Source organism: Nicotiana sylvestris, chromosome 1 (assembly GCF_000393655.2).
Source record: "Nicotiana sylvestris chromosome 1, ASM39365v2, whole genome shotgun sequence".
Lineage (NCBI taxonomy): Eukaryota > Viridiplantae > Streptophyta > Magnoliopsida > Solanales > Solanaceae > Nicotiana > Nicotiana sylvestris.
The window spans coordinates 144,585,348-144,657,053 of NC_091057.1; the positions used below are offsets into that span (position 1 = coordinate 144,585,348).

Here is a 71,706-nt window from a genome sequence, read left to right on the forward strand (position 1 = left end):
TCAGTTCCATATACCAACAAATAAGGAGTCACACCTACTAAAGTACGGACAGTAGTGCGATATCCCAGTAATGCAAACGGTAATTTTTCATGCCATTGCCTGGAACTTTCTACCATTTTTTCGAAGTATCTTCTTTATGTTTTTGTTAGCTGCCTCAACTACTCCATTCGCCTTGGGACGATATGGGGTAGAATTGCGATGTGTAATTTTAAACTGTTGGCATACCTCTTCCATCAATTTACTGTTAAGATTAGCACCATTATCCGTGATGATCACCTTTGGGATGCCGAATCGACAGATGATATTTGAGTGGACAAAATCGACCACTACTTTCTTGGTCACTGATTTGAAAGTTTTGGCCTCAACCCACTTGGTGAAATAATCAATGGCTACCAGAATGAATCTATACCCGTTGGATGATGCTGGCTCAATAGGTCCAATGATATCCATGCCCCAAGCAACGAAGGGCCATAGTGCCAACATCGTGTGCAATTCCGATGGTGGAGAATGAATCAAATCTCCGTGTATTTGGCATTGATGACATTTGCGCACAAAACTGATACAATCTCGCTCCATGGTGAGCCAATAATAACCTGCTTGGAGAATTTTCTTTTCCAGCACATACCCGCTTATATGTGGTCCGCAAACTCCTAAATGTACTTCAGACATGATAGTCGTAGCTTGTCTAGCATCTATGCATCTTAACAATCGAAGGTCTGGTGTTCTTTTATACAAAACTCCTCCACTTAAGAAGAATCCACTTGCCAGCCGTCGAATTGTTCTCTTATGATCCCCCGTGGCTTGCACTAGATATATCTACATTCTGATGTACTCCTGGATATCATGAAACCATGGTTCGCCATCAAGTTCTTCTTCAATCATGTTGCAGTAAGCATGCTAATCTCGTACTTGAATATGCAGAGGATCGACATAAGCTTTGTCCGGATGGTGCAACATTGACGCCAGGGTAGCCAAAGCATCATCGACCTCATTATGGACCCTCGGAATATGCTTGAACTCCACTGATCGAAATCGTTGACAAAGATCATGTAAACATTGTTGGTACGGTATGAGCTTCAAATCTCGTGGTTTCCATTATCCTTGAATTTGGTGTACCAGAAGATCCGAATCTCCCAAAACCAAAACTTCCTGGACATCCATGTCTGCAGCTAGCCTTAAATCCAAAATGCATGCTTCGTACTCAGCCATATTGTTGGTACAATAGAAACGAAGTTGAGCTGTAACAGGATAGTGATGCCCTGCTTCAGAAATAAGCACGACTCCTATCCCCACTCCTTTCATGTTAGCAGCCCCATCAAATAAAAGTTTCCAACCTGGTTTTTCGGCCTGTTCTAGTTCATCGACATGCATCACTTCTTCATCGGGAAAATAAGCTCTCAATGGCTCGTAATCTTCATCGACCGGGTTTTCTGCCAAATGATCAGCCAATGCTTGGGCTTTTATCGCGGTCTGAGTCACATAGATGATGTCAAACTCTGTGAGCAATATATGCCACTTCGCAAGACTCTCTGTCGGCATAAGCTTCTGAAAGATATACTTCAATGGATCCAAGCGCGAAATGAGATAAGTAGTGTAGGATGACAAATAATGTTTCAATTTCTTTGCCACCCAAGTTAGGGCGCAACATGTCTTTTCCAGGTGAGTGTACTTAACCTCATAAGTCATGAACTTCTTGCTAAGATAGTAGATGGCCTGTTCTTTCCTGCCGGTGACGTCATGCTGCCCCAGTACACAGCCAAATGAATTTTCTAGGACAGTCAAGTAAAGAATCAAAGGTCTCCCTGGTTCTGGCGGTACCAGCACAGACGGGTTAGACAAGTATCCCTTTATCTCATTAAATGCTTCTTGACACTCATCAGTCCACTTGATCGCAACGTCCTTCTTCAGCAACTTGAAAATAGGCTCACAAGTTGTCGTGAGCTGAGCAATAAATCTGTTGATATAGTTCAACCTTCCTAACAGACTCATCACTTCAGTCTTGCTCCTCGGAGGGGGCAATTCTTGTATGGCTTTGATCTTCGATGGGTCCAACTCGATGCCTCGCCGACTGACTATGAATCCCAACAGTTTTCCGGATGGAACACCAAATGCACACTTGGTGGGGTTAAGCTTGAGGTTGTACCTGCGAAGCCTCTGGAAGAATTTCCTCAAATCCTCGACGTGGTCGGCCTGATGCTTTGATTTTATGATCATATCATCTACGTATACCTCAATCTCCTTGTGTATCATATCGTGAAACACAGTAGTCATTGCCCTCATATAAGTTGCCCCAGCATTCTTCAAACCAAATGGCATTACCCGGTAGCAATAAGTTCCCCAGGGTGTGATGAATGCCGTCTTTTCTACATCTTCTTCATCCACTAAAATCTGATGATACCCGGCATAACAATCCACAAAAGATCCAATCTCACGCTTGGCACAATTATCAATCAAAATGTGGATATTGGGTAGTGAGAAGTTATCTTTCGGACTTGCTTTGTTGAGATTGCGGAAATCGACGCATACTCTGATCTTGCCATCCTTCTTCGGCACATGCACAACATTAGCCAACCAAACAGGATATCGAGTGACCCGAATAACCTTTGCATCCAACTACTTGGTAACTTCTTCTTTAATCTTCACACTCATATCAGTTTTGAATTTCCTCAACTTTTGTTTGACGGGAGGGAATGTTGGATCAGTGGGCAATTTGTGGACCACTAAATCAGTGCTTAAACCCGGCATGTCGTCATATGACCATGCAAAAACATCTTTGTACTCGATGAGTGTTTTGATTAACTCCTCCCGGATTTTTGGCTCGAGGTGGACACTTATTTTAGTTTCTCGGACATTGTTTGTGTCCCCTAAATTGACGGCTTATGTGTCATTCAGGTTGGGTTTGGGTTTTTCTTCGAAGTGAATTAACTCCTTACTAATTTCTTCAAAGGCTTCATCCTCATCATCATATTCTGATTCATAATCACAATCTACTTCTTGAACTAACATTTCAGAATCAGATTGATTTTTAAGACTGAGCTGAGAATTCCTTATGCATACCACGTCATTAGAACCAACATAAAAAGAACTGTATAGAAAAGAAAGGAAAACAAAAAGGGAAATCATCAGGAATAATGAAGAAAGGGAACTTGTATTTTATTGAATGATAAAAGATAACAAGGTTTGCACACTCAAACAGACTAAAAAAAATGAAATCTGGATTACAACCCTGGAATAATCCGTACAAACTTAAAGGAAAATCAAAGCAAATTACCAAGACTCCTTCCGAGTAGGGAGAGGAGTAGCCTTCCCATTATTAAGCTTTGTTGTTGGCCCGACAAATTGCACTTCCGCGTTGCTAGAACCTTCTCCAATTTCCACCACGTTCACACTATCGAACAACTTCTCAAATCTTTTCATTAACGCCTTGTCTGGATCAATCACAGAACTAGGAATTTCTGTCACTGGGCGACTCCTCGTACCGGACTTGACAAATAATCTGGAAAGACGGGAGACCGATTTTGGAAGGACCCATATCCTCTGTTTCAATTTCCTGGCTCTTTTTATGTCTGCAACTGTGGGCTTGAATCCCAGACCAAATGTTCCCAAGTTTTCAGGAAGAGACACGGGCTGTATGATGCCTTGCAGATCTGACCCCAAACCCTTTCCTGGTACAAAACCATTCTTCAGCATTACATACGCTACCATGACTGATGCGGCGGTTATCTTCGAATTTGGGATACACTTCCCTCTGGAACTTTCTCGACTAACATTGTGTCAGAAACTTGGTAGACCCATGGTCCCTTGTCATCTTCCACCTCAATGAATGGCACAATGGTGTTGCTGTGAGCGCACAAATTATCTTCGCCGTGCACAACTATTTCCTGTCTGTCCCATTCGAACTTGACCATCTGATGGAGCGTTGATGGTATTGCTTTAGCGGCGTGGATCCATGGTCGTCCTAATAGCAAATTGTAGGAAACAGCTATATCCAGCACTTGGAATTCCATTGTGAATTCTACTGGACCTATAGTCAGCTCCAATATTATGTCCCCGACTGAGTCTTTGCCTCCGCCGTCAAATCCTCGCACACAGATATTGTTCTTATGGATCCTCTCATCTTCTACTTTCAGCTTGCTTAGAGTGGAGAGTGGACAAATGTTCGCACTTGAACCATTGTCAACCAATACCCGGGTAACCACGGAATCCTCGCATTTTACTATCAGGTTACTTCAAAAATCTTGCTGGCTATCTTTTCCAGATGGTTAACCGAGATCTTGTCGGGAACATGGGCCTCATTCAGGATTTTCATCAATGATCGGCGGTGCTCATCTGAATAGATTAGCAATGAGAGCAATGAGATCTGAGCGGGCGTTTTCCTCAACTGCTCTACATTAGAATAGTCATGCACTTTCATTTTCCTCAAAAATTCCTCTGCCTCTTCTTTAGTTACAGTTTTCTTCACCGGCGTTGGATCATCCTTAGTTCTTCTTAACTCCTTGGGAGTAAAACACCTTCTTGAGCGAGTCAAACCTTGTGCTTCACAAACTTCTTCCTTGATTTCTTTTCCTTTGTAAATCACCGTCACCCGTTCATAATTCCAAGGAACAACTTTGTTGTTGATCACTGGAAGCTGAGTTACTGGTTTTATAATAACAGGCTCTGTACGAGCCCCATTCACGACCATAACAGGTTCACTTGCAACCCCTGGTACTACCACTTTAGCTTTCTCGAGTTTCACTGCAACAATGCTTGACGATCCTTTCTCGGCTACCACAACTGGCTTATTGTCTACCCCTTTCAACTGGACCATTGATTTCCCATTAGTTACCTTTTCCTTTGAGCTGGTTTCACTGGAACGGACCATCATTACCGTCTGCGAGGGCTTCTTGGGATCCCCTCCTTTATGTATCAACTCAATCATATGGGTCTCATGGTGAGCTGGCAGTGGATTCTTATTGATATTTGGTGTTTTTGGGGCCTGAACCTCGATCCGATGAGTATCAATAAGCTCTTGCACAGGTGTTTTCAGCTTCCAACATTTCTCTGTATCATGCCTCGAGGCTCCTGAACAGTACTCACAACTCATCGAGTGGTCAAGATTTCTAGGAGGAGGATTTGGCATTTTAGGCTCAATTGGATTCAGCATGCCCAACTGCCTCAACCTGTGGAAAAGACTGGTATATGATTCCCCCAGTGGAGTGAAAGTCTTTTGCTTCTATAACCTCTCATTCTTGAAGGCTTGGTTTGGTCGGAAACCCGTTCTGGGGGGATTTCTGTAGGCTCTTGGGGGTGGATATGTATTTTGTGGAGCTGGGTATAGATTTGGTGGAGCCTGCGCACGCCATTGTGCGTGTGCCGGAGTTTGGGTATAGGTTTGTACATGATGGACGGAAGAATGGGGATCTGGTGGTGGGTAGTAATATTGTGGAGGGCTATATGGAGTGTGGGGGTAATTTTGGTGGTAGGGTCGTGGTTGGCTATAGTAGGGTGACGGGCCTCTAGATCCGAACTAGGCACCGGATTCAACAGTCGTGACATCTTCTTTCTTCTTCCTCCCAAGTACACCCCTAGTGCCGCTTTGAATGGCCTGAGTGGTTTCCTTGATCGCTGAATAACTCATGATTTTGTTGGACTTAAGCCCCTCATCGACCATGCCTCCCATTTTTACAACCTCATTAAAAGACTTGCCAATTGCGGACACCAAATGACCAAAGTAAGTTGGATCCAAAGCCTACAAAAAGTAATCAACCATCTCGCTCTCTTTCATTGGGGGATCTACCCTTGCTGCTTGCTCCCTCCACCGGAAACCATATTCTCTAAAGCTTTCACTGTGCTTCTTCTCTAGCTTAGTCAAAGATAGTCGGTCTGGAATGATCTCAAGATTATACTGAAAGTGACAAGCGAATGTTTGTGCCAGGTCATCCCATGTGTACCATCTTCCGTGATCTTGGCGGGTGTACCACTCCAATGCTGCTCCGCTCAAACTCTGACTGAAGTAAGCCATTAGCAATTCATCCTTTCTTCCGGCTCCCCTCATCTTACTGCAAAAACCTCTCAAATGAGCCACTGGATCACCGTGTCCGTTGTACAAGTCGAATTTGGGCATTTTGAACCCTGCTGGTAGTTGTACATTTGGGAATAAACACAGGTCTTTGTAAGCAACACTTACCTGACATCCTAGCCCTCTCATATCCCTGAAGGATTGTTCTATGCTTTTCATTTTTCTAAACATCTCTTCATGTTCGGGATTTTTGGCTGGTCTTTCAGCTTCTCTCGGGAGATCAGAACGTGGATCATAGGGGTAGGTTTCAGGAACTTTGAAAGTGGGCACCGGGGAATAATACTGGTTGTCCTGAGCTTGGAACACAGGTTCACTCGGGGATTTATGGAGTGCAGCTGGTGGAGATGCCACAAAGACAGGGGTGATTGGCGGAGGAGGGTATGGAATTGATTTTGGTGGTGGAGCTTGTGGCGTATGAGAAGTAGTGCCATGGTAGTGTTGATAAATGGAAAAACCTGGATCGGTGGTGGGATGATCCTGAGACTGAGCTAATGGTGGGGTAAAAGCCGGGTTGGCTGGGTAAGACGGTGGTGATAGCCCTTGGGACCAGTCCTGGTACATTTCAGCCATCTGTTACTTAAGCTTGAACATCTCCTCTTTCATTTTATTGATGTCCAACTCCTCAACCTCATCACTAGTGTCGACCTCCGAGATAGACATGATTTCTGGTATTGGTCCCTTTGATCTGGTTTGGTAATGATAATGTGCCAGTATCCTCTAAATAAACAAACTACTTGAACTCTCTGGAAAACAACAAACTTGTTAGTTCTTAGAGTTTAACACATATGTAATTACATGTTGGGATGCAATGCACCTAGGCAATTAACCATTTTCTATCATGCATTTGCTTCGGTTGCGTGCGTCATCCCGACCTCTCATAATTGTGCCCATTCTTTTAAGCTTCTTTTATTCTATCCTTCTTTATTTCCCCTTTTTCTTTTTAGTGGTGGTCGAATCCTATAGAGATTGCCTATGTATCATGTCCCCGCATGAATCAGACCGTGCGTTGTTCTATCGAAATAAGTGCGAAAAGCAAAGAGACAATTTTTGGAAATTTTCGATTTTTCATTAATAAACATTCTATTACAAACTAGACGCCTTCGGAAAGGAAAATAACAGACTCGAAACCAAACCAAGTACAAACTTAAGAACTTCTGACAGACTCTGATGCGAAAGGAAAAACAGACTCTAACAGACAACAGACTCTAAGGAAAAAGAAAATGCAGACTCGAACTACGAATACATTAAAGTTTTAAATTTGGGTGCCCGCGGGTCGTCACTCGGCCTTGATGTGGGCTTAGGTGTAAGGCCCCTTTCTAGCTGTTCCAATTCATACATGATTTGCTTCACAAATATCATCACTACCGAGAAGAAAGTAGTGCGGGTCATGTTTTCACACACCCGACATTTCCTGGTAATAGCATGAGCAATAGTCAAAATCTTGTCCTTGGTTCGGTCTTTCTCTAGGAGTAGGCGTTCTATCTGATCCCCTCTATCCTTCAAAACCCGAGAATCATGCAGATGGTGTTTCTGTAATGCTGTGTTTCATCTTCCATCAAGGCCATTAGATCATAAAAGTGTTCACTTTCAGTTTCAAAAGCCTTGGCTTGTTTATCTGTCTCGCTCTCTAGGGTGGTCACCTTCCTTTTTAGACTGGCAATGGTCTTTTCATAATTCTTCCTCGCCTGCTGTAAGTACTGTGTGCGCTCTTTTGTTCTTTTTGCCCATTGTGCCTGGAGTTGTGCTATGGTATCCTCAGATTTCTTCAAATCATCCCGGCACTCACTGATTTCCTTTTTCAACCCTTTTATTAACCGCTCATCCGACCGACTCCTTTGTTGGTTGTCAGCATCTATCCTCATTTGTCGGATTTGGGCTTTCAGCGCCTCATTTTCTTGGGCTAATTTGTTCTTTTCTCCCTGATCGGCATCAACTTGCAGACTATTTTCATATTTCAGGTCTCTAATTTGTTGCTTCAGCTTGCCTATTTCTGCCCTGTAACTCTCTTCTTTTGCTAACCAACCCCATTGCTCTTGTGAATCATTAGTAAACTGTTGGACATGGGCTCTTTTGGCGGGCCTTTGGAGAATTTGGAACCTTTTCCCAAACCACACATTATACTTCGGGTCCACCTCACCTTTATCCAGATCTCGGACCATAGTCTTAGGCTCGAGGAACCGACATTCATTCCACAATTTGCGAATTTTATCTTCCGGGAATGTGGCTCTCGGCCTTAACTCAATGACGTGCTTGCTCAAGTCTTCATCTTTGGGGATGACTTGAAACCTTCCCAGTTGGCAGAGTACCCGATGGGGAGCATACGGTTGGATACTCCGAACACCCATTAAAAGAATATGACACTCTCCTGCTGACATATATAGCACCTCGGTAACGGGCAACCACCCAAATGCCCATTCAATTTGATCGGCAGTCAATGACTTCAGTCGTATGAGCCAAGCTTCGGTACCCTCAGGAAATGCAATACCCTTTACCCGCTTTTCAAATTCTTCGATACAACTTAACCTAATCAGCCCATAGTTCATGTACCCCGCCCGGTGGCACAGATGTTCTTGCATCCACAACTGAAGTAATAAATTGCAACCTTGGAAAAAATGTCCTCCCTCCCTGCAAACAGTCAATGCTCGGTAAATTTCTGACAAAATCAGGGGAACTATAGTGTTATCTGCCCTTTTAATTGCAACATCAACCATCCCCACGAGACCTGTCTCTATTTTCTTATCTACTCGTAGACAAATCATGATTCCCAAAAATGTCGTTATGAACGCCAAAGTTCGTCTTGCTTCCCATTTACTTCTGTTCCCAGCATGGGTTAGTCCCAGATTTGGTTCTTTGAAACCCCGAGGATTACCATAATGCTTGTGAGCATGTGATTTTTGCTATGTATGAGAATTACTCCCAAAAATCATAAAAATAAAATAATTTTCCTTTGTGTGCAATTTTTGAATTTTCGTGACATTTTTTGATAATTATTTGTATTTTTGCATGTACATGTTAATGTGTTAAATTAATAAAAAAACATAAAAATATGTCGCATCTAAATTTGATATTTAATTAAGTTTGTTTTACAAAATGAAAAAATCATAAAAATAATGTACGTTGCATTTTTAGCATTTAATGTCCAAATTGTGTGATTTTATCGTTAATCGCTATTTAATTATGTGTTAATTGCTATTAAGAGTTAATTAGTATTTCCAGATAATTTTGGGTTTTATAATTTAATCTTACCATTTTTAGCTTTATTATTTAGGAAATTGAATAAATAGAGAAGAACAAAAATGGAAGAAGGCCGGATTGGGCCTTTTCTTCAATTTTAAACCACAGGCCCAAAGATACCCAACCTTCCCCTACGACCCGGTCCATTTCAAATCGGGTCGACCCAGTCCATAGCCCCAAAGACCCAACCCCTTTCTTCATTTTTTCATTTTTCATTTTTCATTTCCCTAACCTAAAAAACCCTAACCATCCCCCCTCTCTCTTTCTCTTTCACGTCCAAACAACCCCAAGCCCCCTCTCATGGCTGCCCCGTCTTCATCTTCTTCAAGCTCAAACGGCAATCATGAATAACCTTCATCGTCCTCACCTCCACGACTAGTGCTGCCGCTGCTTCATCTTCATTTTCCGTCGTGAAACTAACCACCATGAACGACGTCGACCACTGCTGCTGCTTCATTTTCTTCATCACCTTCTCCGCCGGTGACCACCAACAGCACAACAGCTCCAAATAAAAGCCAAGCAGGCTGCTTTCTTCTTTATCTTCGTCGTCAAGCTCGAGCTCCCATGGCTGCCTTCCTCGTCGAGCTCCATGTTCAGCAGTAGCAGCTGCTGCTGCTTCACCGCCTCCATAGCTGCCCTCCTCCATCGAGCTCCAGCTTGGCGACGTAGCAACAACAACTATTGTTTCCTCGTCGTTGCTGCTGCCTTCTGCTACGTCCAGCCATGGACGACCACCAAAACAACAACTGCTTCGTATTCAAACGACACCAAACGACCATCTTCTTCGATCGTCCGTTCGTGGTCGTCTTCGGCGTCGAGTTATTTTGATGCGATAGTTAATTCCGGGCAGATTTGTTTTCGTTCGAGTTCATCGTCGTTCCGATCCAGTTAGTGGGTTTAAGTTTTATTTCTGTCCGTATTTTGTTTTAATATTCTCGGACCTGAAATCAGTAAATGTTTGATTCTTGTTTTTTTGTTCGTGTTTATCGTTTTTTTTTCTTTAGTTTGTTTTATTTTTTCTTGTTTATTTTTTATGTAGAAATTGTTAGTTTAATTATAATGTTGTTAGATTTAAGTTGAAGTTCAATTAATTATTTCTTCTATTTGTTTTTATTAATTTAAAAGGATTTAGTTTTAATATAGAAATATGTTAGTTTGATAACTTGAATCCTTCGTCTTGACTGTAATATTGCTAGATTTAGTTTAAGGTTCAATTGGTTATTTAATTTAGTGATTTGAATCTATTTATTTGTTCCGTTTAAGCTTAATTTGAATTTAAACTCAGTAATTTGAACATGCTTGTTTGTTAGTGTTGTTGAATCTGAAAGTAGGTTTGTTGTTAAAAATATTGTTCAGTCAAAATAATTCCAGTTGTTTCTTTGTTGTTCATCATTTAATTTAAATTTGTTGATTGAATTTGATTAGGAATTGGTTATAGCTGTTGTATTTTGGTTAGAATTGATTAGGTGAATTGGTTATACCTGATGGGGTAGAATGGTAATTTCAATAATTTCAGAGGGGTACTTTTGGAATTAAAAATCTGAACAATTATTTATTTTGAGTGCTCTGTCCAATAAATTAATAATATTAAAATAATGTATAAAATAATTCGTAGTGGGAGACAAGACATAATGGTGGGAATAATGCATTTGTTTAATCAATAATGAGGGCTGGACATAAATGGGAGGGGAATGAGCTGAAAATAGGGAGAAAAAATTCAAAAATATTAAAATATTTTTAGGGATTCGAATTTGAAGAGAGTTAAAAAGAAAGAATTTTCTGAACATTAAGAGAGAATTAAGGGTTAAACATTAACTGGTCTTTCAATTATTAAAAAAAAAAGTTCACTTTGTTATTGCCCGTTGATTATTATTGGTATTTCTGGATTTTCATGTGGTTTGTTTCTCGAGTTTAATTGGTTATTTGCTACTACTCCACTAGTTATTGCTGGATTTTATTCGATTTTCAAATTTGTCACTGGGTGTTCCGTTTGTTGGATACTGTTGGTTATTTGTTGTTGTTGCTGTGTTACATACTACTTTGCTGACCTTCTTCTTCTTATATTGGCAATACCAGGTACACAACTAATTTTGGCATATTGTAAGCTGAGATGTGAAAGTATGAATACATATGAAGAGTGGAATTTTAAAGTTTTAATTTAGTTTTTTCTTTGTTTCTTTTACTAATTGTATTTAGGCTATTTCATGTATTATTATTCTGTAAATTTCTATCGCTTTGCATAACTAGGCATCTGGTAGTGATGTATTAAATAATATTTTGCTTTAACTTGATTATTAGGTAGTATATATTTAAGCATGCTCATTACTATCAAATTGTTTAATAATTGGAATAAGAGGAAAATAACATAATTCGGTCTTTACTGAATCGGCTTGGCAAAGCTAATTAAGTGTAATAGTTATGAAAGTTGTAATATTGTCAACATTAAGTTAATCGAAAACATGTAGCTAAATTTAGTTAAAGCGTGAATTTAAATAAATTTCGCGAATAAGGCATTATGGCATGACTTGAGTTCAAACAAGGTGAGTTAATGTTAAATTCAATAAATTTTAGAAATATGCGTTAGTAATTAAGATTGATTCTAATTTCAGTAATTGTAAATAATTAATTTCAACAGTTCAAGTCATCCAACAATGCGAGTTTAATCTGGTTATGGGATAATTAGTTTCTTTTAAATATATTATTTGACAATTCCATATTGTATTTATAATTACAATTTTAGTAATATTCCTTTCCGTTAACATTTTTTCTTAACCTAGCATTTAATATGTTATTTTTTAAGTATGTAATTAATTAGGATTTTTTCTCTTTTATTTTTTAGAGACAAATTAAATAAAAAAAATGTAGGCACTTTAGGATTATCCTTTTAAAATAAATGAGATGAGCCTCGCCCAATAAAACGCACAAATTGCGGGGACCTCGATAAATGTTTAATTAAATACTTAGACTTCGGGATGGGTCGTTTTAGCAAATTTCACGGCCTTCCCCAAAGTAATAAAGCGTTAGACTCTTTAGGCACGATTTTAATAATATTACATCCCTAAACTCGGGTGCGCATTTATGCGACTCAAATCCAAATCTCAACAGAGTCAAAATGTGTCAACAACCACGGGTGCATTGATTGCGACGTGGTTCGAAACGCATTTTCACGACGTTGCAATTATATTAAAAATAATAATAAAAGCGGTTTAAAGTTGATAAAAGCACATAAATTATAATATGTATTAAAATCAGATATCTAGCCATTACAACTGTTTAAGCGACTGTGCTAGAACCACGGGATTCGGGGGTGCCTAACACCTTCCCTCGGGTCAACAGAATTCCTTACTTAGAATTTCTGGTTCGCAGACTTCATTTGGAAAGTCGAATATTTTCCTCGATTCGGGATTCAATCGGTGACTTGGAACACCATAAATCTCCCAAGTGGCGACTCTGAAATAAATAAATAAATCCCGTTTCGATTGTCCTTTAATTGGAAAAAACTCCCTTTCGCACCCCTGTTGCGGGTGGCACGGGCAAAAAAAGGAGGTGTGACAACGCTGATACAGGAACTGAAAAGTGCAACATCCTCCCGACAAATCATCATTCTGAACACTCCGGCTGATGTTTAGCAAATCCAAAAATTTGTGCGGAGATACCGGTCTTGGTGACATCAAATATTGACCCCTCATATTTCCATTCAGACTCGCATAACCCGCGACTTCCTCCAGCGTGGGCGTAAGCTCAAAACCCCCAAAGCGAAACACATTGCGGGTCGGGTCCCAAAATGGTATTAAGGCCTCGATGATATCCGATTTTGGCTTGACATTTAGTAGACCGACAAGACCTCCCAGGATTCTAGCCACTATTTCTTTGTTGCCTTCTCCCAGATCATTCCACCACATGTGGAGCTGGAGGGGGACCTCATTAAGTATGGTGAAAGATTCATTTGCATTTATGCTCATCCTACACATTTATTAAGGTGATTAAGAAAAAGGTAAATTTATTTGATTCAAAACAAAACTACTATTTTTTATTTATTTTTTCCAAACTAAAATGAAAGACCCGGGTTTTCAAACACGGCCTTTCAGCACTTCGGAGACGAAAATTTTAAGGCTGTGTGGATTAACCGATCGAAATCTTAAAAATGACCAAAGGTGGCTATTTATGCAAAATCGGCCTTCCGGCGTCCCTTTTGGGGACAATCGGCTATTTTTGACAAAAATGACATCACCCGACTTATTAATGATGAAAATTAAAATTTGACATTTTTGGCTATTTTTGCAAAAGGAGAAGTTGGACCCGATGAGGGTTGCCTACGTATCTCACATCCGGTGAGAATAAAACCTGCGTAGTTCGGGCAGAGAAACTAGCTATTTTTGAAAACAAGATTATTTTTCCTTTGTTCTTTTTATAACAAAAAAAAAAACTTTTTTTCTTCTCCGTTTTTGAAAACAAGACAAACTAAAATAAAAGACTCTTTTTCACGCATTTTTGCTTTTTTGAGTAAAACAAACAATTTTAAAAACATAAAATATTTTCTTTTTATTTTCTCAAAATTTCGGCAGAGTTTCGACAGTATTTGGGCATTGGTTTTATTCTAAAAATAGGTAATTAACTCTCTACACTATTATTTCCTCTCTCTCCTTTTTCTTTTTCTCAAATTTCTGATATTCACGAGATTCAGAAGTCGGTCAGCATGCAAGTACGAACAAATAAATGCACAGAAAATAAGTAGGATGCATCAGGATGGTCTTTTTCATTTCAGGTTGCTTGTCCTAGACGGACCCAACTCCTGTGTTGAGTCCCCTAAGTCAAATGCACATGATGCAAATAAGCGTTCCTACTAGGGATCCGGCATGAAGTTGAGTTATTCTAGGTTCAGAACCTGGGTGTTTGTTCTAGACCTGGCTTACCCGAGCGGACAACTCGGGCCGAGGGGGGGCAGCGTACCGGGAATACAGAAGTTTTGCCGACTTTGCAACTTGTTCGAACCTCGTTCTAAATTTGGGATATGACTCTAACAGAAAAGAAGTCACACGAAGTGCACACTTTTTCATGATTTAGAAGACTCAAAGAGAAGAGGAATTTCACAACAGTTTATATACAGTTCACGGAATATTAAAGCGATAAAAGCAATCAATTAGCACATTAGGCCCAAATCATGTAACAAAATCAGATAATGGATAACGCCAACTATAACAATTATTCTAAGCTCGAATTCTTGAACCCTGAACTAGAGATTCTGGGCTCTGTCCCCAGCAGAGTCGCCAGAGCGGTCACACCTCCTTTTTCCTACACCCGAAGGTATATAAGGGAGTTTTTCCAATTAAAGTGACATTATTTGAAATGAGATTCGTTTATTTAAAGATTCAGAGTCACCACTTGGGATAATTTATGGTGTCCCAAGTCACCAGTTCGAATCCCAAATCAAGGAAAAGATTGACTCTGTATTGTAGCCTGCGAACCAGAAATCCGGGTAAGGAATTCTGTTAACCCGGGAGAAGGTGTTAGGCACTCCCGAATTCCGTGGTTCTAGCACAGTCGCTTAACCATTTATACTTGGCTTAAATTATTTAATTATGTGTTTAGAAACTACATGCATTTTTACCTTTACCGTTTTTAATTACGTAATTTACTCGTACTTAAAGAATTATCGAGTTACGCATACGTATACTCGTGTGGTTTGGCGTGTCAAGAGTCATGTCACGCGTACGTGTACACAATTCACAATACTTAATTTATTTAAGAAAAAAAAACTTAGTCAAAGTCGCGCGGACGCGAACCTTAATTTATTTTTGAAAATTCGTAATTATGTCACGCGAACATGTCCACAATCACAATAATATTTTAAACGGCCCTAAAGGTTTCTCTAGGAATATTTATTATTTTACCTCTACATTATGAAATTAACACAAGAGCCATTTGTTACTAAGTGTCTAACTATGGCTTGCCTCAAATTTCCATTTTTTAAGACCCTAATTATTTAACACTAAAGTACTTGAGAAGTCCCTTCCAAACAACAAGGCTTTATTAAACCATTTTATTAGCGGAAGGGCCTGAATATTTTGGCAACGCCGGCTGCAAGCAAGGACTTCAGGATCGAATCCCTGAAGCCATACCTACCAGTGATCTCTCATAATCTTTTTAACCGTTGAGGAGGGGAGAAAAACGAGTCGGGGCATGAATAAGAACTTTATATATATCAATCAACAATAATCCCCTTTTAAACTAAGGCATAAACTATATGGAAACATCAATTGGTTACAGTTAAGACCAGGCAATCTATACATACATAGCCAAAATTTCAGCAGAAGCTATTGTTGTATACAATCTATACCTTGAGCACAGTTGGACAACTTAACACATGAATCATAACAAGAAAACAAAAGTATAAACAACATAAACTAATAGAATTTAACATTCAAACAAGACTCTTATTCAAATTCCAGTTCGAACATCCAAATTTGTATATACAAATTCAATCTGGTTCCAACTTGTGGCACTTCATTTGTTAGCAAAGGGTATGAAGGAATACCTGGAAATGAAAGTCAAAAGGGGGTGAGATCAGAAGAAAAAACAACAGCAATCACCAGCAGCAATTGACGGTTTAGGCATAAATTGATGGCTTCTGTGTCATTCAAGTTGGGTTTGGGTTTTTCTTCGAAGTGAATTAACTCCTTACTAATTTCTTCGAAGGCTTCATCCTCATCATCGTATTCTGATTCGTAATCACAATATACTTCTTGAACTAACATTTCGGAATCAGATTGATTTTTAAGACTGGGCTAAGGATTCCTTATGCATACCACGTCATTAGAACCGGCGTAAAAAGAACTGTATAGAAAAGAAAGGAAAACAAAAAGGAAAACCATAAGGAATGATGAAGAAAGGGAAATTGTATTTTATTGAATGATAAAAGATAACAAGGTTTGCACACTCAAACAGACTAAAAAAATGAAATTCGGATTACAACCCTGGAATAATCCATACAAACTTAAAGGAAAATCAAAGCAAACTACCAAGACTCCTTCCGAGTAGGAAGAGGAGTAGCCTTCCAATTATTAAGCTTTGTTGTTGGCCCGACAAATTGCACTTCCGCGTTGCTAGAACCTTCTCCAATTTCCACCATGTTCACACTATCGAACAACTTCTCAAATCTTTCCATTAACTCCTTGTCTGGATCAATCATAGAACTAGGAATTGTTGTCACTGGGTGACTCCTCGTACCGGACTTGACAAATGATCTGGAAAGACATGGGACCGGCTTTGGAAGGACCCATGTCCTCTGTTTCAATTTCCTGGCTCTTTTTATGTCTGCGGCTGTGGGCTTGAATCCCAGACCAAATGTTCCCAAGTTTTCAGGAAGAGACACGGGCTGTATGATGCCTTGCAGATCTGACCCCAAACCCTTTCCTGGTACAAAACCATTCTTCAGCATTTCATACGCTACCATGACTGATGCGGCGGTTATCTTCGGATTTGGGATACACTTCCCCTCTGGAACTTTCTCGACTGACATTGTGTCAGAAACTTGGTAGACCCATGGTCCCTTGTCATCTTCCACCTCAATGAATGGCACAATGGTGTTGCTGTGAGCGCACAAATTATCTTCGTCCTGCACAACTATTTCCTGTCTGTCCTATTCGAACTTGACCATCTGATGGAGTGTTGATGGTACTGCTTTAGCGGCGTGGATCCATGGTCGTCCTAATAGCAAATTGTAGGAAACAACTATATCCAGCACTTGGAATTCCATTGTGAATTCTACTGGACCTATAGTCAGCTCCAACATTATGTCCCCGACTGAGTCTTTGCCTCCGCCGTCAAATCCTCGCATACAGATACTGTTCTTATGGATCCTCTCATCTTCTACTTTTAGCTTGCTTAGAGTGGAGAGTGGACAAATGTTCATACTTGAACCATTGTCAACCAATACCCGGGTAACCACGGAATCCTCACATTTTACTATCAGGTAAAGGGCTTTGTTGTGCTCAGTACCCTCTATGGGCAATTCATCATCGGAAAAAGTGACTATGTTTACTTCAAAAATCTTGCTGGCTATCTTTTCCAGATGGTTAACCGAGATCTTGTCGAGAACATGGGCCTCATTTAGGATTTTCATCAATGATCGGCGGTGCTCATCTGAATGGATTAGCAATGAGAGCAATGAGATCTGAGCGGGCGTTTTCCTCAACTGCTCTACAATAGAATAGTCATGCACTTTCATTTTCCTCAAAAATTCCTCTGCCTCTTCTTTAGTTACAGCTTTCTTCACCGGCGTTGGATCATCCTTAGTTCTTCTTAACTCCTCGGGAGTAAAACACCTTCCTGAGCGAGTCAAACCTTGTGCTTCACAAACTTCTTCCTTGATTTATTTTCCTTTGTAAATCATCGTCACCTGTTCATAATTCCAAGGAACAGCTTCGTTGTTGATCATTGGAAGCTGAGTTACTGGTTTTTTAATAACAGGCTCTGTGCGAGCCCCCTTCACGACCACAACAGATTCACTTGCAACCCCTGGTACTACCACTTTATCTTTCTCGAGTTTCAATGCAACAATGCTTGACGACCCTTTCTTGGCTACCACAACTGGTTTATTGTCTATCCCTTTCAACTGGACCATTGATTTCCCATTAGTTATCTCTTCCTTTGAGCTGGTTTCACTAGAACGGACCATCACTACCGTCTGGGAGGGCTTCTTAGGATCCCCACCTTTGTGTATCAACTCAATCATATGGGTCTCATGGTGAGCTGGCAGTGGATTCTGATTGATATTTGGTGCTTCTGGGGCCTGAACCTCGATCCAATGAGTATCAATAAGCTCTTGCATAGCTGTTTTTAGTTTCCAACATTTCTCTGTATCATGCACCGGGGCTCCTGAACAGTACTCACAACTCACCGAGTGGTCAAGATTTCTAGGAGGAGGATTTAGCATTTTAGGCTCAATTGGATTCAGCATGCCCAACTGCCTCAACCTGTGGAAAAGACTGGTATATGATTCCCCCAGTGGAGTGAAAGTCTTTTACTTCTGTATCCTCTCATTCTTGAAGGCTTGGTTTGGTCGGAAACCCGTTCCGGGGGGATTTCTGTAGGCTCTTGGGGGTGGATATGTATTTTGTGGAGCTGGGTATAGATTTGGTAGAGCCTGCGCACGCCATTGTGCGTGTGCCGGAGTTTGGGTATAGGTTTGTGCATGATGGACGGAAAAATGGGGATCTGGTGGTGGGTAGTAATGTTGTGGAGGGCTATATGGAGTGTGGGGGTAATTTTGGTGGTAGGGTCGTGGTTGGCTATAGTAGGGTGACGGGCCTCTAGATCCGAACCAGGCACCGGATTCAACAGTCGTGACATCTTTTTTCTTCTTCTTCCCAAGTACACCCTAGTGCTGCTTTGAATGGCCTGAGTGGTTGCCTTGATCGCTGAATAACTCATGATTTTGTTGGACTTAAGCCCATCCTCGACCATGCCTCCCATTTTTACAACCTCATTAAAAGACTTGCCAATTGCGGACACCAAATGACCAAAGTAAGTTGGCTCCAAAGCCTGCAAAAAGTAATCAACCATCTCGCTCTCTTTCATTGGGGGATCTACCCTTGCTGCTTGCTCCCTCCACCGGAAACCATATTCTCTAAAGCTTTCACTGTGCTTCTTCTCTAGCTTAGTCAAAGATAGTCGGTCTGGAATGATCTCAAGATTATACTGAAAGTGACAAGCGAATGTTTGTGCCAGGTCATCCCATGTGTACCATCTTCCTTGATCTTGGCGGGTGTACCACTCCAATGCTGCTCCGCTCAAACTCTGACTGAAGTAAGCCATTAGCAATTCATCCTTTCTTCCGGCTCCCCTCATCTTACTGCAAAAACCTCTCAAATGAGCCACTGGATCACCGTGTCCGTTGTACAAGTCGAATTTGGGCATTTTGAACCCTGTCGGTAGTTGTACATTTGGGAATAAACATAGGTCTTTGTAAGCCACACTTACCTGACCTCCTCGCCCTCTCATATCCCTGAATTATTGTTCTATGCTTTTCATTTTTCTAAACATCTCTTCATGTTCGGGATTTTTGGCTGGTCTTTCAGCTTCTCTCGGGAGATCAGAACGTGGATCATAGGGGTAGGTTTCAGGAACTTTGAAAGTGGGCACCGAGGAATAATAATGGTTGTCCTGAGCTTGGAACACAGGTTCACTCGGGGATTTATGGAGTGCAGCTGGTGGAGATGCCACAAAGACAGGGGTGATTGGCGGAGGAGGGTATGGAATTGATTTTGGTGGTGAAGCTTGTGGCGTATGAGAAGTAGTGTCATGGTAGTGTTGATAAATGGGAAAACCTGGATCGGTGGTGGGATGATCCTGAGACTGAGCTAATGGTGGGGTAAAACCCGGGTTGGCTGGGTAAGACGGTGGTGATTGCCCTTGGGACCAGGCCTGGTACATTTCGGCCATCTGTTACTTAAGCTTGAACATCTCCTCTTTCATTTTATTGACGTCCAACTCCTCTACCTCAACACTAGTGTCGACCTCCGAGATAGACATGATTTCTGGTATTGGTCCCTTTGATCTGGTTTGGTAATGATAATGTGCCAGTATCCTCTAAATAAACAAACTGCTTGAACTCTCTAGAAAACAACAAACTTGTTATTTCTTAGAGTTTAACACATATGTAATTACACGTTGGGATGCAATGCACCTAGGCAATTATCCATTTTCTATCATGCATTTGCTTCAGTTGTGTGCGTCATCCCGACCTCTCATAATTGTGCCCCTTCTTTTAAGCTTCTTTTATTCTATCCTTCTTTATTTACCCTTTTTCTTTTTCGTGGTGGTCGAATCCTATAGAGATTGCCTACGTATCATGTCCCCGCATGAATCCTTTTTCTTTATTTCCTCTCTCTCCTTTTTCTTTTTCTCAAATTTCTGATATTTCCGAGATTCAGAAGTCGGTCAGCATGCAAGTCCGAACAAATAAATGCATAGAAAACAAGTAGGATCCATCAGGATGGTCTTTTTCATTTCAGGTTGCTTGTCCTAGACGGACCCAACCCCTGTGTTGAGTCCCCTAAGTCAAATGCACATGATGCAAATAAGCATTCCTACTAGGGATCCGGCATGAAGTTGAGTTATTCTAGGTTCAGAACCTGGGTGTTTGTTCTAGACCTGGCTTACCCGAGCGGACAACTCGGGCCGAGGGGGGCAGCGTACCGGGAATACAGAAGCTTCGCCGGCTTTGCAACTTGTCCGAACCTCGTTCTAAATTTGGGATATGACTCTAACAGAAAAGAAGTCACACGAAGTGCACACTTCTTCATGATTTAGAAGACTCAGAGAGAAGAGGAATTTCGCAATAGTTTATATACAGTTCACAGAATATTAAAGCGATAAAAGCAATCAATTAGCGCATTAGGCCCAAATCATGTAACAAAATCAGATAATGGATAAAGCCAACTATAACAATTATTCTAAGCTCGAATTCTTGAACCCTGAACCAGAGATTCTGGGCTCTGTTCCCAGCAGAGTCGCCAGAGCTGTCACACCTCCTTTTTCCTACACCCGAAGGTATATAAGGGAGTTTTTCCAATTAAAGTGACATTATTCGAAATGAGATTCGTTTATTTAAATATTCAGAGTCGCCACTTGGGATAATTTATGGTGTCCCAAGTCACCAGTTCGAATCCCAAATCGAGGAAAAGATTGACTATGTATTGTAGCCTGCGAACCAGAAATCCGGGTAAGGAATTCTGTTAACCCGGGAGAAGGTGTTAGGCACTCCCGAATTCCGTGGTTCTAGCACAGTCGCTTAACCATTTATACTTGGCTTAAATTATTTAATTATGTGTTTAGAAACTACATGCATTTTTACCTTTACCGCTTTTAATTACGCGATTTACTCGTACTTAAAGAATTATCGAGTTACGCATACATATACTCGTGTGGTTTGGTGTGTCAAGAGTCATGTCACGCGTACGTATACACAATTCACAACACTTAATTTATTTAAGAAAAAAAACTTAGTCAAAGTCGCGCGGATGCGAACCTTAATTTATTTTTGAAAATTCGTAATTATGTCACGCGACCATGTCCACAATCACGATAATATTTTAAACGGCCCTAAAGGTTTCTCTAGGAATATTTATTATTTTACCTCTACATTATGAAATTAACACACGAGCCATTTGTTACTAAGTGTCTAACTATGGCTTGCCTCAAATTTCCATTTTTTAAGACCCTAATTATTTAACACTAAAGTACTTGAGAAGTCCCTTCCAAACAACAAGGCTTTATTAAACCATTTTATTAGCGGAAGGGCCTGAATATTTTGGCAACGCCGGCTGCAAGCAAGGACTTCAGGATCGAATCCCTGAAGCCATACCTACCAGTGATCTCTCATAATCTTTTTAACCGTTGAGGAGGGGAGAAAAACGAGTCGGGGCATGAATAAGAACTTTATATATATCAATCAACAATAATCCCCTTTTAAACTAAGGCATAAACTATATGGAAACATCAATTGGTTACAGTTAAGACCAGGCAATCTATACATACATAGCCAAAATTTCAGCAAGAAGCTATTGTTGTATACAATCTATACCTTGAGCACAGTTGGACAACTTAACACATGAATCATAACAAGAAAACAAAAGTATAAACAGCAGAAGCTAATAGAATTTAACATTCAAACAAGACTCTTATTCAAATTCCAATTCGAACATCCAAATCTGTATACAAATTCAATCTGGTTCCAACTTGTGGCACTTCATTTGTTAGCAAAGGGTATGAAGGAATACCTGGAAATGAAAGTCAAAAGGGGGTGAGATCAGAAGTAAAAGTAACAGCAATCACCAGCAGCAACAAAACAGTCCCAGTTTTAATCCAGCTATTAACCCCAGATAGTTCAATGAAACAGTATATGGAAGATGGTTTCAGCCAATTCGAAATTGAAAATCAGAAAATAGAAATCAATGAAACAGTAAATTCCAGTTTTTTCCCCAGTATTTTCAGAATGTTTTCTTGTCTCCCTCTCTCAGAATCTCTTCCAAGTTTTCTTAGCTCTCTGCCCCTGTATATCTAGTGTATCATGAGTGTATATCGAGTGTATACCGCTCTCTCCACCGCTCTCTCCGCCCCCTTGAATCTGATTTTCAGCTCCCTTAAATGGGCATTCAATTAGTGCATTTTCCACTACCAATTCAACTTTTCATTTCTTTAATCATCCACTTAATTGTCCACTCAATTAGTGCTTTTAGTTAATTTGATAATGCAAATACTACCCTACCACTATTAGAAGCTTCTCAATTAGTAAATTGGCCCAACCAGATTTTCCTCTTCTTATTCTCAATGGGTTTGACTGAGTTTTGGTTTTGGCCTGGCTAAATTGGCCCACCCAGATTTTCCTCTTCTTATTCTCTTTTCCTTTTCAATTTTCTTTTCCTTTTTCTTTTCAACAATTAAAACTAAAATCCTAATTAATTATAAAACACCAAATTAACTTAAAAATACTAATTAATTCTAACTAATAATTATCACAAATAATTAAATGCCAAATTAAAAGAAAATCACACAATTTGACTAAAATTACAAAAATATGTTATATTTTTTTTTTAAATTTTTATTTTTGTAAAACATCTAATTATTAATTAATTCCAAAAAATGTAAAAATCAAATCTCAAATGAAAATGCTATATTTTTGTATTTTTAATGCATTAACAAAATTAAACATGCACACAAATATATGCGAACAATTAGGGAACTCACACAATAATTCCTAAAAATAACACATAATTAAAGAAAAGACCTAATTTTGGGAATTCTTTTGGAGTAATTCGTATGAGGCAAAAAATCGTCTGCTCACGGACATAAGAATTTATTCATTTTTTTCGAATTTTTTTCTTTTTTTCGAAATCAGTGTTTGACCATAAAAATTTCAATTTTTCACTTGAAGATAAATTTTGGAATATTTCAAAATTTTAAAAAACTCCAAAAAACTATTTTTCAAAATTTTCACTTAGATTACTCACAAAAATTCAAAAACAATCCAAAATTATATTCATGTCCATACATAACTCTAATTTTCAAATACAATTTTTACTTTTTTTTTTTTTTGGAATTTTATAACTCTTGTATCCAAACGCCCACTTAGAGCCTGTTTGGACTTTATGGGGCTCTTTACATTCGAATTTTTTATTTTATTTTTTTCGAAATCAGTGTTTGGTCATAAAATTTTTAATTTTTACTTGAAGATGAATTTTGGAATTTTTCAATAATTTGAAAAACTCCAAAAATCTATTTTTCAAAAGTTTCACTCAGATCACTCACAAAACTTCAAAAACAATCAAAATTATATTCATGTCCAAATACTACTTTAATTTTCAAATACCATTTTTACTTTCTTTTTTTTTTTTGAAATTTTACAATTTTTATGTCCAAACGCCCACTTAGTATATTCCCGGAGGAAAATTATTGTGTGGTAACGTGAACTAAATCTTCAAGATGTATTTTCAATTATTCATCAGACAATCATACATATTGATTTTATGTTCGAACGATATATGTATATGGTAAATACAACCTAATCAGTTTGGTTCCCTTTAAGTTTAAAGTTGACTTAAATCGAACTATGAACATATACGCCATGTCAAATCCTTATTTTATGTTTGTCAAAATTTAAGTAAAACAACAACAACAACAACAACAAGAAACCTAGTAATTTTTCACAAGTGAATTTGTCAAAATCCAAGTGCGATAAAAATTAGGCAAAATATGTTGTTTCCCTCAGTAACATTGAAAATGAAGAGAAGCGCTATCAAAATCTTATCTTGCAATAAGGAAGTTGAATGTTGATCAAGTGGATTACTTTGTGTCGTCCAGGTTATTTGACAATTTGTTTCAGATTTTTTTTCTATAATTAGAGCAGCTAAATCAATCAAAAATATTTCTTCCGTTTGAAAAACAAAAACTACACTGTTCAAGGTTTATGAGGGTAATGATAATGTCTCTCGCAAAGGCTGCAGAGTGGATTATTTTTTCAGCACAATGTCCCTTATTCTTCAGACTGAGATGCGTAGCACTTTTGCCAGGAATGTTGTTAACATCACGAATTTCTATGACCTCCAGAATTAACCCTAGTCTCTAATTTGAAATATCTACCAAGGGTAGTGTGATAGTATTCATCGGTGTTCTCTATAATTGCTACAAGGGCGGAACTAGAGGGGCGCTAGATATTTATTTGAATCTCTTTCATCGGGAATTTTATATATATATATATTTATCCCCTTGATTTTTTATGTGTTCGCTCCTTCATATGTTAAATTTCCTTGATAAAACTCCTAATTCTGCCACTGCTCTTTTGGTAGCTAGTTTATTGATTAAGTCATCAAGGAGGCTGAAAAATTGTTCTCCTTTATGTTTTTTTTTTATTATATCAAGGTAAAGTAAAAGGATACATGAAATATAGGAATTTATATAGCGTAAATTTTGCTCATTTCTGTGTTTAGGTTGAGTTTTCCGTCTTTGTACTTCCACTCACCGAGGGCAAGGAGATGAAAATATTAGACTTATTCAATTTAAAAAGCAAAATAAATAAGTCTGTATGTTATTGTTTGATTTCTTGAGAGTAAAAGCGGGAAAATTTTATTTGCGATTTTTTTTTTTGCAGAATATAACATGGATTGCTAATTCACAAAACTAATCAGGATGGAAATATTTTTTTAATGGGTTAAAATCATAAATGCAGACTGTTAATTTTGAGGGGCATAGCTGAGCCAATGAGCTAAGAGTGAGGGTAATTTTGAAACCAAAACCAAATGGAGGGTATAATTATGCTGTCTTTCAATAGTTCACGCAATTTTGGCCCTTTTGTCTATATCATATCGGCATTAATTAGTATAGAGGGTATATTTAACAAGAAAGGTCACATTTGATTTGAAATAATCAAAGTACTTTTCAATGTTGTATGACAAAGAATGTGTCGCTGGCTGCTGCTGCATGAGGGTAAATAAAGAAGAAGATGACATCTTAAAATAAACTTCTCTTTATGTTTAAATAAACTTTCTTTCTGAAAGAAGAAGATGACATCTTAAAATCTACGTAGTATTTTTCCTATAATAGGAGCCTTTCCTTTTGGAAATGCATTATAAGATGTTAAATCATTTATAAGATTCAACATATGTGTTCAATAATACTTATAATAAAAAAGGACAGACTCTATATTAGACCATATATAGCTGTAACCCAATTCCCTAACTTTACCCATGATTACCTCTAATTGTTGGGGAATAACTTCACATTTGTGTCCTACCACCAACTTAGACCATAGACTTTACAAATTAAATTTTGTTTCTGGAATTTAGCAAATCAAACAGGAACTATGGAAGCCAGCCTTTGATTTGAAAATCAGAAATTTCACAGCTAAACTTTCACTTCTAACTTACTGAAAAAGCTTATAACACTTGAAGCTTAGAGAGTACTTGGATTTTTCACATTTTTTATTGTAGCTCTTCACTTTCCCTTCCTGCTCCTCCAATGTAAAAGAATTTATTTTAAAAAAAATTGAAAGTATTAGGCATGGGATAATAGTTGTCCTTTTCATTTAAATAAATGTAGGATAATATATAAGAAGAGGATAAAGTAAGAAGAGAACCAAGTCTGTGTTACCTGCTGTGGTGACTTTTAAGTCTTGAAGTTTGCTAATGCCTCCCAGCTCACATACATATAAATACTCATAAGATAGCAAATCATATATAGCTTTTCTCTCTCTTTCAATGGCGCCAATCAAGCTAGCTCTAACATGAAACCATCCCAACTCATATATAGAATCCCTCCTTGTACTCATCATTACACTTCACTTATGGCTAACTTTTTCAGAAACTTCATCTTCTTCTACACCTCAAAACATACCATAGAAGTATCCTTACCCTTAAGCAAAATCCTCCCATTCTTGAATTAATTCCAACATTTACAAGTCATATTGGTGGTAGGATGAAAAATATGATTCCTGCTTGTTTTAATATTCCTCATTCTGGTCATTCATTAAACACTACTACTACTACTACTACTTCACAAGTGCCTCAAAACCTTGTTACATGTATTTACCAAGCTCAGATTTGTGACTCACCAGTTTATCTTACACTCACTTGGTCCAAGAACATGTTTTCTCATTCTTTATTACTCCATGCACCTGATCTTTTCTCTATCACCATTCCTCTTCACCAATCTTCCTTTGCATTATTCAAAGCCCGGCCCGGATCCAAATCCATCCACCCGATCCAACGTGATCATAGAAAAATGAAGATCTATTGGGACTTCACACATGCCAAGTTTAATCAAAACTCAGCTGATCCTGAAGGGTGTTTTTACATTGCAATCACCTGCAATGCAAGATTGGAGTTTTTTCTTGGTGATATGCTAACGGAGTTGACGGGCCGGGCTAGGTTGGTCTCGGGCTGTTGCTCGGGTGATCTGACTTTGTTGTCGAGGCGAGAGCATGTGTTTGGACGTAGGAGTTATACTACTCGGGCGCGTATTATGGGGGTCAAACATGAATTTGTGATAGAATGTGGGGGTGGAGTCCTAAAAGTGAAAGTGGATGGGAAAACAAGTCTTGTAGTGAAAAGACTTGGGTGGAAATTTAGGGGCAATGAAAAAATTTTAGTTGGTCAAGTGGAGGTACACTTTTTTTGGGATGTCTTCAATTGGGTAAATAAAAATAAATGTGACAATCATAATAAATTTGGGCATGGACATGGTGTTTTTGTGTTCCAAGTAGGTGATGGTGGTATTTGGCCTGAAATGGGTGGCGCCGAGAAGAAATTGATGAGGAAAAGTTTGTCGGCGACGGTCGGGCCAATGTCGGCACCACCGTCGGTTTCTTTGTTGTTGTCGCCATCGCCGTCGTGCTCTAGTGTGTTGCAATGGGCAGAGGAAAGCAGTGAATGTGGGAGGAGTTCATGGTCATCTATAAAATCAAGTGGGAGTAGTACTGGAGGATTTTCTTTGTTATTGTATGCATGGAGGAAGGATTGAGATTAACTGATTTTTTTTTTCGTTTCGTATTAAATTGTAATAACAGAGCAACCTGTAATTTTGTTCCTGATCATGTGAAATATCACCTAGCTAGTAGCCCATGGAAAAATCAGCTTGGATTTGCATGTCTACTTCTAACACTGCCATTAGCTGATTTTCCTCTTCTTCTGCTAGGATTTTGATAAACTTTTGCTCTTTCAATTGAATTGGTTCTTACCAAGTCACTAGGATTGAACTATCATTGACAAATTCAAGATAATAACTGTAGAAGAGAAGCTAGGTTGGAGAAGAAATGAGGCAAACTAGATTCACAGAGAGTGCACGTGGAGCACGACACAAGTCATGTATTTACACATTACATGTGAAGGTGGTGGCTGGGCTTTAGGAGCAATCGAAGCTTATCTACAGGATCAAATTCACACAGAGAAAGCACAATAGGAAGAGCTTATCACAGCAATGAAGGGTTTGTTAAAACCATCTAGATCTCTATTTGGAGGTCTAAAGAGGAATCTAACAAGAAAGCGAAGCAAACCAAAAATGGAGAAGATGATGGCACAAATTATGATGATTCGCACTACACTTCGGTTTAGGCTAGGTAGACCTAAAACAAGGCCATTTTCTTTAGAAGATGATGTCTGTTAGCTTCAGTCAGTGATTGGACTAAAACTGCATTTAATTAATTGATGGTAAATATGCACTGATGAAACATACGAGAACCAAAACCGAAATACATCAATCTCTTTTTTTCTTTGCTTTATTACTAATCATATAAAGATATGCATAACCATGGTTGAATTATATGTTATCTTCAAAGACAAAATTAATCGAAAGACGGCAACACACAATTATATGGCCTACCAGCACCACTTGTAAGCCCAGTCTCCTTGAGAATTTTCTTATACCAGTATTGCAGACAAGAATGATGTACAAGACAAATTGACGTAAATAAATGATAAACTAAAATGAGTAAATAAACGATAAATGGATGTAAAGAAAAATCACTTTACCTATTTATTACCTATATACCTGTCTTTTCAATTCAGCTCTGACTAAAATGTAATGTGGTTAAGAGATCAGAGTATACATGCTGGGTTGAAGCGCAAATAGAAAACTCCGATTCTTCACGAGTTCCTTAGAGATATTGCTTGACTAAGAAACCTTCCTCCGTAGAGTTTTCAACCACCAGAGCTCCTCAAACCAGGCGTAAAAATCTGGCCAACAGCTTCAAGAGCAGAAATGTTCCAGCTCTCAACATGCTTAACAATCTGTTTAGCGATAGGAGTAATCAATACGAGGGAAGAAAATTGCTCAGTGAAAAATTACACCTTATGCTCTAGCTTTTGAATTGTAGATATCAACTCTTTCTACTTACTTTGAGTTGTTCATCTAGATCATAGACTGTATTTCCATCAACAGAGATGAGAGGCCTCCATGGAAGTTTGAGGGATGTTCTACAAGTCAGATGAAATATCAGCATGTGTACGATCATAAGAATCCTAAGAAAATTCTGGTATTCTTTTACATCCAGAAATATTTCATTTTCTCATGGGAACTTGAAAACTAAAGATTGGCCAAGTTGGACGAGTTTCTGCTCACATAAAATCAAAGAGAAATTCAGGTTTCCAAATTAGGGTCAAGGCAACTGTGGAACTTCCACCTAGATATCTAGAAGAAGAATCCAATGGTTATCGTACATGGATAAAATGGTATGGGAGCATAACTCTAATACTAAAACAGTAGATGCAATTTGTAAGAATACAGAAATGGATGTCTGTTGATGAATGAAGACAAAGTGCAGCAACTTTTGTGAAATCATTCATGTGGTTTAGTGGTTTTCCACAATTCAGTTCAATAATGACTAAACTTTTCAAAGCAGGTTTAGTTATGTAAACAAATAGTCTGATAATAATCAACTCCAATAGAGAATTTCTCAACTAAGTATACTGGACTCTCGGGAATCTATCAAATTTAATCACTTATCAGGATCAACCATGCATAATTGACAGAAACAAACATCAAATGCTTTGAGCTGGAGAGCAGTAAATGAAACCGTGTAAGCAAATATTCAGCCTTTACACTACCAAAAATATGAGAATAGAACCAAGCACCTCAGTTTCCAGTATGCCACTATGACCTCTGCATCAGAATCATTACCCTGTAGATCAGGCGGATAAGCATTAAGCAAAATGCCCCTGATAGAAAAAAGAAAATTTGAATATTGTAAATGCACTTAAGAAATGACGAAGACAACAACAACAATAACAAGAACAACAACTATGCCTCAGTTCCAAACAAGTTGGGCACTAATGAAACAACATATCATAAAAATTGTAAAAGAATGTTTGCGCACATTTGAATGACTATGTCACGGTTATTACCAAAAAGTGGCTTCATAATCATTTAAGAATGGATGTGCACTTGGACACATGAGTCAAGACGAAAAAATGCCATAATTTGGTATTATGAAGCTCTTGTATATTTCACTTGTGGAATTGTAATCATCCTCCAGAACTGCCCGTAGTCTCCTACTTTTGGAGTGGATAATAAAACTGAGGACGGTGACAAAGAGATACGTGGAAGCTTAACATGCAAGATAAGTAGTACAATACCAAAAAAGCGCTTTAAGGCTAAATCTGCCCACTGAGCATTCAGCAGTTGTTAAGTCTTTTTTTGGATTTATTTGTTTTTATCTTTTTATTCTTTTATACAGTACTATTTAATGAACTGGAAGCACTTACCTTCTCAATCTTTTCTAACTTGATTGATGGACTGTCAAAAAATGGTACCAGCAATTGCAAGTTGCGGGAATACAAGTCCCTTCCTGGATGACAAAATTATAAGATAAGATGCATTATCTTTTTGTTTGTCGTTAAATCCAGTAAACTTCTAGCTCTGAAAGATTGTTAATTCCCGTTGTTATTAATCTAATGGAACATACTACTCCTAAGCTAGTCCAGAAACTGAGATAGATGCCTAGATTACTGACACTAGCAATAGCTACAGCATAAAAGAGACAAAAACAAGGGATATTACAACATGAACATCTCACATACACAATAACTTCAGTGATATTATCTAACAATTAAGATGTTTATGCGAACCAAAAAAAATTCAGTATTACAGAATGTGCAAGTAGCACACATAGAGGATAAAATTAGAGGAGGTCAAATGAATAGATGGTCTGGCCATGTCTTATGCAATCTCCAAATGCACCGATCTGTATGTGTAATCTTAGTCCTAAGGTTCACACACGGCTTGATGCTCAAACTTACTAGTGAAAGGAATGGTTTATTAAAGGTTATCTATGATACTATGTGAAAGAATATCAGCATCCAACCAAGAGTGCAAGGCAATATATCGAACAGCCTAATACTTTTCCAATATTCTTCAACACCAAGTGAGGAACATGCTTCTCTTACAAAAGTAAATGTGGATTGCAAAATTTTAGGAATAAGCAAGTAAATTCCTTGATGTACCACAACTGTGATGCAAATATCAAATACTGTGCCATCAGATACTGAAAAATCCCCCTTACCACTGAATTTTATAGTTGGATCTTCAAAGATGCAGTCTTCTGCATAAATTCCACTGGTGAAGAGTCCTAGATTCAATGAAAGCTCTAAATCAGCCAAAAACCAGTTTATCTTTAACCACATAAATAAGCTTAAACAACAATGAACATTACTCACAATCAGGAAATAGAAAAGAATCTCTGCTACAGACATTTCACATCAAGACTTTAATCAAACAGCTTTTGTGTATGTTTATTCAATCTTCACTAAAGTCCATGTATTATGTTTATACTCCCATGTTAGCTTCAGAAACTGCAGCTATTTGGGAAGTATATAGTACTAAGAGATAAACAAGGATACCTGTAACAAAATAAGCTTTCTCATAATCTGACTTGATAATCTTAAGGACATCTTCTACATTAGAGACCAAAGGTTCTTCAGCCACTTCATCATCATATATCTCCAATCTGTCAAAAAATTATGTTTAATTCAGGAAAGCATATGAAATCCTGAAATTACTAATTTACCCAATTTGAGAAAATGCATCCAATGGTTATTTTCAATAACCTGTTTCGTCTAATTGGTGAGGAGAAGGTGAAGAGCCTAAGGAGTTCAGTAACACCAGTAACAGCAATTTTCAAGAATTTTGGAGTTTGGGTTTTCATCTTCTGGTTATTATTTGGTGCAGGGGAGCAGCAGTAGAAACCTTGCACTTTCTATTTAAAACGAAAAAACAAAACAATAATTGCAAGAGATCAACTTGGGGAGCAGAGATTTTCCAAAAAAGATGGTACTTTTATATATTTTGACCAACCTTGTTCATGAGGGTCTGTGAAAGCCTTCCATAGCAACACATACCCGCCATTTCCCTACCTGTCAGTTTGCCACTCACTAATTTCTGTTGTGCTCCACATTGGATATATTTTTGGCCAGGTATGACAATTACTATACTGGTCATTCTGTTTTTAAGTTTTTTTATTTACTTTTTTGCACACTTCAACAAGTACAATTTATCTTTCCTAAAACGTCTCACTTAAATAATATTCTACTAATTTAAACAACAAGATGAATTCTTGTTTCCTGCGATGTCAAATATTTTTAAAAAAGACAACTTGTCGAAAACATCGTAATATTTCGGGCTTGAGGTAATTGTTGTCAATGGATTTTTTCCCCCCACAAATTTGGAAAAATAATTTGAATTTCAAAAGTTGTTTAGAGGTGGTTTCAACTTCTAGTCACAAATTTTCAATTTTCAAAAAAAAAAAAAAAAGAAGAGAAAAAATACAACTACCAAAGCCTTATAATTTTCACACTTTTTTTCACATTCAACTTAGATTTTGTCCAAACGCAGAGTCACAGAATAAAGCGATCTAGCTTGCAAAAGAGCATTTGCTACGTGAAAACTAGTAATCCATTAGTCCTGAATTGGAAAGATAAATCTATTTCTGTTTCAATAAAGCAGCTGTCTTGACTTCCCGAGCAAAACAACAACAGATACAAAATTAATAAACAAAGCAAGAAGCAAAGTTCAAGGCTGACTATTTCTCGCCCTCCCTAAAGCCAATCAACTATTTCAACCAAAACCTCTTTAGAGAAGTATGCTACTGCTGAGCACACTGTATTCAGTATTCTCTGTGCTCCACAAATCACGATGCATCCCCTCGTCCTCATCGTATGTCTCTCGTTGAGCTGCTGCTTGCTTTGCATTCCTCCTCAATATTAACATCATGTAATGTAGTCTCCTCACACTCATCCAATTCCTTGTCTGAGTACTGTGATTGAGGTCTTGGAGGTAAAACTACCCTCTAGAGCCTTCACCTGTTATGGGCTCAGCGAATCTCTAAATTCCACAATGAAATGAACATACAATTTATCCCTCATGTATAGCCTCTGATACATTAGCATAGCCTCATCACTATTGCCTTGAATTGATTTGCAACAGTTGGAACAAAAAGAAGTATCAAAGTGAAATAACACTTACACTAAAACCAACTTGCACAATCATTTCAGACAACAGAATCAGTTAAATACAACAAAGTCAATGATATAGGCAAATCCTGACTGCCAAGTTCTCCCAAAAGAAAGCCAAAACATAAGCAAAGCCCACCAATGCCACAATGAAGGCATGTAATATGGGCATATACATGGATATTTGAGTTCCATTTAGTCAAATTTCATAGAAATGTCTGCAATAATTTAGAAAGTTATCCACCATACATCAAAGTAATACATGACATGTCAGTTTTCTCAAGCAACTGCACAATAACAAAGACCTCTTTTTATTATCCAAAGATAAAACTCTCACCACCTTAGACTCTAATTCGGATCAAGTCTGAGTTTACTGCAATCCATAACAAGGACAAAATCAAGTGGACTTCCAGCAGAGGTACTTTAATCTTGTTACACTGAATGGAAGGAGCTAACTAGTTATCCAACCAAACGTAAATAATTGCTAGACATGGAACTTAATAACAAAAGGGTTACTTTTCAAATATTCAAGAATCAAGTATGGGTATTCAAGATCAATTAACGAACTTGGTCGTCAACATATTATTGAATTTGGCACACACAATACATTGATATGCCTATTATTTTTTTCCTTCTTGTTCTTTCCTCGATACAGAGCTCATAGTCACCCCAAAAATGACAGAACTGCTCATGTGACTATACTTAAGAGCAACATCCACTTGTCAAACTCTGCAGTAGCCTCAGGTACCCAAACTCTTCTGGTCTGATGTACCCATGCCGGAAAAGGAAATGAATAATGACAAGATTACAGTTTGCTTTAAAAAACGATGTACTTCTAATGACATTTGCAACTTGTGTAACTGGGACCAATCGAAAACTTTCAACCTCCCCATCCTCATTATGAGGAACAAAGCCTTCAGCAGGAAGCTTAAGATCATAACAAAACAGGACATCTCTCTTCATCCTATATCCTTCTATGTCAACGTACGACACAGCTCCAACTGGCACAGCTTGACGCGAAATAGACCTCGGTATCCCCGCCTCCTCTTTACATTCCTTAACAACATTCTCCCCGCAAGAAATGCCATGTGGCAATCCCCCTGCTACTAAATGATCCAGCATTCCTGGATAAGTGGATTTTGTTGGACTTCTCTTCGCTAACCATAAAAATTTCTGGTCATTTTTCTCAACATAGCCACTCATATGAATCCCATAAGCTTTTATACCAAAATACGGCGCAGCTGCTCGTTCCAGCGAGAAAAATACTGGTTCCCCAAAAGATGAAACTACCGGATATAACTCATTTCTTATGCCTGGAATTAATTCGCCTAATGACTTCACAACATTTGCTACAGCTTTCGTTCGATCCTCAGGTGTCCTCAGGTTTGGATGTAAAGTGCAATATTGACTACTATTATTTTGGGGGAAAATGAATACATTTTGAAATGGCTTAAGATAATCAGCAAACACGTGGTGTACGTACCCGATTATTTGGTCTTCAATCACGAAAGGCATGAACTCGGATTGCTTCTCCGAATTGCGATTACAGAGCTTGATTTTATCGAAGAAAGCTGAGAGGGTAGAAGAGTCATTTTGAGGAGATTCGGGGAGTTGAAAGACGTCGTCCCAGGTGAAGATACTGCCGCCGGCAGCTGAAATGGCAAAGGAACGTAATTGCCGGCAGCGGAAAGGGGAAATTGGGGATCTGAGACACGGAATTGGAATTGGGGTATAAGAAATAAAGCGAGGGAGCCTCTGAGAAATGGAGTGACAGTAGTAATTGCAACCCATTTTTACAATTCTAGTTCACACCTCAACTAAACTAAACTAAACTGTGCTTCAATTGTAAAATTTCGGGTGACTTGTGAGGATAGAAAGAGGTGAACCGTCGTTTGGTAGGACGGTGTGCCTCACGTGCGCCCAAGGCCCGTTGGAAAAATTATACTCCATTGTTTAGCTCCATAATTATTTTTTAAAATACGTATACATCGACGAGTTTATTTTCTTATATTTATCTTATTTAATGAAAATTTTAGCTCAGCCACTCATATATTAATACTAAGGAAACTAATAATAATATATTAATTTCGGTATTATTAATATCTTATTTGGTAGTAGTATTTTTTACCATATATATAACTAATACATATATAGTAAATCATGACATTAGCAATATCATAATTTTTAATATATGGACACATATATAAAGACAGAATTGTCCTTTCAAACCCTTTTCTAAATCACTTCCCATGCATGTGGATGTTATTTTTATAAATAAATAATTTTTTTTAATGTAATGTATGTTATGGTTAATACACCAAACAAAACATACTAATACACCCTATTTAATATTATTTTTATACAACCTACCAAACGAACTTTTGTTAACCTGGAAATACAATGAATTATTTTACTCAACATATTTTTTTTTAATCGTTACTCAATATAAGATTGAATGTACTAAGTTAAGTAACACAAGTAAAATAAATATAACACAATAACTTAGGGGCTAAAAAGCTGCTACTTCTTTTTTTTGTTTTGTTAAAATATTCTATGTCAAGATTCAACTTAGGGAGAGCGTCGAGTTGATAGATGAAATTTTGTACTATGAAATAACTTTGGTGACAATTTTATATTTGATTGACCAAACTTATCCTTGTAAACCGTCCCAAACTAAATGTTTGGCTTGGCTTATTAATGGACTGACAAATATTTTTTCTGTTTAAGCGCACTAATAATATTTTTTAGTAGTGGTGGTGGCGGCAACACACCACCATTGCCTGGCTCTCTCTTTTTACTTTCCAGTCTCATCCAATAACCAACCGCACATCACTAAAATCCAAAGCCATAAACAACCCAATTCTCATTCGGAACCTAACTGAACTACAACTTAAGCACCAATTAAGGCCTTTGGCTGGCATCTTACATCTGCCAAATTTCCCTCTTATAGCATCTTTTAATCTTTAGATACCCTTTCTTCTTGTTTTGTCTTTCTATCCTTCACTTCATGCTTTCTTGTTTTACCCATCTCTTCCATTTTCTTGGAATTTAACAACAAAAAAATCCATTTTTTTCTTTTTGCTGTGTATAGCACGATTCAATGGCTACTTCTTCAGCTTATCTTTGTTGTCCTGCAACTTCAGCTACTGGAAAGAAACATATTTTTCCAAATGGGTCAGCTGGATTCTTGGTTTTCCGTGGTCCCCGTTTGTCGAACCGGTTAGTGACTCGAAAGTCAGTTATTCGTGCTGATTTGGACTCCATGGTCTCTGATATGAGTACAAATGGTAAAGTTTGTCCACTTCCCTATTTAATTTGAGATATTGAAACTGAATTATAAAAGGGTGTTAAGTAATTGTGTTTTCCTATGTGTATAGCTTGGTTGGAAGTGTCTTTTGTCTTTGAGTTTTGTTCTCTAATTTTGGTGGAAGATAACATTTCTGTGGGTACCAAGAAGGTTAATTTTTTTTTGTTGGTATTTTGTTGGATGCTTTGGATATCAGCTTTTTGTTTTTTTTTTTTAAAAAAAAAAAAGTTGTTTTGTGTATGTCTTGATTGCACATTTGTGTTTTCTCTTTGAGCCTTGCTTTTAAACCTGGACAATTTGACTTAAGGTGGTCGTATTTATCTGTGTTGTAAATTCAGAAGTTCTAGTGGAAGACAGGATTTTTAAGGATGTCAGCGCACTTTGAGGTTGATGGTTCTTTGTACTTTCCTGTAATCTTTTGTATCACAGATTTCTTCATCTAAAAGGAATAATGACTAGCAAACTAGGGCTTCTTGCATTTCATGTGAAGTTTTGCTTAGCAAGGAAAATAGTGCCAAGGCATCACATCCAAACCATTAACCCAATAAAAGAGTGAGCAATCATAGGTCAGAGGGTCCACAATGGTTTCGGATTGAATTAAGCTGCAAAGATGTGTGTGTTTGAGGTTGGAGAAGGGTTAGAGGGCGAGGCAGGAATGATTAAAAGATGAAATGGGTGAGAAGCATAATTCATTCCCTTTTGTATACTTGCTTTCGCAGGATCAGTCTAGGACTGGATATGTCAAGAAAGCGTAGGCAAGTTGGAAACTAAAGAACTTCACTATCATTTCAATCTTCTCTCTTTAGACAGAGATATATACTTTTAACGTAACTTAATGATAAACAAGTTGTACTAAAATTTTGAAAAAGAACTATCTGAATAAGGTAAAATGAGTTGGAAACAGCCTCTTGCAAAAATACAGGGTAAGGCTGCAGGGTAAGGCTGCGTACAATAGATCCTTGTGGTCCGGTCCTTCCCCGGACCCCGCGCATATAGCAAGAGCTTAGTGCACCGGGCCGCCCTTTTTATAGTGTCTGGAAACCTAGAGGGACAATCTCTGTTATATAAGTTAATGTACTGCTGCTGAAACAAATTTTCAACTTACAGCTCCAAAAGGGCTATTTCCACCTGAACCTGAACATTATCGAGGGCCAAAGCTGAAAGTAGCTATTATTGGAGCTGGGCTTGCAGGCATGTCGACTGCTGTGGAGCTCTTGGATCAAGGACATGAGGTTCAGAAGCCTAACATCCCCTTTCAAGAATTGTTATGATCAATTCACTTTGAAACAAAACTATTAACCAAAAAGATGAAAAAATTGTCTTTATCTTTGTTTTTTCCCAGTGACCTGGAATTTTCATGTCTTCTACTTTCTTTCAGGTGGATATATATGAATCGAGGCCTTTTATTGGTGGGAAAGTGGGTTCTTTTGTTGATAGACGTGGAAACCACATTGAAATGGGACTGCATGTGTTCTTTGGTTGCTATAATAATCTGTTCCGTTTGTTGAAAAAGGTGCACAGAGCTCTCCATTCATAGTTCTATTGTATTTCTACTTACTAAGTGGTTGCGCATGCAATGGAACTGCATTACTGCTCACTCTTAGTTAAGGTGCATTAATGCCTAAAATTAAACTTCGTTTGATAGTAGGACAATGGATATTAAAGTGCAAGGAGTCTTGATATTTTTTTCCTGTTCAGCTTTATCAGTTAAGTAATTCTATTTTTTTTTCCTGGTTGATGTAGGTGGGTGCTGAAAAAAATCTGCTAGTGAAGGACCATACCCACACATTTGTAAATAAAGGGGGTGAAATAGGGGGTATGATTTTATTTGTGTGACACAAAATATTTCATCTTGTGGAACTTTAAAATGCTTTCACAAATGACTCCTAGAGGAACATGTCTTCCAATATATAAAGTTAACATGGTCTGTTACTATCTAATTTACCGTCTATACCTCAATGCAGAGCTTGATTTCCGTTTTCCAGTTGGAGCACCCCTACATGGAATTAATGCATTTTTGACTACTAATCAGCTAAAGGTAACATTCTAATGCCCTCTTCGTAATTGATTTTGCAGTTCATGCTATCTCTTATACTAAAATAAAAAATGTCCAGTATAGCTCCTTGGTTTGATCAGTGTTAATGACCATGCCTTTGGCATTTGACTCTTGGCTTCATTTATTTCTGCACCTATATCAGCTCCCTTCTTAACAGTTCACTTAGACCGTAGAATGGTATAATAGTGATCTTCGGGCTGGTTGTCTACCATTATTAATTCGTGGTTTTCTTTGAAAAAAGAAGAGAGAAGATATCAGTTATTGTCATTTCTGTGTTGCTGTTGTTGCAAACCCTGATTAATGCTCGTCTTAAATGTGATCGTCGTTAACATGGCCTTCCCTTTAAATGCAGACTTATGATAAAGCTAGAAATGCTGTAGCTCTTGCCCTTAGTCCAGTGGTGCGGGCTTTAGTTGATCCAGATGGCGCATTGCAGCAGATACGTGATTTGGATAGTGTAAGTGTTATTTCCTTTTTTTCCCTCCTCCTTGTTAACAAGTCAGATAGTCTGTTTCTCTGCAAGGATGTGTTCTCTCCAGCTACTTGTTCCTTACAATAGCTGTTTCAACTTTCAGGTAAGCTTTTCGGAGTGGTTTATGTCTAAAGGCGGGACGCGTACTAGCATCCAGAGGATGTGGGATCCTGTCGCATATGCTCTTGGATTCATTGACTGTGACAATATCAGTGCTCGGTGTATGCTCACTATATTTGCATTATTTGCCACTAAAACGGAGGCTTCCCTATTACGCATGCTTAAAGGTTCTCCTGACGTTTATTTGAGTGGTCCCATTAAGAAGTACATCTTGGATAAGGGAGGCAGGTAAGACCAAATATGGAAACAGCTGCTCACTGTGAATTAGCTGATTTTGGACTTGAAATTGCTATTGTGGTCCAGCAGATTTCAGCCTAAAATTTTCTCATGAATGAACTGCTTATGCTCAGTTTATTCTGAATCTGTTCTCTGTTAACAGGTTCCATCTGAGGTGGGGGTGCAGAGAGGTACTCTATGAGACATCCTCTGATGGAAGTATGTATGTTAGCGGGCTTGCCATGTCAAAGGTAAAATCTTTCTTTCATCTGTTTATCACCTTTTAAAAGAACATCTTTCAATATGTTCAAATGTTAGGCTCTTTTATGCATATATAAGTACTTCATGCTGCTTTACTAGTGTGGATGTGCAGGCCACACTGCTTTACAAGTGTGGATGTGTTCATTAACTGCTATGGTGTCTATGTGCAGGCCACTCAGAAGAAAATTGTAAAAGCTGATGCCTATGTCGCTGGTTGGTAATCAACAATATGATTGATGTGAATTTTCCCTCATTTCCCTCCTTTTTAATAGCATAAAACTGAAACTGTTTTGGCTGATATCTAATTGCAGCATGTGATGTCCCTGGAATTAAAAGATTGGTACCTCAGAAGTGGAGGGAATTGGAATTCTTTGACAACATTTACAAATTGGTTGGAGTGCCTGTTGTTACAGTACAACTACGATACAATGGCTGGGTTACAGAGTTGCAGGACTTGGAGCGTTCGAGGTGATACATTTGTGGCTCAGAAGCAACTATTTTCCTCAATTTGAAAATCTTGTATGATGAACTACTATATCTGTGTGTTAAGATAAGAATCTCTCTGTAATCCAGGCAATTGAAGCGCGCTACAGGTTTGGACAATCTCCTGTATACACCAGATGCAGATTTCTCTTGCTTTGCGGACCTTGCATTGGCATCTCCGGAAGATTATTACATTGAGGGCCAAGGCTCATTGCTTCAGTAAGGAATTACGTTCTTATCTTTACTATCCGAAAGCTGCTCAGCAACTCAATAGATATTCTGATCAGATTAAATCTTCTGGTTATCTTCTCTGATCTATCTTGGTGCCTTCAGATGTGTCCTTACGCCAGGTGACCCGTACATGCCTCTACTAAATGATGAAATCATAAAAAGAGTGTCAAAGCAGGTAATTTAGCTTCTTATACGTGCCTTTTTTTCTTCTTCTCGAAAACCTTTAGAACATGATTTTACTTAACAGGAAATGATATAGTATACATAATAACCGAGTAACCTGCAAGGGCCTGGGATAAGGTCTAGTGGTAAGAGCGCAACACATGTTATGTGGGTTAGGCGCACATTACGGGTTTGAAACCTACTGCAAACAAAAGCTTGGTAATTAAGTGGAGAGAGGAAGAGGTGCAGGCCCTATTATCCACCGAGTTTCGAACTGTGCGCCACTAGCCCTTGCAGACTTCTTTGGTTTTCAAAAAGAGTGTAGCATTTGGTTGGCTGCATAAGAGAAAATAATTTTTTCATAACTAATGTAACGTTTGGTTAGCGGTATTAAATACTATCTGCATTAAGTTATATGAAAACTATGTATAATTTGATGGGGAAAAGAATATTTAGTAAGAATGTGTGCGTTAAGTTATATGAGAACTATGTATAATTTTATGGGGGAAGAATATATAGTAAGAATGCGTGTATTAGCAGTACGAGGATTAAGCTATTAAACGACAAAAGTGTCCTTAAAGTAAGTGTTCTGCATTATAACCCTTGGATAACTAGGATGTGAATCAAATGGCTCCTTAATGTATAAGGTATTTTGGTTTCAGGTTTTGGCACTATTTCCTTCTTCCCAAGGTCTTGAGGTTACCTGGTCATCAGTTGTGAAAATTGGGCAATCCCTATATCGTGAAGGACCTGGTAAAGACCCATTCAGACCTGATCAGAAGACGCCAGTGGAAAATTTCTTTCTTGCTGGCTCATATACAAAACAGGTAGTCTGCTTTTATCCAGTACTCTTAATACTTTGATCCGTGTATTAAACATGTGATGCTTCTACTCAAAGAAAAAAGTTTATCTTAGTGATAGTAAGATTTAGGTCAAGTTTAATATCTGTTTGGCCAATATTTACCAGAAAAAAGAAGTGGATGGCTGAAAATCATATTATGTATATAGAAGTGCATATTCTTTACGAGTTGTGCATTGATAGTATCCGAGTCTGATTGAAATGGTCTCTTTGAGAAAGTGTTACAAGAAACTTCTTGGTCTTGATTGTTGTAAAAAGAAGAGTTCATATGTAACTAATGACAGTTTGGAGGTTTTGAAACTTTAAACTATTGGATCAGGACCTCTTTATGCCAAATAGTACACATGTCTTATGTGAAATTTAACGATGAGCTGCAGCCAAGTATGCAATACTACCTCCGATAATTTCGTTTTGCTGAGGATACAGCACATTGGTTAACTTCCATCTTGTGTGAAAATGCCTGTTTTCCTCAGGACTACATCGATAGCATGGAAGGGGCAACTCTTTCAGGTAGGCAAGCTTCTGCATACGTATGTGATGCTGGCGAGAAGCTGGTGGCGTTTCGGAAAAAGATTGCTGCTGCTGAGTCAAACGAGATCTCTGAAGATGTATCAGTATCTGATGAGTTGAGTCTTGTCTGATGACTGGAAATCATCCAATGAATACTGAAGAGCACCCCCCACTTTGTTAATCCGAGAAGCAGATACAAACATAACTCAGTTAGGCATTGCACAAGGAAGAGTTCTTCTAATATTTGAGTTCACAAGATGAAAATCAAAAGGTTCAAATATGTTGTAGTATGTAATATTAGTAAATCTGCATAGTGATGTATCTATTCTGTCACCCTTCAGGTTATTGAAATGGATCTTATTGCTTCGTCAATCATTGAGAAACAACTTTATTACACCTGAAACTCTTAGCCTTATACTTTTATGAAATTTTATTATTATTACTTATTTATAACTAACACGGATCGGACATGATAGAGAGAGGAGGTTGAAGGCAAGGATGAATACTTTGTATCCCTCGCCCAGAAAGTATCGGTTAATACGTATGTTATAGTTGTTTTTTCATGAGAGGCAGAGAGGACAATGAAAGTGAACAGTTAAGTGAAGGAAACCACATAAGAGATGGATGGATGCAAATCATGTTGAGGTGAGAGGAAAAACATAACATGGTTGTTGAAGCACAAACAAATGTGTTCTACAGATACATTGTTGAACTGGTTGCCTCTAATCAAGATTTTTTTACGTAATTATCCTTTGTAACCATTCACTCTATTTGGGTAATTGTGCTTTAAGATAAATAAGAAATTCTCTAGAACTTGTCTTTTTAGAGAAAGGGGTGAAGCTGCAGTCACACGTTGTTACTCTGTGCAGACAAGTGCTCAACTATGCAGACGCTGGTTACTCTGTGCAGACAAGTGCTCAACTATGCAGACGCGGAGGGTGTGGAGTTCGAGCATTAGGGTTGTGAGTTGACAAGCAGTTTAGAGTTTCGTCTAATCTTTCCGGTAATATTAGTACTAGTTTTGTATTTTCCTATTCATAGCCTCTTGCTATTATACGGGGTGTCATTATTTCCAGTAGGATTGGCTCTATTCTGGTAGCGTTGTATTCTTAGATCTTTGTTATTGCACGTTGCACTATTTGTTTCCATGTCTTATTAACTTGTTGTTATTGTCTGTTTATTGCTTCATTTTTAATTTTCTTGAGTTGAGGGCCTTTCGAAAACAACATCTCTACCGTGATAGGGTAGGGTAAGATCTGCGTGCATTCTACCCTCCCCAAACCCCACTTGTGGGATTCCACCGTGTATTTTGTTGCTGTTGCAGTACTTTTTTTTATAAAAGTTTGCTATGAAGTTTAGATATACCACATCTCAAGGGGAAGTAAACAAGAAGAGGAAATGAAATTCAGGAACATAATTTACAAAGAAACAGTCTCCTAACACCAAATTCCTTGTTTATTTAAAGATGAAAATGGAACAGCAAACAACACAAGATTAAAACAACTGTCAAAGACCACAACCAACTTATTTTAAGGAAGGAAATCGACCCTAGTACATTGACATACCAAAACAGCACACATCTAGTAAAACATTGCAACAAAGAACTCAATCAACTCCCCTTTTCCTTATCAATTGCAGCATTTGCAGCAGCATGATCCTCATCAAAGGTCAAATCCCACTGCCCTTCCCACTTAAGAAAGAACTCTGTATCCTCCAAATACTTCACCCTATGCACATCCCCAGCTGGAGTAAACAAATAATCCCCAACACCCAAATCATATTTCTTCCCTTTACTCAAATTCCACACCTTTTTACTCCCCTTTAACACTACAAGATCATGCCCAAATGTATGGTGATGAGCTGGCTCAACACTCCCTGCAGTGAACTTCACAAAAGCTGAAGTAGGACTCTCCCTCACTATTGTCATTGACCCACCTGGCATTATTTCCACTGGCTTAAACTCTCTATCCTTTACCAATGAACATAGATTACAATTCCCAGATTCCCCCTTTCCCCCATTTTCTGATTCAGGCACCAAAGTTCCGATCTTTGACATTTCAGTAACCGAATTTTCCAAGAATTGATCAATTTCGTCAGGCCATGGATTTGATCCAGAAGCCGGGCAGGGAGACCTAAAGGGTGTTTCTAGAAACGTCTTGAGAACTTCGGCAGCCACTTCCGGCGTAGTATTCATGCCGGAGACGGCGAGAACGTTGCAGTTATTGATGGAACGAGCATTCCGCGCTTCATCGGGGTTGAGACACGTGGCGGCATAAACGCCGGGGAATTTGTTTGCGAAGATGGCGACTCCGACACCGGTACCACAGGCGACGAGTCCACGTGTCTCGACGGCGGGGTTACTATTAGCGGCTTGGCTAACTCGGCGGCCGATTTCTTCGCCGACGGAGTAGTATTTGTCGGTGCCGAGGTCTTCGACTTCGATGTTGAGGGCGCGGAGTTGGGAGATTAAGGTGTCTTTGAGGTTGCAGCCGAATGAATCGGCGCCGGCGATGATTTTCAAGGGTCGTTTTGTGGATGCTTGAGCCATCGGAGATTTGGGAGAAAATGATTTGACTTACGTTGACTTGCTATGAGCTGAGCTACTGTGAATATATGTGTTGGAAATATTAATACTGCTTATTGATTTGATCACATGATCCAAAATTTGATTTCACGTGATTTAGGTAATTAAGAATTCGCATTTTAATACGACAGCGGATTTTGTGGGCTATTTGTTTTTGTATGTTAATATTATATATATATACACATATATTATGCATTTTTAATATATTAACTAGCAAATGTAATTATTTTTGGCTGACGGGCCAAATATGTAATTTAATTTAAACGTTTTTTCTTTATGAGTTGATTTTCTTTAATTTTTATGTGAATATACAAGAAGTTAATTCAATTGATAAAGATAATTAAGTTAACTTTCTCTTTGTGCCTAAAAAAACCACTAGTCTAATAGGTTACGATTTTCAATAGTGGTACAGCAATAAAAATGTCAAGGGATTAATTAATAGGTAAGAAGAAAAAAGTTAACTTTCTTTTTTAGAACTAGGAAAATGGGAAATGAAAAATCTCTTTTTTTCCTCCAAAACAAATAAACTTCCATCAAATTAAAATAAAATAAATAAAACAAGTGTACTTTATGAAATGTCACTTGAAAATATCTATTGGTTTGAAAATATCTTCTGTATTTTTCTAGAAAATGCTACTATTAGTTCTGCGTGCTTTTTCTCCTACTAATTTTTAGTCCATCATGGAATCTATCACGTAGTCCTCTACAAATTCCATTTTTGGCAGCGACTTACAGTATATACTCTCCAAATAATAAAACCAATAACCATTGAAATTTACAATCTTTCCAAACCTTAGAACAATCATAACTTTAGAATTTATAAATCAAGCAACACAATAAAATAGTAAATTTAAACGTTCTAAATTCACAAGCTTGCATTTCAGTAACAGCCTGTTTGGAAAGCCGCCTGCAAATTGGATTTGAGTGTAATTACATAATTGACATGTTTGTCTGGCCAAGTAATTACTTGGTCAGCATGGAATTGGGTGTAATTGAAAATGTGTAATCACACTTTTCAATTCTCAAGGGGAAGTTAAGAATTTTTTGGTGATTACACCGAGTAATTACAAGGTTACTTTCCAATTTCTTTTTATTTTTATTTTTTATTTTATTTTTACTTTTTACTTTTTTTTTTTAATTTTAAAATATATTTTTCTTTGTACATTATTTATCTTTTATTTCTCCACCCTTACTTCTTGTGAATCCATGTAATTGCTTGTATATTTTATTTTTTATTTTCTTCATTTAGCATAACTGCGTTAATATTCTAGGTTTTGAAACTACACGTCCTAATATTAGAAATAATGAGTCATTAACAAACTTGGCATATAATGGTGATGTCATTAAAGTAGAATTTCGTTGTTGAACGAAGCTATAAGCTTATTATGTTTCCTAATCTTAAGTTGTATTGGAACTTATTTTTATTATGTTGGAATTTGACATATATTAAACTTTTTTTTTGAATTTTAAAATTGTATTATATTTATGGTTCCAATTACTTATTTTAGTAGAGTTGACTTGTTATTTCACATTGCATGTTATTCATTTTTAGTTAGAATTGATAGAGTAGTTTTGTCAAATATTTGAATAATTTTATGACATTACATTTATAAATATTACTTTAATTTATCAAACATGCATTCCATGATGTTATTACAAAACGTATGTTTTTAGTTTTTATAATTAATTAAACTAAATATTATTAAGTCTGAAAATACATATCAATTATTTTTACAATATTAGGTATAAATATATGATTACTAACTATGTATATTCAAGAAAAAATATGCATCTTAAATACCAAATCTTATATCATTTATACTTATAAAAAATTATTACTAGGCATATATTTATTATATTAACTTTTAAAATTTACCTCTCTACCTCAGGGTAGGGGTAAGGTCTTCGTATACACTACCCTTCCCAGACCCCACTAAGTGGGATTATACTGGGTTGTTGTTGTTGTTGCTGTATTAACTTTTAAAATTTGATAATTACTTCATTTAAAATTTAATCTAATTGTATAATTATAGTTGTGCAACCAAACAATACACTCGTAATTATATTGTAATAATATATCGTCGTAATTATTAAGTTGTGTAATTACTATCTTAGTAATTACACCAATTTTAATTACCGGGTAACTTTCCAAACAGACTCTAAAGTTATTCTCCATACCAACCACAATATGCACTATATAATAGGTATATTCTATAAAGTTTTGACATTATGTGTATAGTTTGACAAATTTTAACCATTCTTAGTAGGGGTGTTCATGGTTCGGTTTGGATCGGTTTTTTCCTAAAAAGAAAACAAACCAAATAAGTCTGTTTTTCAAATATTAGAACCAAACCAAACCAATTAGGTCGGTTTTTCTCGATTCGGTTTATGTCGGTTTTTTCGGTTATTTGTCGATTTTTTCTTAAATATAAGACATACACTACCAAACACATATTCTGGCGACCACATTTTCAATGTAACACTATCAAATCAATTGCCCTTTGAGAAATCTATTATTTACCAAAATATATTGATGATAATTGAATCAAATAGTGATGAATAATTTAAGGACTCAATTAAAAATATGTTATTTTTAACACGGAATGGATTCTTACACTAAATAAAGAAAACTACCAATCAAACTAGAATGTAAAGGTAAAGAACTTTATTAAAAGTGCAAACTATTAATATTTACCATAATTTTTTTGAAACTTTGTATAACAATATACATATGTATAGGTGTAATAATCAATTAGAAATAACTACTCCTATAGTCGGTTTGGTTCGGGTTTTTTCTGATTAAAACCAAAACCAAACCAAATTTAATCGATTTTTAAAATTCAAAACCAAAACCAAACCAAACCAAACCAAAAAGTATCGGTTTTTTTTGTTCGGTTTGGTTTGGTTTTCGGTTTGGTTCGATTTTTCGGGTTTTTTATGAACACCCCTAATTCTTAGTCGCAACAGTCCACCGACCATGCCATTGTATTTTTTCATGTGGAGAAATTGCCTGAGCATGGTTGCTTCTCATCACTAGCTATCACCGGAAGAAATTCAAAAATAGCCAAATTTACAAAGGGTCATTTAAGAATAGCCATAGTTTCAAAAGTAATCGAAATTTAGTTACTTTTCATGTAAAGATAAATCTGAACGAAAACACTATTCAAAATCTGGAAAATACTCCAACATAATATACTCGAGTTCCAGCATAAGTATACTGGAACTCCAACATATTATAATGTAGTTCCAGCATAAGTATACTGGAACTCTGGAAGTTCATACACAGGTGCTCCAATCTGCAGTATATTATGCTGGAACTTTCCGCGTGTTGGAGTTCCAACATAATATGCTGGAAGTTCATACACAGGTGCACCGATCTCCAGTATATTATGCTGAACCGGTCCCTGTTGCAGCAAAATAATGGCTATTTTTCAATAACTTTGCAAACGTTAGCTATTTTTGAATTACCAGTCCAAAAACTGGCTAGCCATGCTATTTTTTACTCTATCACCTATTAAGAACATTTTTACCATTTCGAATAGTGAATTTAAATACCATTTTCAAGTTTTATTAATTAATATAAAAATTCATAATTTTCTTGTGTAGTTACATAGGAATGCATTAATCTTCTTTCTATTTTTTTAAAGTTTTTATTTCAATATCCTAAATTATAATCCATTTAATTTTTGGTGAAAGGCCTTTTATAACTACCAGAAATTACCATTTATGTGAACAAAGTTACAATTAATATTTAGAAACTTCATTATTTTCGCCCTTTTCAGTTGCAAAAACACTTCATTATTTTCTTATATAGTCATGACATTAGTAATTTAGTAAATCACCTTTTTCAAGTTTTTTATTTTTATTTTTTAAGTTTTTAACAGTGGAATTTTGCCTAATATTTTAGAACCTTCGATTAAACTTCTTAAATCATACTATGTCAATAAGATTTTTGACAACAAAAATCAAGGTAATGTATTGAAATAAGTGCTACATTTTGTTAACTTAAAAGACCATTATCAATGTAAATAAATATTACTATATCTGTTGTGAAGCTAAAGGTTTCAACACAATATGAAAGGATATTTCAAGAATAAAAAGATATTTCATAGAGATGATAGATATGAAAGAAAAGGTGTGTCACCAGCATATCAGTAGTCCATCACGGTCTTGAACTCCTAACAAGGCACTTTCTTAGAAAATCTTCTGCCTTTCTTAATAATTTGTTGTTTTTTAGTCAGGCAATTCAATTTTAATTTTGCATAACAAATAAACAGCATTATCAAATTCATAGTTATTTCACACTAGCTTCTTTGAGATCGTCTAAAAAAGTGTGCACCCAAAAGTTCAAATATCAACCTCGAGTCCATACTCATTATCAAACACTACTTCTGGTGCCATATATATTGGTGTTACTCTAAGTCGTCTACTCTGAATATAGCTCCTTATTTGCAATACCCCAAATCAACAATCTTGGCAACAATTTTGGCAGAATGTTCATTAAATACAATAAAACATTTACTATGCACATGATTAAGTCCCAAAAAGATGAATTTTGCATTATGCTTTACTTCATTTTTGTGGCAACCCTTGGCTTGAATTAATAGGACCCATGCGATCAGCTAAGATTCCAGTGTTGCGAACTCTAGCAAGATATTGTAGTGCATTTTGTCACCCTCTTCAGTAATATCGGCTCCAAAACATAGTCTGAGGTCAGTCTTAAAATTTATGAAGGATCATAACATATTTTCCGTTGTGGCTAAAATTATAGCGCCCTCTCATATTCTTGTCCCTCTCTTCCATAGAGTCACCATTTGTTGGTATTCAAGTGATTAACTCATTTGTCCTAACTAAACTTTGCACCTAAAAAAAATTGTACATAAATGGAGAATGTTAAAGAGGCAAAAAGAAAAAGAAAGTGCAAGCGACCAAAATTATGGACGTGAAATAAGTAAGGGCATAATGGAAAATAAAAATAAGTTAACAATCTCACCAAATAGTTGTTACATAAAATTACTCTCCTATTGTTACATAACAATGGATTTAACAATACAATAAATTTTATTTATCAATAAAAATACAATACAATGCAACAAGTTACAAACTAACAACCATCCAAACAAGCTGCTAAGCTATTTTTTTTTTATTAATAACAAAAAGTGCATTTTAGTCTCTCTAAGTATTGATAATTTCTTATTTTGATTCTTATAATATTTGGTTAAACACATTTAACTTTTAATTACTTGAAATGTGCACGTTTGGTTCCTCTGCTTATGAATCTTCATAAATTAAAAATATTATTAAATATTAAATTATTTAATTATTGATGTGCTGTGAAATAGATAGAAAACATAAAATAGGAAAACATATGTATATGTCCGTTTGTGTGACGGCTCAAGTCAGTAGAAGAAACACATACCTGCACAAGAAGTTTTCAGCCTAAACAGTATGCCATATTTATGAAAAATCTGACTTCTATAAAATGTCAAATATTTAATAATAAATTGAATTGTCAATATAAACTTCGTTCTAATTTCCTTTATCATCTTTTGAATTCATGGTGGATCGTAGACAGTTTCTCGGAGCAATTATTTGGAAATTTTTAAAAAGGTTTAGTGCAAATCCGTAAAGATAATTAGTGTCTGGATCAGTATTTTCTAAGAAAAGTTTTTAGATAATAATTGTGTTTGAGTTTAGTACTGTTTTGGAATAAATGAAACTACAATATACAACCTTTTATTTAGCAAACCTATCAATTTAACAATTTGGAGGATAATTGATGGGTCCTTTTTACAGACCCAGAAACCTATCAATCATCCTCAAGGAAAAAGAAAATTATCCATCAACCTCTATATTATTAATTCTACTTAAATTATGTAAACATTATAACAATCTATATCCATATCTATCTATATTATTATAAAAACATGAATATAATGTCGGTTTACCCAACTAACCTTATAATATTAAGCATAATAACTCACAATAAAAGGACATAACCGGAATTATGGATATTAGCCTTATAATCCTATTAATTTTAGGACATGATACTACACGTTAGGAATCCTACATGATTTACCTTTAGCAATCTTATTAGTATAATTACTTTCGGGCCGTCTAATTCATATAAAATTAAACAGATACTTAAATACTTTATACACACTTGACGGACACAAAAATCTTTCACCGCACTACATCAAATTTGTAATGTTTTAGGTCCTAACTCTCTAAATACTTAAAGAGTTGTTATTCAACTGGGAATCATTACAGATTTTAGTATGTATAGATCACCGTATGCCTTCTTTGTCTTTCATCTAACCATAGTTGGTAAGTGTTTTAAAGCCAATAGTAAAAAATAAGCTTTACTAAAATTTTAATTTTTTTTTTTTGACAACTAAATTCCTTTAGCTTTCTTTTATGTGGTTTTGGATTACTCTATGGCTTTGTGATGCATTAGTTCTTTTTAATTGGTTACTACTTTAACCGAAGAGTTGAAGATATCTTATTAATTTAAAATGGGATTGATCTTCCTTGTATATAAGTTAATTTTGAAGAAAAGTGATCCCATAATGCTACTGAAAAACTAACATTCATCAAAATGACTTATGTAATGGTAACTGGAAAATTAAATATCTTTAGTCATGTAATCCTATTACTTTTAGGATATACTTCTTAAAAATTTCTATTACTAATTTAACTAGAAAACGAATTATAATGTCTTATTATTAATTTAATTTGAGAATGGATTATATTGTCCAAATCCATTTAGAAAAAGGAGAGCATATATTATTATAAAAGCATAAATACATTAATATACCAAAATAACCCTAAAATATTAAACGGAAGAACTCATAGGTAAATGACATAACTGCAATAACCTATTTTTTGGACTACAATACCTTCTATTCTAATTTTTAATATTTAAGATTTTAAAATTAATAAAATTTTATCTATTAAATTCTTATTAAAAAATGTAGGAAGGTTTAATAAAATCAATTTCATAAGAATCCTCCATATTAGCAATACATTACCACTCTATAATGTCCAATACTAAGAAAAAATAAAAGTAATATTAAATGGACTGCATAGAGAGTAAACATTGAGGAGAAAAAAATACCCCCACGATAATATATTTTTATATTATATTTGAACTATTTTCCTAATCAAATAATATTTTTTTTAATTAATTTTGTGTAATATTTAAAATACCCAATTATTAAATAACAACTAAAAAATATTTAAGAATATAAATGTGTGAGAAAGAGAAATAAAAAAGGGGTTGGTAAGGGTCAATACCATTAATGATTCTACACACATAAAGATCTAAAAATGAAATGTCATATCAATCTTTTATGCTTTGAAAATAAAATTTATGGTGGATAAAATTATAATTAAGATTAAATAATCAAAACAAGAGATGAACTAATATTAAGATATGAATCAACATAGAATACATTCTTTTATGTTAAAACCAAATAATTAAATCTTCTAATTAATTATTTAGCAAGAGAATTCAATTAAATTATTTTTTAATATGAATTAATTCAATTCAATCGTGCCAGAAACGAAGAAGAAGAACATTAAAGATGATTTGGTTCTTCCTAAACACTTGATTATCAATCGCAATGGTAATAGTAGTACATTTAATAAGAGAAATATTTCTATCATTAGATTAAAATGCATTTTGTGCAAATTGCATGATAGAATTAAAAAGATATCTTAGCTAGCAGAAATGAATATGTTGATCAATTAAATAAAAGGTTGATTGCAAAATTTTATAGTAAAAAAAAATATTTTTCTGTTTTTGACTCAGCAGAAAATGATACCAATATTTACTACAAAGAAAAATACTTAAATACTTTAATACCAAATGGCCTTCTACCATATATGTTTGTTGTCAAGTTTATTATTTCTTGCGTATGTTAGTGTCACAGTATATATAATAGACTAAGTTACAATTGATCTTCCATTGTATATAGGTTGATTTTGAAGAAAAATATGCCCGTCATGCTACTGAAAAATTTAGATACGCCAAATAGCTTATGTAACAGCACATAGATGGTATATAGAAGTTTTGACAATAACGTCATACATGCAAAAATTATGATAGTGATTAATGTGCTTCTAAGTATATTCTTATCCCTGAATTCGATTTTCGTCTTCCGAAACTAAAGAATACCATTTTAATTTTGTGTGAAAATAATTTTTAATATGTTTATGTTTTGCAAATATAATAATTAAAGCACAAGGACAAACATCCTAAATATTGGACTATATTTACTGCAATATGTTTTCTTGCATGAACAACTGTATGTTGTACTTTCAAGAGGGATATCAAGATCGACAATAAGAGTTCTGGTTAAGGCAGAGCAACCAAAGCATTAGGAGGAAACTAGGGGTGTTCATAAAAACCCGAAAAATCGAACCAAACCGAAAACCAAAACGGTTCGACCAAAAAAACCGATACTTTTTGGTTTGGTTTGGTTTTGGTTTTGAATTTTAAAAACCGATCAAATTTGGTTTGGTTTTGGCTTTATTCTGAAAAAAATCGAAAAAATCCGAACCAAACCGACTATAGGATTAGCTATTTCAAATTTATTATTGCACTTATATATATGTATATTTTTATACAAAGTTTCAAAAAATTTATGGTAAATGTTAATAGTTTGCACTTTTAGTATAGTTCTTTACCTTTACATTCTAGTTTGATTGGTAGATTTCTTTTGTTAAGTGTAAGAATCCATTTCGTGTTAAAAATAATATATTTTTAATTGAGTCCTTAAATTATTCATCACTATTTGATTAAATTATCATCAATATATCTTGGTAAATAATAGATTTTTCAAAAGGCAATTGATTTGATAGTTGGTCAAAGCTATCAAATCAGGAGATACTTTTGATTTCTCAAAAATCTGAGTCCTTGGTCAAAGCTAAAAAAGAAATTCGGGTTACTGATAATCAGGAGACAAAAAATAAAATACTTTTGAGAACAATGGTAGAAGGTAAATAGATAAGTATTTCAATGAATTCTCAATAGTATTCCGTGTCCTTACAAATGATGATACTTCTTCCTTTTATAGATCATTTTAGGTAAAGGAATAAAGCCTCAGCTTTAATGATATAATCATGAGCAATAAATGACATTAAATAAGCCGTTATACAATCATTCCTATTAAATACCAACTTTATAACGTATCAAACGTTTAATAATGAATTTGGACTCCTTTCTGTCATCTGATCCTTGCTTTCAATGCCTTCTAATCCGTTGGCTGTAAATAATTTAAATTGGTACGAGACTCGTATCTATACGTCGTCTCGTGCCTATTTAAATTCTTCTTCCCGTGGCTGTCTTCACCGTGCCTCTTAGTCAATTGCTGTTCTTTGACCATTCAACTAATCCACGTGTCATGCCACATCATTTTTAATATAAATTCAGTTTTTTTCCAATACAGATAGTCCCCCCACTTTCCATTTTTTTATCAATTAAATAATTGGGAAGTGGATCTTCATGTAAAAAGAATTTTTGCCACAATTAATGCTCATGACAGTACTAACGTCTCAACAGTCTTTTCCATTTAATGTTCTGTCCATGTGTCATTTTATAATTGATTCCGCTATTCATACCCTTCTTCGAGACTTCTTCATTCTCACTATTTACGAAGTGATAGCTGCCTCTATTATAGGCTTTTCATCATTATACTTAAAAAGTTGACGGTTCCCATTTTACACATAACTTTGTCTTCCTTTGCCTTTCTTCACAAATCTTCAGCACATACTTCCTTCTTAACAATGTCTTCTTCAAACCCTAACCGTAAAAAAGTTCTATACGTCGTCTCGTGCCTATTTAAATTCTTCTTCTCGTGGCTGTCTTCACCGTGCCTCTTAGTCAATTGTTGTTCTTTGACCATTCAACTAATCCACGTGTCATGCCACATCATTTTTAATATAAATTCAGTTTTTTTCCAATACAGATAGTCCCCCCACTTTCCATTTTTTTATCAATTAAATAATTGGGAAGTGGATCTTCATGTAAAAAGAATTTTTGCCACAATTAATGCTCATGACAGTACTAACGTCTCAGCAGTCTTTTCCATTTAATGTTCTGTCCATGTGTCATTTTATAATTGATTCCGCTATTCATACCCTTCTTCGAGACTTCTTCATTCTCACTATTTACGAAGTGATAGCTGCCTTTATTATAGGCTTTTCATCATTATACTTAAAAAGTTGACGGTTCCCATTTTACACATAACTTTGTCTTCCTTTGTCTTCTTCACTAATCTTCGACACATACCTTCTTCTTGACAATGTCTTCTTCAAACCCTAACCGTAAAAAAGTTCTATACGTCATCTCGTGCCTATTTAAATTCTTCTTCCCATGGCTGTCTTCACCGTGCCTCTTAGTCAATTGTTGTTCTTTGACCATTCAACTAATCCACGTGTCATGCCACATCATTTTTAATATAAATTCAGTTTTTTTCCAATACAGATAGTCCCCCCACTTTCCATTTTTTTTATCAATTAAATAATTGGGAAGTGGATCTTCATGTAAAAAGAATTTTTGCCACAATTAATGCTCATGACAGTACTAACGTCTCAGCAGTCTTTTCCATTTAATGTTCTGTCCATGTGTCATTTTATAATTGATTCCGCTATTCATACCCTTCTTCGAGACTTCTTCATTCTCACTATTTACGAAGTGATAGCTGCCTTTATTATAGGCTTTTCATCATTATACTTAAAAAGTTGACGGTTCCCATTTTACACATAACTTTGTCTTCCTTTGCCTTTCTTCACAAATCTTCAGCACATACTTCCTTCTTAACAATGTCTTCTTCAAACCCTAACCGTAAAAAAGTTCCAATTCTAGATCAGTTCCCCAACGCCCCTGTTAGACACAGAAGAGGCGGAGGAAGTAGGCTTCGAACAGGGTTAGAATCTACGCGAGGCGGCTCCTCTGGTTCTTCTTCAAGGAGTTTTATCCCAAAAGCCCCTTCTTCTAAAAGTAGGGAAATTCTTGATACTTCTCAAGAACCCTCAGTTGATGATATAGTTCCGGCGATTTGTCTTTTGAAAGTGACAAAACGTCTCTTAAAAAACAAATTAAAAATTTAGAAAGAGCCGATACTTACCCAACATTAGTAACCGAGCTTACAATCCCCACCGTAAGAAGAGATTGTAACTGGAAGGATAGTCTCTGTATGTCAATTCCTTCCCCAAATCAAAGAATTTCCTCTTTTAGAAATGGGTATTCTTCTATTTACACTTACCCCTTCACTTTAGGTTTTAATCCTCCGATTGACCCAGTTATTCTCGATTTTTGTCGTTTCTTTACAATTTGTTTAGCCCAAATTGGTCCATTGGTGTGGAGAACAGTGGCTTGTTTGAGATATTTATCATCCAAGGCCAATGTCAATTTCACCCTTTCTCAACTCATTCATCTATACCATCCCAACTTAATACGCCATGGGGTTTTCACCTTAACTGCAAGGAGCAAAAAAGTTTTGGTAAACCCTGAGGATGATAAAGATCGTGGATGATATATCCGTTACGTTGTTGTCCGTACAGTGGATTTGATTGGCGAAACAAATATTCCCTTTCCTGAGAAATGGAATTTTGAACGTAAGTTTCCTCTTATTTACCGTACCTACTTTTGTGAATTTCAAAAGAATGTTGTTTTTAACCTCGTCTCTTCTTGGTTTTTTGTAGCAACCATGGGAGATGTGGAACCTATTCCCAACTTTCGTGGCTGGGTAGACTCACTTTTGAAGATTGCTATTAGGGAGCAGAGAACTTGGAAATCAATTTCTTCTTTACATGGCTGGAAAGTCAAAACACATGGTATCCCCCCCTTTTTTAAATTTTTTTTTGTTTTACATGTTAAGCACTTTTTCCTCAACTTTAATCATGTATATCCATTCTTTAATCAGGATTTGGCATTAGAGGAATGACAGCTGAAGTAGCTATGGCCATTCGCATGTCTGCGAATGCTGCTCTGGATTTAGATAAGGCTCGAGCCTTGCTGCCTAAAAGAAAAGCTACAAAGGAAAGTTCTGAAGAAGAAGAAGAGGAGGGTACCTCCCTAATTACCAGGCCAAGGGCCAGGAGACGAATAATCATTGATAATGAAATTGAAAACACTCCTGCTCGTACCTCCGCCACCGAGCCTGTTTTGATTCAATCTGATGAGGATGCCGAACCAAGAGATAATAATGAGTCAATTCAGCACCTTTTTGACAGTGGTTTCGGGAGTGGCGAGCTCGGACCTGTTTTTGATGAAGCTCCTCTTTCCTCATTTATTCCTATTTCCTCCATTCCTCTGCCACCCGTAAGTGTTTCTTTACCAGCTTTAACAACTTCCGTTTGTTTGCCAATTTCTTCCGCTCCTATATCTGTTCCCTTGGCTGCTTCGTCCGCACCTGCTTCTGCTCCGGTGTTGGTTTCTACATCTTTTCCCTCCATTCCTTCCATTCCTTCCGCTGCTCCTCTTCCCTCTGTTCATCATACAGAGTCAGGTTCTAGCAGCGGAAATATGACAATGCGAAGTGTTACTTTGGAGGTTCCTGCCAATCATAGCCTCCTGAGGAAGACCGGCAGAGCCGATGTTTGGCTCGAACCTCTAATTGGAGATATCGAGAAGAAGAAGATGGAGAGCCATAGCTGCTTAACTTTGATGAATGACGTAGTTCATTCTACTTTGAAGGTATTTCTACCAACAAGTTTTTTTTAAAGGAATAAAGCTTCAATTTCTCATTTCCATGATTTACCTCTGTAGGCTAACCTTATTGGCACGGAATTAATGAGAAGAATTTCCTTACTGGAAAGAAAAGCTCGTGAGTCTGAAAAGTCTGTCCACGAGGCTGAGGAAATAGATAGGGGAGCCCAACTTGAAGCAACCAATTGGAAGGAGCAGTTCGAAAATGCTCAAGGGAACATAGAAGAGTTGCAAGAAGATAAAAATCTCCTAGAGCAGCAAAACCGTGGTTTAACTTCTGAACTGGCAACAGTCAAAGCCTCTTCAAGCCAATTGAAAAGAGACAAAGAGCTTTTGGAATGCTCTTTGTCAGAACAATTATCCAGAGCTAGTGAAGAAGTTAGAGAGCTGAAGGCACTTTTGGCTAAAAAGGAAGAATATGCAGGAGAGTTAGTGCAAAGCTTGACTCAAGCTCAGGCTGACTTACAGACTTCTTCTGACGAGATTCAAGCCTTGAAGAGTTCTCATGCTTCTCTTGAAGCTTCCCTTGATTCCCATTTAGCTGAAAATCAAATTTTAAAAAACGATCTTGCTATGTGGGAAAAGGAATATGGACTTCTAGAGGAAAATTTTAACATAGAAGTGAGTTGGGCTTTTCTGAATTCTCGTCGTGATGCTTTGACGGAAGCTGCTCAAGAGGGTTTTGACTTGCAGTCTGAACTGGCCAAAGTCATAGATACCATCGAGAAAAGCCAACAGTCTACTGATACTCCTTCTCCTGCCCTTGAAGTTCCTGAAAATGTTGCTATTCCAGCTTCAGAGGGTGAAACTTCTACAACCCAGTCTGTGGAAGTTGAAGCTTCCGTGACAACCCCCTCAATTGAATGATGGTTTTATCCCTTAGTTTTTTTTTAAAGGATTTTTTGGTGAAAGTCCCCAGTTATCATAATGGGGCACTTGTATAAACTTTTATTGACTAAGTTTCTACTTAGTCTTTTTAATTATATCAAGAAGTTTTGTTAGTACTTCAATGTGTTCTACTCTTGCCTTTTCCTTACTTATTTAGGACTTATAGAATAGTTTAGCATTTTTATCCTTTGAAAATGCTTTATGATTCTTCCCATGACTTATTGACATGAGGCTTATAAAAGAGGGCCCTTTTATTTTATCGACACTTAATGAAGAAGACGTCTCAACTTCATAATGGTGTTAAAATACGATGAAAGTAATAGGAAAACACACGTTTTGTATGAAACAACTTTGGCAAGTTTTCATTCATAAACTTTTAACAAGTGTTTGACTGTTACATGTATTACAATACATCTACAACTTTTCTCGTAACTGTTTTTCTTGTAACAGATTTGTAAATAACATAAACTAAACAAGGTTTTTTTTATAACCTGTTTCAGTACATAGTCATGACCCTATCTTTACATGTTAAGAAGGGTTTGAGAGGTGACTTTGTTTATGAGTTTGAGAGATGACTCTGTTGTTCTCATGAATGCTGAAGACTTCGTAACTTTTTCTCAACACTTGCTTCTTTGTGGCCGATTTTTGTTCGATACTCGTATCTGTTTCTTTGCACCTATCTGTGTATAATATGTAGTCCCCCAAGTGTTTGAGCGGTGAAGTATGAAGCCTTCGAGCACTTGTTTATTTCTTTTACTTTGGCCCTTTTCCTGAAACAGAAAGATATACGGGACTCGACGGTGTGATTATAGATGAAGACTGCCTAACTCGTGTGTATTTCCATCAGATTAATTGTAACCCTGGGCTAGGAATTTAAGCATACTCCATTTTGCCTTGCAGGTTGTGACTCATCATTTGGCACGAGTTAGGATATTTAGCCTAGCATCTAAAATCGTTAGTAAAATATTAATAAACCAAGAGAAGAATTTTTACATGATGATACCTGACCGTAGGTACTTTCTTAAAAGTAATATCTTTTTAAGTGGACAACATTCCAATGTGAGGGTAAAACTTTACCATCCATTGTTTCCAACTGGTATGCTCCTTTTCCCGCAATGCCACGGACTTTGTATGGTCCTTCCCATGTTGGACTTAGCTTTCCTGAGTTAAAACCTTTTGCAGATTGGAACACCTTTTTAAGCACGAAGTCCCCAATTTTGAAAAACCTGAGACGTGCTTTCCTGTTGTAATATCGTTCTATTACTTGCTTTTGTGCTGCCATCCTTATCAAAGCAGCTTCTCTTCTTCCTTCAAGTAAATCTAGGCTAACCCGCATCTCCTCATTATTGGATTCCTCTGTTGCCTGATCGTACTGTGTGCTTGGCTCACCTATTTCAACTGGAATTAAGGCTTCCGTACCATAAACCATCGAAAATGGTGTTTCTCCAGTGCTTGTTTTGGTCGTTGTACGATAAGCCCATAGTACTCCGCGTAACACCTCAGGCCAATTACCTTTTGAATCTTGTAACCTCTTTTTCAAGTTATTGATAATAGCTTTGTTAGTTGATTCCGCTTGTCCATTACCCACTGGATGATATGGCGTAGACGTTATTCTTTTGATCTGCCAACTTCGAAGAAATTCTGTAACTTGTGCTCCAATGAATTGTGGTCCATTGTCACACACGATCTCCTTTGGTACTCCAAAGCGGCATATTATATTTCGCCATATGAAGTCTTTAACTTCTTTTTCTCGTACCTGTTTAAATGCCCCTGCTTCTACCCATTTAGTGAAATAATCTGTAAGTACAAGTAGAAATTTTACCTGACCTTTTGCTTGTGGAAGTGGACCTACGATATCCATTCCCCATTTCATAAAGGGCCAAGGGGCTAAAACAGGATGTAGTAACTCAGCTGGTCTGTGCATATTATTGCCGTACCTTTGACATTTATCACACTTGGACACGAAACTGGTTGCCTCTTCTTCCATCTTAGGCCAATAATATCCTGTGCGAATTAACGTTCTTACCAGTGACCGTCCTCCTGCGTGATTCCCACAATGTCCTTCATGTACTTCTCTCATGACATATTCGGTTTGAGAGGGACCGAGACACCTTGCTAGTGGTCCGCCGAACATCTTTCGATAAAGATTACCTTGATATAAACAATATCGTGCAGCTTTTTTGCGAAGCGCGTAAGCCTTTCCTTTGTCATTAGGCACGGTTCCGTGCTGTAAAAAGGCAACAATTTCATTTCTCCAATCCCATGTTAGATGATTAAAATTTACCTCGTTTTTGTCAGGTTCAAGAACGGAATGAAATAGATGTATGACTGAAGCATCTGTATTGTTTGCCACGTCTGCTGCGGATGCAAGGTTTGCTAAAGCATCTGCCTCTACATTCTCATCTCTTGGGACCTGCACTACTTTCCAAGTTTGGAATTGCTTTATTAACTCCCGTACCTTTGCGAGGTATTCTTGCATTCGTGACTCTCTGGCTGTGTAAGTCCCCAGCATCTGATTAACCACGAGTTGAGAATCACTCTTGATTATAATCTGTGTTATGCCGAGTTCTCGTGCCAATTCTAAACCTGCAATTACAGCTTCATATTCTGCTTCATTGTTAGTTATAGAATGACATTTTATAGCCTGTCTAATGGTCTCACCCGCAGGTGGTACGAGGACTATTCCTAAGCCTGCCCCTTTTACATTAGATGAACCGTCAGTGTATAAAACCCAAGTCCCCGGGTTCGCACCATTAAAAACTAATAATTCTTTTTCTGCTTCTAAATGCATCCCCTGGCTAAAATCAGCCACGAAATCAGCTAGTACTTGAGACTTTATAGCGGTCCTGGGTTGATAAATAACTTCATATTCACTTAGTTCTATAGCCCATTTTGCTAATCTTCCTGAAAGTTCGTGTTTATGCAAAATATTTCGAAGCGGAAAAGCAGTAACTACAACAATGGGATGACATTGAAAATAAGGTCTTAACTTTCTAGATGCCATGACCAAAGCTAATGCTAATTTTTCTAGCTGTGGGTATCGTGTCTCAGCTTCCAATAAGGACTTACTTACGTAATAAATAGGAGATTGTTTACCTTGGTCCTCGCGGACTAAAACAACACTTACCGCGACTTCAGATACGGCCAGATAAATGAGAAGTTTTTCCCCTACCTTCGGTTTTGCCAACAACGGTGGTTTTGACAAATAAGCTTTCAAATTTCTAAGGGCTTGCTGACAATCTTCATTCCATTCAAAATGATCTTGCTTTTTAAGTGCAGAGAAAAACTTAAAACACCTTTCTGAGGATTTGGAAATAAATCTCCCCAAAGCTGCAATTCTTCCCGTTAATCGTTGTACTTCCTTTTTATTAGTAAGGATATCCGGGATTTCTTCTATTGCTTTGATCTGAGAAGGATTCACTTCAATACCACGGTTAGAAACAAGAAAACCCAAAAACTTACCTGATGCAACTCCAAATGCACATTTTTCTGGGTTGAGTTTCATATTAAATTTTCGCAAAATTTCAAAAGTAATAGATAGATGAGAAATATGATCATGAGATTGCTGGGTTTTGACGAGCATATCGTCTATATATACCTCCATTGTTTTCCCTAAATGTTCTTGGAACATTTTGGTGACCAACCTTTGATAGGTTGCCCCAGCATTTTTGAGACCAAAGGGCATTACTTTATAACAATAAGTCCCCCTGTCTGTGATGAAAGAAGTTTTTTCTTCATCACCAGGATCCATTTTGATTTGATTATATCCTGAGTATGCATCTAAAAAACTTAAAAGTTCATGACCTGCGGTCGCATCAATTAGTTGATCTATATGTGGTAAGGGAAAGGAATCTTTTGGACAGGCTTTATTTAAATCAGTATAATCTACACAAACACGCCACTTACCATTTTTCTTGGGTACAACCACCGTGTTAGCTAACCAAGTAGGATATTTTACCTCACGGATTGATCCGATTTTTAATAATTTTTGGACTTCATCCTGAATCACCTGGTTCTTGAAAGCACCTTGTTTCCGTTTCTTTTGCTTTATTGGTGTGAAAGAAGGGTCCTCGTTGAGTTTGTGAGTCATCACATTTGGTGGTATCCCTGTCATATCAGCGTGGGACCAAGCAAAGCAATCTAAGTTAGCTTTTAAAAATTCGATTATCATACCTCGCATGTTCGTGTTTAAATTAGCCCCGATATAAACCTTCCGTTCAGGCTGTTGATCAAATAACATCACTGCATCAAGCTCTTCAATCATCGTTTTGATGCTTTCATTCTCTTCAGGTTCTTGAATTGTGTCAGGCCTTGAGTCCAAATCTGTTTTCTCTTGTTCAGTTGAAGTTTGATCGTTTTTACCTTCAACTATTTCCTGTAATTGCTATTTTGCTTTATTTAAGGCGATCGTACTTGTTACAGCGTTGACACTTCTGGCCATCTGCTGATCCCCACGAATTTGACAAATTCCCCATGGTGATGGGAATTTGATAACCTGATGTAGAGTTGATGGGACAGCATCCATATCGTGTATCCATGGCCTTCCCATGATCATATTGTAAGCCATTTCCATATCAACTACCTGAAATTTAGTTTCCTTCACAACACCCATAGCAAAAGTTGTTAGTATTACCTCACCTTTTGTTACTACACTTGAATTGTCGAAGCCTGACAAGGTGTGCGCCTTGGGTAACATTTTGTCTTCAGCTTGCATTTCCCGCAGTACCCTTAGTAATATAATATTTACAGAACTTCCTGGATCAATCAAAACTCGTTTTACATTAGTATCATGTACAAGTAAAGATATTACCAGTGCATCATTATGTGGAGTTGTCACTCCTTCGGTATCTGCGTCATCGAACGAAATGCTTTCATTGTCAAGGACCTGCCGCACCCGTTTCCCGTGTGTAATCGTTACCTTAGAAACCTTGTTGGAAGCTGTGTAAGTTATGCCATGAATATCTTCTCCCCCGCTTATGACATTCACTGTCCTCTTGGGTGAAGGAGGTTGTGGTGGTTCTTGTCTGTTTTTCATATAAGCTTGTTTTCCTTTCTCACTAAATAACTCAGTGAGGTATCCTTGCTTCAATAAATGATCTACTTCACTCTGCAGGAATCTGCATTCTGAAGTTTTGTGCCCGTGATCGTTGTGAAATTCGCACCAATGATCCGGATTGCGTCTACTTGGATTTGACCGCATTTCTTTCGGCCACCGTACCTTATCTCCCATGCTTCTTAAAACAGCTACGAGCTCGGAGGTAGAGACGTTAAAATTATATCCACCGAATCGTGCCTTTAAACTCCTGTCATCATCACGTGATTCTTGTCTATTCCGATCATTCCTGAACTTTGAAGAAGAGCCAGAATCCCGGTTCCTTGACTTTTGATCGTATTGCTGGTTATCTTGCTTTGATCGTGGGTCATTTCCTGCGGGTCCCATATATGGATAGTACCTGTTTTTACCTGATCTTTTTTCAGAATCTGACCTTCGGGTACCGCCCCTTTCTTCATGATGGAGCTTAGGTACGGTATCTTCTTCGATTCGCAGCTTCGTGTTATACCTGTTGTAAACATCATTCCATGTGGTTGCAGGAAATTCTCTAAGACTTTCTTTGAGTCGTCTCGTGGCTTCAGAACTTTTGTCATTTAAATTACTTGCAAAAGCTATAGCAGCCCAATTGTCTGGCACACGAGGTAGAGTCATTCTTTCACGTTGGAATCTATCAACGAAGTTTCTAAGCAACTCCGAATCCCCTTGTTTGATTTTGAAAATATCTTCCATCCTTTTCTCAACTTTTTGTGCTCCCGAATGTGCTTTAATAAAAGAATCTGCAAGCTCAGCAAAAGAATTAATAGAATTTTTAGATAAAAGAGAATACCAGGTTAATGCACCCTTGGTGAGTGTTTCTCCAAATTTCTTGACCAATACTGATTCAATTTCTTGTTTGGTCAAGTCGTTGCCTTTCACGCCGGTTGTAAATGCAGTCACGTGGTCACGTGGGTCTGTAGTACCATCATATTTCGGGATGTCAGGCATTTTGAATTTTTTCGGAATTGGAAGGGGAGCAGCACTAGGCTTCCATGGTTGTTGTGAGTATTGTGAGCACGTGATTTTTGCCTTACGAAAACTACTCCAAAATAAATCAAAAAATAAAATAAATTTCTTTTACTGTATAATTTTTGAATTTGCATGGTGTTAAATATTTGTTTTATGTCCGTAAATGTTTACTTTGTCATAATAAAATAGAAATAAAATAAAATACAGGTTGCATGCATATAGGATTTAATTATGCATTTAAAAATAAATAATAAATCACAAAAATATGTGTCTGTTCTAGTTTAATATTTCACTGTGTGATTAATGTTTTGTCTATGTATTAATAGGAAATTTATCTTTGTAAGGGTAATTTTGTTTTTATTGTTTTAATTAGGAATTTAATAATTAGGAATTTAATTAGGAAATTAAGAGAAGTAGAAATTAAGTGGGTAATACGGATATGGGCTAAAATCCTAAACAAAGAATCAGGCCAAAACCATTTTTAACCCCCACAGCCCAATCCAACATCCCCCTGTCCGGTCCAATTCAGCTACGCCAAACGACGTCGTTTGGTGATCATTCATCAAGGGCCGTTAGATTAGATCAATTTAACGGCTGAGATACATTACCCTTACCCGGAACCCTCTACCCGACCCATTGCCCCGACTCAGCCCGACCCTGGTATTAAACCAAACGATATCGTTTGGTTTAATGAACGGATCCTGGACACTCATTCTGATTGATCTAACGGTCAGCATCAATCCACCCTTCCCCTATATAAGGCCTAAACCCCTACCCCGGCCCCCTAACTAGACACCCCCCCTCTTCACTATTCATCATCGTCTCCGAAACTCACCCCTAACCCTAGCCGCCCTAGGATCCCACCGCCTGAAACCCTGCGGCATCAACGCCGCCGGTCACCAAAATAACACCCTAGAATCCCCTGAACATCCTCTACAGAGATCTAACATTGGTTTCCTTCGAATCAGGCCCCAACTCTTCGAATCTTAAATCGAAGGTTGGCCTGAAAACCTTATCTTCTCCGATGGCCTCCAAAATAACACCACAACTTCCCCTAGATACCCTCATCACGGATCGGTTAGTTGCATGGCTCGAATCCTACCGGAACTGCTCGAATCTTCATTTGAAGATTCGAGTAAAACCTGAACCTATCCCAACCTATCTCAAACTAACACCAAATGACCCCTAGGCCACCCTCACCCTTGTGTCATATTTGGTTCTCCTCGAATCTGACCAGAAATGGTTAAGTCCCAAATCAAACTTTCAAGAACCCTAAAAATACCAGACTTTTGGATTCTGTCCAGATTGAATAAAGATTGAGGTTTAATCGACCTTAGTCAAAGTATTTTCAGTGGAAAATACTTCGACTAAGGTTTGTTTGATTTCAAACAAAGTCCAAATCCAAGTCGAGTTGAGTTCAGTTGAATTTAAAGGTTCAGAGGTAATTTCTGTTTCTTATGTGCATTCTATGTGTATTCTATGTTCGTTTCATTAGTTTGTTTAATTTTTCATAATTTTCTAGTCAAATTTTGTTATACTGTCCCCTACCCGTCTACTTGATTCTAAATGTGAATTGTTTCTGTTGATTGTGATTATGTACAATGTGTGTAATCGACTCGATTAAGTTCGTCGATTAGTTGTATTGTGAATCTTGCTTTTGGAAATGTTGACTGAGATAGCCTGTTTTGAATAGATTATTTTGCTATAACCAGTTAATTAGTTATTGTTAATCAGTTAGTTCTTGTTTAATAAACCAGTAAATTCAAATGAATGTTGTATATGTGTTGATTTCTGAGCATTGAGTTTCAGGGCATTGTCAGTATATTGATAGTGCTCCTGTATTTGTTTGCTTTTTGGTTCAGTTTTGAATCTCAGTCGAAATGATCCTGCATATTCTGTGTAATGTTAGTGGGTATTATTCAGGTTCAGTATTCAATTGAGAATCATCTATTTTAATTCAACTCTTGTGCATAAATGTGATGTACTGTCTCAAATCATAGGATTGGTTATAACTACTTAAACAGATTTTAAAATCTGTATTGTTAGATTCTGAATTTAAGGCAGTAATAACAGTAATTACAGTAGGAAATCTGGGACATTTTTTAGGACAAAATAGTGAGAGTAATGTGATGGAATAATGGACTGAAAGTGGAATGTTAATGGCTATAATTTAAGATACTAATGGGGAACAAGGGATAATGGGGCTGCTTAAAATCAGGATAAGATCATTTAAAGTATTAAAAAGTAGTTTGTAATGGAACTTTCTGATTTTTAAAAGAAGAAAGGGGTCCAAGAAGCACTTAAAAGTATAGGACCAGCCCTGTATAAATACAGGAGCTGGTCAGCTTAATGGGGATCAGTTTTTCAGAGAAAAAAGAGTTTAGAGAGACTCAGATTTTGAAAGAGAAAAATCTGATTTAAGAGCTTTTCAGGGAAAGATTAAGAGAGATACATTGAGAAAAATCAGAAATAGAAATCTGAAAATTGAGAAGAACAGAATCAGACAGAGGATAGAAGGAAAGAAAGAAAAATCAGAAATAGTAAAAAGAATTCTACATCAGACACTAGTATTAAGGCTGATTTTTGAAATTAAGAGCTTTTCAGTTTTTCTTTTCTAAAGTTTTAGAATCAGACAGATTGTTCAGTTTTAAAATCTGAAACTTTTAAGAAGTCTTGTACTGTGTTTCTGAGTTCCTCGGGCCTTGTTTTGTTGACCAAATCTGTTGAACACTGGTATATTCTGCTGAATTTGTTACTACTGCTACTGCTGAAATTTACTCCTTCTACCTTCATTTTCAGGTACATGTCTTTTAAATTTCATGTTGGAAAGAGATTCAACATGACTAATCAATGAAGCTTGAATTGCAATTCTGTTTTTTTTCCATTTGTCCAAGTTCATCAGTTTAAATTTCATTTCTTGTTTCATGTTAGTTAATTAGTAGTGAATTCAATTTGATAGCTATGAGTTAATTATCTTACCTTGAAATTCATATAAGGCTTTGTAATAATGTTAGCCCTTCATCTCATTAGTTTTGTCATGTTTGAACTGTCAAGGTAGGAAACATGACATAAAGATTGGCCATTAACTAGGCCTTGTGACGTTGTTAGTTGAATAAAGAATAGCGTAAAAATGTCAAAACCATATTGTTAGTAAAATCAAGATAATTAAGCCAATAATAAAAACAGTTGAGCGACCGTGCTAGAACCACGGAATTCGGAAATGCCTAACACCTTCTTCCGGATTAACAGAATTCCTTACTCAGGATTTCTGGTTCGCAGAATAATAAACAGAGTCATATTCTCCTCGATTCAGGGATTAAAATTGGTGACTTGGGACGCCTTAAAATTCCCAGGTGGCGACTCTGAAATAATTAAATAAATCTCGTTTCGACTGTCCTTCAATTGGAGAAAACTCCCCACGCGCCCCGCGGGCGCGGTAAAAAGGAGGTGCGACAGCTCTGGCGACTCTGCTGGGGAACAAAGGCTACTGTAACCCAGAACCATTGGTTCAAGGTTTAAAGAATTCAAGCTTAAAATATCTGTGTTAATTGGCTTTATTTACTATATGATTTTCAACTGTTTATATGCTAATATGCTAAATGTTTTTTTTTACCGCTTTAATATTATTTGAATTGTGAATATATACAACTGCTACGAAACCCCCTTCTTTCTGAGTCTTCTGAATTTATGGTGTACACGTGCGCGTGACCCACCTTTCTGTTAAAGTCATACCAAATAAGACGGAGTTGGGACAAGTAACTAGGCCGGGCAGACTTTCGTGCTCCCGGTACGTTGCCCCCGCTTCGGCTCAAACTGTCCGTTTGGGTAAGCCAGGTTTAGAACAATCAACCTAAGGTTTTACACTTAGAATAACTCAGCCATGTACCGGATCCCTAGTAGGAACGAATATTTGCATCATATGCATTTGGCCTTGGAGACTCAACACAGGGGTTGGGTCTGTCTAGGACAGGTGAACCCGAAATAAAAAGACCATCATGATGCATCCTACTTGCTACTTGTGCATTCATTTGCCTCGAACATGCTTGTTGACCAGCTTAAATGAAATCATGGTGAGAAGAGAGGAATAAAATGGGTTGTTTTAAAAATTTCAAAAAAAAAAATAGTTTTAAATCTTGAAATAAAGGTATTTAATAAATTAAAAAAAAAAATTCGAAAATGATTTTTTTTAGTATAAATTTTCAAAATGAATTTTGACTTTATTAAAATTAAATTTCAGATACAAAATGAGCACCACACAAAGCCCCTCATCCACGAGTACAGAAGAATTTCTATTTCAGCTTCAAATGTGGTGGTATGATTTAGGCGAAAATGGTCAAAAATGGGTCGTCGAGCATTTGGGAAATCTCACGGACATTATGAAAGTTAAACCCCATGATGATCTGATTGCGGCGTTAGTAACTTTTTGGGACCCTGCTCACAATGTCTTTCGTTTCTCTGACTTCGAGCTTACTCCTACATTAGAGGAGATAGCTGGATATGCTGGTTTTGACGGAAGTCTAAGAAATCAAAGCTTGATATTCACAAAGGCTCCTTCGGTACATCGATTCTTCGGTCTTCTGAACATCAGCAGTCAAATCAGGAAAAGCAATGTCATCAATGGATGTTGTTCCTTCAACTTTTTGTATTCAAGGTTCGGAAAGTCAGATGGGTTCGAAATTCATGAGAAAGGCCTTACCAATAAGCAAAACAAAGACACTTGGCAGATTCACCGTCGCTTTGCTTTCATGGTGGCTTTTCTAGGAGTCATGGTCTTTCCAAACAAAGAGCGAACAATTGATATTCGCACCGCAAAAATTGTGCAAATCCTCACCACCAAAGAAAATCACACCTTTGTCCCCATCATTCTATCAGACATTTATCGGGCTTTGACTTTATGTAAATCAGGAGCAAAGGTCTTCGAAGGATGCAAAATTTTGTTGCAAATGTGGGTGATGGAGCATCTCCAACAACAGCCCAAGATCATACAGTATGGGTCAAACAATGATAATTGCATCGAGAGCTATGAGGAAAGAACAAAAAATTATCAGGCTCCAGAAGGGATAGAAGCATGGGTATCTCATCTAAAGGCTTTAACGGCAAATCAAATTGAATGGACTCTGGGATGGCTCCCGATGAGGGAAGTAATACACATGTCAGCCTCAAATAGTTATCTACTACTATTGGGATTGAGAAGCATTCAGCCGTATGCACCACTGAGAGTCCTAAGGCAATTAGGGAGATATCAAATAGTTCCTGATGATGAAGATTTGAGTGTGCAAGTAATCGAATTACACCCAGAAGCCACTATTCCCGAGGCTCTACTTCAGCAGATGTGGAATGGGTGCCGATACTTGAAAAGTGATACTCAAGTCCCAGACGCTACAAAGGGTGAGATAAATCCTGGATATGCAAGGTGGTTTGAAAAACGGTCTCGCGTGGATGATGTACCAGAGCCTGAGCTAAGAAGGCCAACAAAAAGACCCCATGTTCAAAACTTCAATGATAAAATCCAAGAACGGTTGATCTGGGGAGAAAAGGAAAAAGGGTACAAAGCAACTATCCATGCCCTAAAAGAAAATCTAAGAAGCCTCAGTTTGGAGAAAGATTTGCAAGCACAAGAAGCCGAAGGCGAGAAAAAGAGTCTAGCTTGTGAGAATGAAAATCTTCATGCTCGATTCCAAAAAATGAAAAGAGTTTCTGAAACGCCAAAGAGGAGCTGGAAGGATCAAAAAACCATCGCCAATCTCTTTGAAAGAATGCAAGATTATGATTCCATTCTTGCGGAAAACGAAAGGGCATTGAGCAAAGCAAAAGAAAGGATCCAACAATTAAACGAAGAAGCCAGATCTAACAAGGAACGCCAAGATAGGCAATCCGAAAAAGACAAGGCACAATTCAAGAAGGAAAAAGACTATTGGATGCGATCAGAAGACCAGCTTCGTGCACAACTAGAAGAGGCAAGAAGATGCAACAGAGAACATCAACAAGCAGACCTCGACAGGGAAAGATCGCAAGCAAGATTAGAGCAGGCCAGACTCCGAGCTCTGTTAGAATCAGCTCTAGATCGTGAAAACCGTGTCAGAGATATAGCCACCACTCGTCAGCAGCAATTGCAAGACCAAGACCAACGTCTCCAAGGTTTCAGGGCACAAATCCACGACCTGGCAGTCTTCACATCTCAAAGTTATGTAAACTGCCAAGGAATGGATTATGAAAGGTTTACAGAGCATGCGCCCACTTTTGCTCGTCATCTAGCAATGGAGTTGGAAAGGATGTATCGTACGCTGGGAGGCCATCCAGGTCAAGCCCCACATTGAGCAGATAATCCAATATTTGACAACAAAAGTGGAAAGTGGGGCATGTTGTGAGATGTTAAGAATTGTATCTTTTATTTTGATTTAAGTGTGTGTGTTTCAAGCCATTTTCTTAAAGTTTTCAAATGTAATTCCATCTTTGTGTAATGAATAAAAGTGATTGCCTTTAGTCCGAACTACGCAAGGTCTGATTCATGTAAGGCATGATACGTAGGCAATAAAAGATATATATAATAAATAAAAGTGAATAACAATAAAAATTTCAAGAAAGCTGGGACGACACAAGCAGCCGAGCAAATGCATAATAGAAAGGGATTATTTGTCTAGGAGCATTGCATCTCAACGTGTGATTATATATGTGTTAAACTCTCAAAACTAACAAGTTTGTTCATTTTCAGAATTCAAGCAGTTAGTTTCTCTAAAGAGTATACTGGCATATTATCACTATCACACAAGATCAAAAGGACCAATACCCGAAAGTATGTCTATCCCAGATGTTGACACAGGTATGGAGATAGAGGAGATGGATGTCGGGAAAATGAAAGAAGAGATGTTTAAGCTCAAGCAGCAAATGGCTGAGATGTACCAAGCCTGGTCTACAGGACAGTTACCCCCATCTTACCCAAATAACCCCGCTCCATCAATGACCCAAACTCAGGATAATATTACCACTGAATTATCCCCAAACTTCCCCATTTACCAGCACTACCGAGGCACCACCTCTCAAACACCGCAGTCTCCACCTCCGAAACCCGTTCCATATTTTCCTCCACTTATGACTCCTGTTTTCGTAGCACCTCCCCTTGCTACATTCCACAAATCTCCTAGTGAGCCTACATTCTAGGCCCAGGACAACCAATATTGCCCCCGGAGCCCACCCTCAAAGCTTCCGAAATTCATTCAACTGCTCCTCGTTTTGATCTCCCAACCGAAATTGACAAGCCAGCCAAAAATGCTGAACAAGAAGAGATGTTCAGGAAGGTCAAGAGTCTAGAACAATCGTTCAGAGACATGCGAGGATTAGGTGGGCAAGTCAGTGTAGCATACAAAGATTTGTGCTTATTCCCCAATGTACAATTACCAGTTGGCTTCAAGATGCCCAAATTTGACCTATACAACGGGCACGGCGACCCAGTAGCCCACTTAAGGGGTTTCTGTAGCAAGATGCGAGGAGCTGGGGGAAAGGATGAATTATTGATGGCTTACTTCAGTCAAAGTTTAAGCGGATCAGCTTTGGAGTGGTATACACGCCAGGACCATGGGAGATGGTACACCTGGGATGACCTGGCACAGGCATTCGCATACCATTTCCAATACAATCTGGAAATCATCCCAGATCGATTATCTTTGACAAAATTTGAGAAGAAACACAATGAAAGTTTCAGAGAGTATGGTTTTCGGTGGAGAGAACAGGCAGCAAGAGTGGATCCTCCTATGAAGGAGAGCGAAATGGTAGACTACTTCCTCCAAGCCTTGGAACCGACTTACTATGCCCATTTGGTTTCAGCGGTTGGGAAATCATTCAACGAAGTAGTGAAGATGGGAGGTATGGTGGAAGAAGGCCTCAAGACAAATAAAATCATGAGCTATTCAGCAATTAAGGCAACTACTCAAGCTATTCAAGGCGGGGTAGGAGGAATCGGAAGAAAGAAGAGGGAGGAAGCAGCAGTAGTTGATTCA

General features: G+C 37.2%; 6 protein-coding genes and 1 long non-coding RNA gene across 7 annotated transcripts; 4 read left to right on the forward strand and 3 right to left on the reverse strand.

Annotated features, from left to right (window-relative positions):
• The first annotated feature begins 26,572 nt into the window (after positions 1–26,572).
• On the forward strand, positions 26,573–27,310 carry LOC104239909 (uncharacterized). The gene has a single exon (XM_070154512.1). The coding sequence runs from the start codon at positions 26,573–26,575 to the stop codon at positions 27,308–27,310; it is 738 nt and encodes a 245-aa protein (XP_070010613.1).
• Positions 27,311–28,130: 820 nt separating this feature from the next.
• Positions 28,131–31,749, reverse strand: LOC104239910 (uncharacterized). Its single transcript, XM_009794652.2, has 8 exons — positions 31,637–31,749; positions 31,390–31,538; positions 31,183–31,289; positions 30,846–30,911; positions 30,049–30,131; positions 29,419–29,465; positions 28,683–28,761; positions 28,131–28,575 (listed from the first exon to the last, which is right to left on the reverse strand). Exons 1-8 carry the CDS (start codon positions 31,685–31,687, stop codon positions 28,486–28,488), a joined length of 672 nt encoding a protein of 223 aa, XP_009792954.1. The 5' UTR covers positions 31,688–31,749; the 3' UTR covers positions 28,131–28,485.
• A 1,245-nt stretch (positions 31,750–32,994) lies between these two features.
• LOC104239911 (nudix hydrolase 20, chloroplastic-like) lies at positions 32,995–34,659 on the reverse strand. The gene has a single exon (XM_009794653.2). It carries the CDS (start codon positions 34,579–34,581, stop codon positions 33,493–33,495), a length of 1,089 nt encoding a protein of 362 aa, XP_009792955.1. The 5' UTR covers positions 34,582–34,659; the 3' UTR covers positions 32,995–33,492.
• Positions 34,660–35,768: 1,109 nt separating this feature from the next.
• Positions 35,769–41,870, forward strand: LOC104239912 (zeta-carotene desaturase, chloroplastic/chromoplastic). Its single transcript, XM_009794654.2, has 14 exons — positions 35,769–36,077; positions 37,205–37,329; positions 37,476–37,610; positions 37,841–37,913; positions 38,062–38,135; positions 38,506–38,610; positions 38,729–38,973; positions 39,125–39,212; positions 39,393–39,435; positions 39,534–39,690; positions 39,796–39,924; positions 40,039–40,111; positions 40,761–40,925; positions 41,431–41,870. The coding sequence occupies exons 1-14, from the start codon at positions 35,891–35,893 to the stop codon at positions 41,596–41,598; spliced, it is 1,767 nt and encodes a 588-aa protein (XP_009792956.1). The 5' UTR covers positions 35,769–35,890; the 3' UTR covers positions 41,599–41,870.
• A 1,034-nt stretch (positions 41,871–42,904) lies between these two features.
• On the reverse strand, positions 42,905–44,069 carry LOC104239913 (DNA damage-repair/toleration protein DRT102). Its single transcript, XM_009794655.2, has one exon. The coding sequence runs from the start codon at positions 44,013–44,015 to the stop codon at positions 43,077–43,079; it is 939 nt and encodes a 312-aa protein (XP_009792957.1). The 5' UTR covers positions 44,016–44,069; the 3' UTR covers positions 42,905–43,076.
• An 11,746-nt stretch (positions 44,070–55,815) lies between these two features.
• On the forward strand, positions 55,816–56,189 carry LOC138880433 (uncharacterized). Its single transcript, XR_011403074.1, has 2 exons — positions 55,816–55,892; positions 55,982–56,189. It is a non-coding gene; the product is annotated as an uncharacterized lncRNA (long non-coding RNA).
• Positions 56,190–56,622: 433 nt separating this feature from the next.
• LOC104243079 (uncharacterized) lies at positions 56,623–57,650 on the forward strand. Its single transcript, XM_070160572.1, has 3 exons — positions 56,623–56,754; positions 56,827–57,078; positions 57,208–57,650. The coding sequence occupies exons 1-3, from the start codon at positions 56,698–56,700 to the stop codon at positions 57,631–57,633; spliced, it is 735 nt and encodes a 244-aa protein (XP_070016673.1). The 5' UTR covers positions 56,623–56,697; the 3' UTR covers positions 57,634–57,650.
• The last annotated feature ends 14,056 nt before the right edge of the window (positions 57,651–71,706 follow it).

Bases quoted from the DNA above. Each gene is read 5' to 3' on its own strand.
- LOC104239909 (XM_070154512.1), top strand. From the start codon at position 26,573: ATGAAGATCTATTGGGACTTCACACATGCCAAGTTTAATCAAAACTCA.
- LOC104239910 (XM_009794652.2), bottom strand. From the start codon at position 31,687: ATGGCGGGTATGTGTTGCTATGGAAGGCTTTCACAGACCCTCATGAAC. The intron at 31,539-31,636 runs GTTGGTCAAAAT...CGTTTTAAATAG, and splicing joins CACAGACCCTCATGAACAAG to AAAGTGCAAGGTTTCTACTG. The intron at 28,762-29,418 runs GTGCTTGGTTCT...TCTGACTTGTAG, and splicing joins GTGGCATACTGGAAACTGAG to AACATCCCTCAAACTTCCAT.
- LOC104239911 (XM_009794653.2), bottom strand. From the start codon at position 34,581: ATGGGTTGCAATTACTACTGTCACTCCATTTCTCAGAGGCTCCCTCGC.
- LOC104239912 (XM_009794654.2), top strand. From the start codon at position 35,891: ATGGCTACTTCTTCAGCTTATCTTTGTTGTCCTGCAACTTCAGCTACT. The intron at 37,330-37,475 runs GTTCAGAAGCCT...ACTTTCTTTCAG, and splicing joins TCTTGGATCAAGGACATGAG to GTGGATATATATGAATCGAG. The intron at 39,436-39,533 runs GTTGGTAATCAA...ATCTAATTGCAG, and splicing joins AGCTGATGCCTATGTCGCTG to CATGTGATGTCCCTGGAATT.
- LOC104239913 (XM_009794655.2), bottom strand. From the start codon at position 44,015: ATGGCTCAAGCATCCACAAAACGACCCTTGAAAATCATCGCCGGCGCC.
- LOC104243079 (XM_070160572.1), top strand. From the start codon at position 56,698: ATGGAGAGCCATAGCTGCTTAACTTTGATGAATGACGTAGTTCATTCT. The intron at 56,755-56,826 runs GTATTTCTACCA...TTACCTCTGTAG, and splicing joins TAGTTCATTCTACTTTGAAG to GCTAACCTTATTGGCACGGA. The intron at 57,079-57,207 runs TTGAAAAGAGAC...TTAGTGCAAAGC, and splicing joins TCAAAGCCTCTTCAAGCCAA to TTGACTCAAGCTCAGGCTGA.